The 72,089-nt window shown below is 35.5% G+C and overlaps 1 pseudogene; it reads right to left on the reverse strand.

Moving 5' to 3' along the window:
* Window positions 1–4,684: 4,684 nt before the first annotated feature.
* On the reverse strand, window positions 4,685–56,086 carry LOC149531477 (nicotinate phosphoribosyltransferase 2-like; annotated as a pseudogene).
* Window positions 56,087–72,089: the final 16,003 nt, after the last annotated feature.

Below are 72,089 nucleotides of genomic sequence, written 5' to 3' on the forward strand. Positions count from 1 at the left end.
GGCAATTATATCCATCCATATCCTATGTTCCAATCTATCCTTCCATCCCCTCAAATCCACCAGCTAGATCATCAAAGGCACTCACCCTTGAATCCCTTCCAACCTTTAAACCCTATCACTCCATCAATTATCCCTCCATCTCCTCCATGCTCTTATTCCCATCCCATGGCTAATACAAGCATATTGGATGCCAAAATACAAAAGCATAAATCCAAAAATCCACAAAAATCCAAGTCTCAACATGTCCCTTCTAAAATACATGTTCAAAACAAGAAACATTTAATCCCAATCAAAGAAAAAGTCAAGAGGCCACAAAATCCCAAGCTAAAAAAGTAAAAAATCATGTGGATACCCAAGATGCTCATAAAAGAAATGCATCTCAAAGAAAAATCTCAATTGGCATCTATTCATGCTACTCAAAAAGCCTCATCCATCCATCCTTCATCCAAATCCCCATATAAGCATCCTTCATCCCCCCAATCCACTTTTAGTCCATATGCTTCTTATCCTAAATTTCCCATCCTTCATCTTCCAACTCTACTTTTAGTCCTTATCTTTCTCTTCCTCCATTTTCTCCTCAACCTTGCTCAAAACCATCTTTCCCACTACTTTATCACCTCTCAAGGTGTGTGCCAATGATGATCTTTCCATTTTCCTCATCCATTTACCCACAAGCCTTATGTCTTTGCATCCATTAGCTGTCAAACTCCCACCCACCATTCCACTTGTTCAATCCAATCTTTTTCATCCATCCTACCAACATCTATGAGCCAAAAATAGCTGAAGAAATCCAAAATCATTCCAGCTAAGTTGAAAGTCAAAAAGTCAAAAAAAAATAATAAAGAAAAATAAAGCGTCCACTGGTGAAAACTTGGCAATTCAAGCACCTTGGATAAGTACCATGATGAAAACTTGGCAAACAAGCATCATGCGTAATCCCGCCATCCCCAGCTTAGCCTATCATCCTCATGCTTTTGGTCATCTCTTGACATCCAACTCCATCGTCCAATCTATCCACCTATCCTCCACCCTCCATCTTCCATCTCACACCATCTACTTATCTCTTGCAGCTTCAACCAACCATCCCAGCTATCATCCATCTCCCTAGCCCCTTCAGCTTTTTCCATCCTAGCATCAATCCTATCACATCCATCATAAGACCTCCTTCCGCATGTTATCTTCTAATTAGGGGCACTATATTCCTTGGAGATCTTGTCTTGTCCATCCTCCCTTTTCATTGGTATCTAGCTCTAGGCTATCCTCATGCAAACCCAATGTCATCTCTTTATATCCATCATAATCCTAGCGATCTACCATCCTATCCAACCATCTCATCCTACTCCTCTAGCTATCCTTGGTCACACAATCTCTCATCATCATTGGGATGCATCCTCCCCAAATCCATATCTTTTTCTATCACCCCATCCTTAGCTTTCACATCTTGCACAACATCGAACCCTCCCACTATCCTATCATCCTGAGCTTTTGCCTGCTTGTAAATATCTTGGTCAGCTTCAGCTTGTAAATATCTTGGTCAGTCAGCTTGTACATCCTTTTTAGCTTAGTAACATTGTATCTATCCAGCTTCTGTGTTAGTTCCTCCTTGATCAGCATCTTGCACACATTGCATAACCCTTGGTTAGCTATCCCAATGCATCCTTTAGCTAGATCTCCTATCACCAAAGTGTTATCCTTCTTAGTTCAGCTTGCCAGATGCTCATCCAAATCCACCAACTTAGGTGCTCTCCAATAGATCCTTGTAGGATATAGCTTTCCTCATGTTTGATCTTGGTCCGTTAGTACCTTGTCCTACCCATCTCGTTGGCAAATGTTTCTGTTTTGGATTTTCACTTTCTTTTGATTTGGAATCTTCCCTTTTGGGTCTTGAAGTATCTTTTCCAAACAATCTTTTTTTTCCCTCCTCAAAGTTGCCACGATCTTCCATATCATGGTATACTGTGAATGGGGCAATCTGGGCATAAGGTCTTGATCAAGTCTTTCATTTGTTTCTTTTTTTTTTGCTTGTGGGTTACCTAGTATCGTTTCCACACTGCTTCCTCTGGGATTCATGTGTGATACTGGGGCAATCCTTGCGTATTTGTTTTGAGTTAGTTCATCAGTCCTCTGGACAGTTGGTGAGAAGGCCTTGATGTTCTTGGTAACCTTGGCAATTAACCAACAGTCCTATAGCAAATCTAGTGCTCAACTACATGGTGGTACTTCTCTTTGAAGTATCCCCCCGCTCAAAAAGCTTCAATGGTTTTCTTTCATCTCCATTATTCCCCATCCATATCCAACATCTGGCTCTCCTACCCCAGCTTATGCATCAGTATCTCTTTGAATCACTCCTCACCTTTAGCTTTAGGGATCCACAATCCTAGTCTTAGGGATCCACCAATCCAAATCAATCCACCAAGCCTCATCTTTCGAGATCCACAATCATAGTCCTAGGGATCTCCAAAACCCATCTTTCGCCAATCGGACTCTTTGAAATCCTGTTGCATCAGCTTTTTAATCCCCTCATCCATCTCCCCATTTTGGATTCCTTTTATAGCGCTCTGTTCCTTCATCCTTTGCAATCCCTGAGATCTTAAGCTTGCTTCCTCTTGTGCCTCTGATTCTCCCTTTATCATTCTCTCATAGTGAGAGTTTAAGCTAATTCAGCCCCTTCTCTTTGCTAATCTGAGTTTACTTTCTCATCCGAGATTCTTGTACTTTTCAAGAAGTCGTCGAGCCTTGCTTTCTCTCCCCATCGCCTTCTTGAGGGGGCATCTCACAGTCCATTCTCTCCTCTTCTGCTCTAGCCTTGGGCATCTTATTTTCTTATCTTTGATGCCATGCCACTTGCGGCATCACATCAAAGAGGGGCAAAATGTAGACACCTAAAAACCTTTAGAAAATAAAGTATTTTTATTTTTCGAAAAATTCCTGATGACATCATCATTTATTAATTAATTAATTATTTAATTTATTTATTTATTTTTATGCCATTAAATCCCTGTATCTTAATTAAAAATATTTAATTAAGGAATCCCTCCCAAAAATGCTTAAATCTTATTTAAACATTATTTCCTTATTTATTAATTATTTAATTAATAAATAGAACAAAAATCCCAAAATAAATTATTTATTTATTTTTTGCCCAAAAGTTGGCCAATTTCCTGCACTGGAAGCTCAGTGATACTAGTTGCAATGAGTAGCTCGGTCATTGAAGCGACTTGGTCACTAAAGGAGGAACTCGGTGTAAACTGTGGTTCAGTTTGCACTAGGCATGTATTTAATTTGTGTTGCAACCAACTTGTGGCTTGCATGGGCATTTAATTTAAGGGTTTATTTTAATTTCTATTGGGATAGGCTAACTTGTAGCTTAGTTGGGTATAAGTAGAGGGTCTCATGGAGTCTTTAGGGATGAGATCATTGTTGGTAAATAGATTGTTCTTTTGAATAAACTCCCAAAATGCCCAAATTAAAAGAATAATTAGATGCCAATAGTTGGATAATCTATCATGGGGTTGATAGATTTCCTCTAAATTGAAAGGTATAGCTCCCTTATAGAATGATATGCAATGAATTTGTTTATTTCCTAAACTAACTAGGTGCATTCTTAACCTGAAAATGGAAGAGGAGAAACCAAGTTAATCCTAGGTAGGACTAACTCAAGAAAATTTTAGATGTTAAGCCTAGCCAACTTCGATAACACACACATCCTATGAATCCCCAAGATTGGTAATGCAAGAATGTTGTTAATTATGAAAATGCAGTGACATGAAATTAAATCGAAGATTAAACATTTGATCCTTGTAATAGGAACAAATGATAGTACTTTGATCTACCACCCATTCACCACTTGACTAAGAATGCAAGAAAGTGCTCAAAACTAACCATAACAATACTCTAATTGAAAATAATTAGGAAAAATGATGCCCAAATACTATGATTCGTAACAAAACCTTCCTTGTTTTAATCACATCAAACATAATGCTCTGATTACATTTGCTTACAATCTACAGCCAAATCTATTAAAAAGAACAAGATATCAATCTCAGATGCATGAATGAAAATGCACAAAATAAATGCTCTCCCCTCTACTCTAGCTCTCCGACTGTATGTAGAAAAAGTAGAACCCTCAATCTATCTCAAAATTTTCCATAAATACTGTCCTCATAGTGACTATTTAGTTTCTTCATTGGTGACTTTTTAATTACTAAAATTGTCCTTTCAGCTTCAAACTTATGACTTTTCACATTTATGTCTTCACAACTCTCGAGTTTTTATTTTATATTTAAATCCTATTTCAAATATTTCCAAAACTTTTCTTTTTATTCAGCACCAATTGGGACCTTTCAAATTCTAAAAGAAATATCATTTGAATGAGATTTCTTTTGTTTTAATAAGAGGCTTGTCATCTACCCAATAATTATGTGCATACCATGTTCTACTTTTTCAAATGTGTTACAACATCAGCACTACCATATTAATACCATTCTTTAAGTCCATTGCATCCTTACCAGTTGCCACTGATTTACAACCTTCAATGCATATTGCCTGAGTAAGTATAGTTGCACATGTTATACCATCTCAAGCTACATATTTTATTGCATTAGAAAATTTCTTTACAAGGCTTGTACCAATATTCTTCATTTTATCTTTAAACTCAATACTTTTTGTAACAGTGACGCCATCCTTAGTGAACTTTGAGGATCCAAAGCTTTGCACTATAATGACATTGTGGCTTTTCAGTCCCATACAATCTATAACACTACTTTTTGTAGGGAATTGAGACCTTTGAGATATCTTCAGATAATTTCATTCGAGGCTGACCATTTATCTTTACCAATTTAAAAACTCAACCAAGGGTAGGCTGAGAAAAGCATGTAATAAGATGGGTCCCTTTAACAAATACATCTACTTCATGGCCCTATTCATTCAATGCACTGAGAGTCTCCTTGTAGATATCATTGCTAGCAGTGATTGTCATCTTCCCAAAATTAGGAACACCAAATTCCTTTTCAATTGCACAAAAGAAATTTCACATCTTAATTGATAAATATGAAAGGTCCCCTAAATCCAGCTTGATGCCTTGTGTTATGTAGCCTAACTCATGCAAGGCAATAATGATAGCATAGAAATTGGGTATTCCACTTCACATAACATCGTAAGTGTCCACAAGAGCTCAAAATTTGGTCAACAAAGCCAAAGCATATGATGTGAATGTCACCATCTCACTATGATTGGAATCAAAGAAGCTTCCTCTCAAAGACTCCACTCCTTTCAATTTGCTTAGCCAGCATTATACTGAACTTACAAATCACCACATGTGCCTAATCCATCAGACCTATGAAACACCCAATTAGTGATCTCATCAAACCCCATAAATGGACTAACAAAAGCATGAGAATGTGTCCCCCAGAGTGGTAATCCAAAGCATTGTCCAACATCAACATTGATGATTTCATCAAACCCATCCATGTAACAATATTTGGATGCACTTATTCCATCATTAGGGCCTTGGGCCCAGAGGAGTCCAAATTCAAGAAATTTTTTAGAATTGCTAGTTGTTGGTGTTTTAAAACTACCAAGCAAAAAAATGCTTAATACCAAGATGATAATACTCACACAATCTAAAGATTAGCCAATTCTTAGTAGCAATTGTATTTGCAAAACCATTTGGGCCCAACTTCAACAAAACCAAGAGTGGTTTTCTACTATTTTGGCTCTACAAAACTAGGGTGGGTATACCCAGGGATGTTTCAAGACTATGAAAACTATATGAGTATTATTTTTAGTTTCATTCTGATTCTCATCTCAAATCCTCCAATACATGTACAAATATTTGATAACTTGATAAACACATCCCATATAACAAATATGGTCAAAAGTCTTCTATAGGTCTGTAGATGTTCTCAGCAATAATGTCTAACTAAAGCTAAAACATTCCATGCAGAAAAGTATAGGCCAACTTTGAAAATCTTCAAGAAATAAACGTAAAAATTGATTTGATGCTGCCTTTTGACAACCATTTGTGATAAATTTCTCTCTCAATTGGATCAAATTTGATCACTGCCTAATCCATTGGGATTCGGAGTCTATAGAAAATTCTTAGATCTAATTTGTTTCCTTACACCAAATTTTATCTGCAATTCTTATCAGAATCTATCATTCAAAACCCTTTCCACTACTACAGCAACCTTATCACATTCACCAAAGCTTTTACTTAATCCATTGAATTAACAGTATTGATAAATAGATACACAACCTAATTGGATTGCATTCAATTGCACAAGACTTTACTTATACAATATCAAGATAACCAAGTAATTGAAAGGAGACAAGATTCAGAAAGAACTGATATGGGGACAATTCATAATTTTTATTCATTTTCCTTGAAAATTGTATACAATCTTTAATAGACTTAGAATGACCTTCAGAAGAAACAAATTTCATTCTGTATTCATGTATTCTCAAGATCTGACAAAGAAAATACACCACCAATTTTTTCTCAAAATAATGGACCAAAAATAGACCAAGTATCACTTAGACAAATAGAATTCGGACCCTTTCTCTAGACCTGGAATCTCACTTATATAGTCTGAGATGCAACAAGCTTCAGGCTTAAGAGAGAATGATAGGTGTCCCTTACAAGGAATATTTACATACACCTATCACAAAATGACAAAAATGTTGGTAACAGAATATGTCTAAGTTGAAACATTCTTTTGGTGGGTCAGCTTCTGTCACATGCTTTTATGTTCCTAAGTTGGCTACTATTCTGATCCTTCTTCATATGCAATAGCCAAATTAACCAATGATGAAATTTTCTTTGATGATGGCATGCCAACCTCTACCTGTGGGTCTTCACTATCTTTATCTTGTATGGTAGGAACAACATCTATCTTTGTCACTTCTTCAGTCATGTCAGCATCCTGTGGGCTCGGGCCTGCAACTGAAGGTGATTGTTTATTTTTGTCTTCTTCTTCTAGTTGGGCTTGTGTAGTGACAGTGTCAATGATTTGGATTTCTTCACCTTGCACCTCATCACTGTTAGTTTCATCTTCATTAAATTGTTCACCAGGAACCATTTCTACCATCCACTTGTCAAATAATGTATCATCTAGCCAATTGAATTGCAAAATATCCCTCTATCTTTTCACAACATATTCAACTTCATTATTAATGGTAACGAATTCTTGTTTTAAGGAATCAAAGAATATTTGGGCCTTCACCATGTCTTCTATTGTGGTGGCCCACCATGCATGCCCTGATTCATTAATGACTTGATTCATGCTTAAAAAGAATAAATCATCAAGTTCATTTGCCCATTCATGTTTTTTTTTCAAATTATTCTTTTTATCTAGGGCATGAGGAAACAAACTAAATTTTTGGCTCTTGTACCTTTTCAAGTAGCCTACTACTATGTTGTGTAAATGAATCCTTTTATTATCAAAGTCATTAAGATCAGAAACAATATCAAATATTTTTTCAATTTGATCAAAAGAATCATCTATAATAGAGAAACACAAAAATGTTATTTCTTTCTCCCTTCTTACCCATTTATTCACAATAGGCATTAGAGCCTCATCATTAGCTTTCAAATCCTCCCAGATACTGATCACCCTAGCCAACTGATCATAAATTAGCGGCCATTCAACTTTATCCCCCAAATATGTGGGAGCTTTTCTTAATTTATTTTCATATTTGGATTCCAATTCAATATGTAAAGCCCATAGTTTTCCATTTTCTTCTTCAAAATCCTCAACAGTGTAGTATTGTGGCTTTTGGAGTGTATCTGGTATTTCTATGAGGGGGGTGGATTTGAAAGGTTCAACTGGGGGGTGAGGGTATGTTATTCTTGCCCTAGTGGATCTTCCCAATAGCTTGTTCTCAAGCTCAATTTTCTTTTTTACCTCTTTATTGTAGGCATCCACCATTGTTTCATACTTGCTCTGTAGCTCAGTCATTTCCTTTTCTTCCCTTTCTGCAGTAGCCAAGGAAAATTGAGAATAATCCACATTCATATGGGCCACCTGTACATGTGAAGTATCAGCAACTCTCCTCACAATAATACTCCCTATTAGTCTTGAATCATCAGGCTATGATGGAGTAGCCCTGGATCCTCTTCTTAATGACCACATAACAAGAGCAACTTGGTCATTACTGAATATAGTTCCCAAGAATTCCCTTTTATCTGGATCCTACAATCCCAAATTATTTGACACAGAATTAAAAATCAAGGCATCAACAATGTCTCAATTGGGCAATAATAAAATATTTGCAGCCTTTACCATCTATCTCCCCTCTTCAGGGGTTATATTCTGGAATTCTTGTATCATTTGTTCCTTTATTTGATCTTGAATGGAGGCTTCATCCATTTCTAGATGCTCTGCTCTCATATTTTTACATCTTTCCTCAAAATTGTGCATGTTTTCCCTCCAAGCAAATTGACAAAAAGCCCTAGATTTTACAAAACTGTCATCAAACAAAAATTGATGACTGGCTTGTTCTAAAATAGGGTCTAATTCCCTTCCCCCTGAAATCTACTATAGTTAACTCAAAACTCTGCATGAGAGGCTCCTGGGGGTTCCCTTCATCAATCTCTGCCTAGGTAACAAAGATTCCCCCTTGTGATCCAATTTATTCAATTTTCTCATCAGTGAGCTACTCCTCCTCAATTCTCATAGGGGTTTGGGAAGGTGAGTAACTTTCATCATGTGGTTGCTCTTCCCTTATTATCTTTCTTCTCTTAAGAGAGGATTCAGGTGGCCTTTCTTTGAAAACAACACTAGTAGATTCAACTATATGTTTTCATTTATTCACAATGGGCCTTTGATACTGAATGACAGTATACCCTATCCTCCTTTGCACAACTAGTGGGCCTACCCCTATATTGGGAGTGATACCCAATCTTCTCATCATTTCCCTGGCTTTATCTAGAAAAGAATCAATAAAATATTGCTTCTTCTCATTCATTACCTCCATTATTTTAGGGAATGTACTCATAAGCTTATTTATTCTATCTGGAGTAGTCATAGAATTACTAAGAGGGTTGTAATCTTTATCGAAACAATTAATGAAATCCAAAACTTTTGAATAGACTCTCCATTTTTCTTTCTTTGTTTCTTGCCCCTATAGAGAGTATTCATTCCTTATTACATTTTCAAGGAAATAAAATTCATTCTAAACGGGACGAAGCTTGATTCTATGCCTAAGAGTAGAATTAAAGAAATCTTCTGCATCACAAAAATGAGAGTGAGATACTGCCATTTTATACTGATCCAAAAATTTATAAAGGAAAACCCAACCCTCCTTGGTTATTACAAATTGGTGGGCTACTGTGCAAGTGGGAAAAATTGATCCTATTCCCGTCTTGTGCAAAAAGGCTTCTTCCAATCCTCCCAACTACCACAAAAATTCAACCACTCCTACCTTTAAGGGCACTTGGTAAGGTAGTACATGGGGTGTCCCTTTGAATCCATAAACTCTAATGACATTTGAAACTGAATATGGCATAATATCTCCCCAATTATGTGAAACTTTTAGACTATGAGGTTTGTCCATAGGCCTAACAAGGTGCATTAGTGCCTTAGGAATTCTAGGATTGTCACTCAATATGAGGCATCTTAGTTTGGAGGAAAAGTGCCTATCAAATCTAACAAAACTAGCATTTTCTGCCTCCCCAGTCATATTTGCACTCCATAATTGAACTGGCAGTGCTTCTCCCTCTTGTTCTCTATTCAAAACCATTTCTTTACCAAAGTATATAACACCTTTAAATAGAAACATATGCATTAACAAGGAGTATTGGCCCCAAACCTTCTCCACCTTTCCCTTTGCAATCCCCACCAATCCACTGTGAATCTCATTAGCCAAGTAGCAAGCAAAATCAAAAATTATTTCTACACTGAATGAGGAGATTTGAGTGATCATATACATAAAACTCATAGGGATAAAGTCTTCTTGATCCTCTCTGAAAACTTTGCATAGGGTCCTATATATTTCTACTGCCCTAGCATTGAAGCATGATTTCTTGAAAGGTTCCTTAGAGGAGGATGTTATTGCTAGTAGGGTTCAAATTCTACCAATGTGGGCCTTCAGTGCGCCTTGTCTAACTACATCCTTCTTTGACATATATTCTTTTTCTAATTCTGTCAAATCAATGGGCACATGATACCTAGTGAGAGGTCCCAAATAGAAAACTTCCCTAATCTCTTCTGGACTGATGGTGATTAAAATTTCACCATCTACTCTTCTCACTACCCTAGTGGCTTGATCATAACTCTTCACCATAGCCTCAAGGAGGTCATAATCCATAAACACACTGGGAACAACTAGCTTTCCCAAGTTGAAATTCCATTTATTGGCATGTGGGACATACAATTTCCCTTTTGCAAACCACTTCTTGAACAAATTTAAACTAGTTTGTGAGGTTTGAGCATCGTGGACCCAATTATCCTTGTCACACAATCCATCAACTATTCTCAACCTAGGGTTTAATGAGGTCAACCTTTTAACTTGCACTGTTTCTACAGTAGACTCAGGCAACAACTCAAGCAAGTCATCATATCCAAATAATTTACTTGACCTGAAAATCCCTTCTTTGGAGGCATCTTTGAGTATGCTTTATAGGACTGAAAACACCTACAGAGATTACAACAGATTTACTTACTTGAATTCCATTCTCATTTTCCTTTGTATTCCTACAGATTTTTATTTTTTTACGAACAAAACTGCTTCACAAGTTTGCCAAACTCCAGCACAATTTTCTTCAGTAATTGCTCCTGCTCTGAAATAGCTAGAAATCGTTCCTCGCATAAGGTGAAACTAATGAAATCTTTTGTATTATACTCTATTTTTCCTCACATGTGAAGTTTTCATGCCTAATTAATACATAGAGTGGCACCATATTCTACATTTAAATCTGCACCGTCGATCTTTAAAAATCCTACGATCATGGGATATGGAGAAAAACAACTAGGCATTGCACTTGACAAGTTGGTCAATCGATCCAATGAAAATTTCCCACGTACATAGCATTTTCCTTGATGGTGCTTCTATCTAGATCCACTAGCAACTGAGGACACATGACAACAGGTTGCTACTTTGCTATACATAAAGAACGAGCATCTTGCCATAGCGAAGTAGCAACAGCCATCGATCTGATCTTGATCTTGTAGATGATATGTTACTATACTGATTAGAAATATAGTGGTGGGCCCTCCTTCTCTACCTCGCTATACATATACCCCATAGCAACTCTTCATGGCGAGATAGTGATGGTTGTTGATCTGAGATTAAATCAAAGGTGGAGAAACCGCACGAAGTTTCCTAAAAGATGGTGGGCCCCATACTCGCTATGTCACTTAACTTAAACAACTTGAAACTTTCCAAAATGAGATAGCGAGGACCATTGATTTTGCTTTGCTCTGACAATCAGGATCTCTTGTACACTTGATCAGTGGGGCATGGGTCCAGAGTATTGATGACGTAGGAGATTCTACATTACTAGCACCCAACAAGACTTCACTTCAATCTTATTCATCATCCACGTTACTAGAAGTCCCATCGGCGGTTGATTTTATGGCACCTCGCTACTTCACTAATGGCAAGATGCTAGAATTTTTTGATAGTGAGGTAGCAAACTCTGGCAATTTTAATAAATCTTGATACCGTAAAATACCAGGACCCATCAAATCAGTATTGCTCCTACCAACTGCTTCTGACAATAGTAGTTATTACTGATCATGTCATCTGGAGAAATCATGGTTACTAATAAATTTTGATGCCATCGTGCCTTTGATTTTGCAGCACCTCGCTACTTCACTAACGAAAAGATGTAAACTTTTCCCAATAGTGAGGTAGCGAGACATCAGAAAAATCATCATTTCGGTGCTAACTTCTAACTACTTCCATTGAGTCCCTTTTTTCATTCTAAAAACACTTGCCAGGTGTTTGCAACTGAATGATCAGCCAGAAAACAAATCTCTGATTGTTGTGTCTCATTTCGCGGTCCCATTTCACACTTTTTGGCACTCTCTACCTCGTTATACATAAAGAACACCCATGTTTTTATAGTGATGAAATGACAATGGTTGATCTAGTTAGATCGAATGGTTGGGGAATCTAAGAGGAAAAGTAGCTTGGTGGCGCAGAGAATAAAAGATAATAGAATATTCATCTTATTTGAAAATTCAAACATTTTGTGCTCGAAAAATTAAGAATGGACAGAAAAGTAAGGCTCTCACAAAATTTTCAAAGGCTAACAAAAGAATGACTTAGCTAGACAACCATTTATCAATTTATGGAGGCAATCTAAAAATTTTATATCTAGGCAAAGGATTTCTACCCTACAAAAATTTAGACCAACAGTGGCTCTATCTGGGGACATTGAATTGTCTGGATTCAAAAGAGGGCTCAGAATTTTTGGGAGAAGAAGACCACACATAGACTCCCAATAGATCAACCACTTACTAAGAGAACAACACACAAAGGAAAACTATGCACAAGAAACTACACACAGACAAAAGGATTTACAAAAATGTACAAGAAAACCCTAAACTACTATTCATGGAGAAAAATAAGTATTTTTTAAGAAAAATACTTCTTCAAGAACTATCCATGAACTGGCAATTCAAGAATATTTTTTGATAGATCTTTGAGTATATAAGAATCTTCACCCCAACTAGTTTCAATCAAATAAGGGCCTAACCAGATAGGATCAAATTTGCCATGTTTTCCTTTATCCTTAATTCTAGCATTCCACATTAAGACTAGATCTCCATCTTCAAACTTTTTGCTTACCATTTTTCTATCATAGAGTGTCTTAACTTGGAGTTGCAACTTTTTGTTTTTGAGAGATGCTTCTCTTCTAGTTTATGTCAGTCCTACCAATTCATCCAATCTTTCATGCATATCATCAATGATATCCTCATCATACATTTGAATGTAATTGTACAAATCCACCAGGTTGTTCTGAGGCATTCTTGCTTGGATACCATACACCACATCAAATAGAGCTATACCAATGGCTTTCTTCATAGTTACCCTATAAGCCCAAATTGCTAGCTGTAACTTTGAGTCCCATGCTTTCTTGTTATCACCCAAGGTCCTCTTAATAACCTTTAACAGGCTCTTATTTTTGGATTTAGCTTGTCCATTTCCTTGTGAATGATAAGGAGAAGATTATGACCTTGTTATTCCATATTTATCACAAAATTTAATGAACTCCTTAGACCTAAAGCACATTGCATTGTCTGTTACAATTCTCTAAGGGCAGCCAAATCTGGAGATAATATTATTCTATAGGAAACTATTGACAACTTTACTTTTTGCATTTCTTGTGGGAATAGCCTCTACCCACTTTGTAAAGTAGTTAGTAGCCACTATAATCCAAGAATAGCCAGTGCTAGACTTGGGGGAAATCTCTCCTATAAAATCCATACCCCACTATAGAAAGGGTGCTTGAACCTCCACTGGCTTCAATGGAGTATTGCCTGAGAACTTCAATTTTTCAGCAGACCTCTAACAAGGGTCACATTTCCTAATCATAATTTGGGCATCCTTGAAAAGGGAGGGCCACAAAAATCCAGCCCTCATCACTTTATGTGCAGTGGTCTTGGCCATATAGTGACCTCCACACACTCCAGCATGCATTTCTTCCAAGACTTCTTTTGCTTTTTCTTGATCAACACACTTCAACAATACCCCTTCAAAATTTCTCCACCACAAACTGCCTTGGACAATTATGTATCTAATGGCTTGTAATTTAGTACTCCTCTTTTCATTTTCAGGCAAATAGGGAGGAGCTTCCAGGTGTTTTAAGTAATATATGGCATTGGTGTACCAATCATAATGATTTATATCACATAAGTCAAGTCTGAGGTCATCAACTACCACATTTATTTGATTGGCATCTAAATTAGATTCAGCCATGAGTTTAGCCAAACCTTGACCTCTTACCAACTTAGTTATCTTCATTTCAATATTAAATTCTTGAATCCTGTTGATCCATCTACACCTTCTACCTAATACTTCTTGTTGAGAAAATATATCTTTCACTGTAGCACTAGGTACAAAACCAATGATAGTAGCACCTACTAGGTAGCATCTAAAAGCTTTTATAGCCTTCACTAAAGCATATGCCTATTTTTCATTTATCTCATATTTCAATTCAATAGGCTGTAGTGACTTACTGAAAAATGCAATGGGCTTTTCATATCCTTCTTCATTTTTCTGCAACAAGACTACAGCTACAGTGTGGAAGGATGCAAAAGAAAAAATATGCATGGGTTTTGAATAATCTGGAGTTCTAAGTACTGGAGCATTTTTTATTGTGATTTTAATATCTTTGAATGCTTGTGAAGGCTCACCATTTCAATCTATAGTGGCTCCCTTCTTGAGCATCTTTGAGATAGGTCTACTGATTTCAACAAAATGGGTAACAAACCTTCTAAGAAAATTGACTTGGGCAAAGAAAGATTGAATTCCTTTTACATTATTTGGCTTGGGGACTTTATCAATAGCTACTACTCTCTTAGGGTCTATCTTCACCCCATCCTTGGACACTATATCTCCGAGTAATTTTCCTTCTGTGACCCCAAATGTGCATTTCTTTGGGTTTAAGGATACTCCATATTCTAGAGCTTTGATAAAGATTTTTTTCCAAATGTTTGCAATGATCCTCAGCCTTCTTAGAATATGTTGCAAGATCATCTTGGTATACAACCACAAATTTGTTAATATAATCATGAAATGCCACATCCATGGCTCTTTGGAAAGTAGCTCCCGCATTAATTAGGCCAAATGGCATCCTTACATATACATATGTTCCCCATGGGGTTGTGAAGGCTGTCTTGAATTGTACACTTTCCTTTACCAAAACTTGATTGTATCCAAAGAAACCATCCATCATTGACATTAGCTCAGATCCAGTCACTTGCTGCAACATGGCTTCCATATTGGGTAATCCATAATTCTCCTTCAAAGATGCAATGTTTAGATTTCTAAAATCCACGCATAATCTTATATCTCCATCTTTCTTTCTGACAGGTATCAAATTTGAAACATAGGTGGAATGCCTAATTGGTTTGATTATCCCCCCATCCCTTAGTTTCATCAACTTTGTCTGAAAGGTTTTACATCATCTTTTAATGGTATGACATGCTAGAAAAAATCTTCCCTGTAAGCCTTAAGGTCATCATATGACCATGCAAGAACATGTCTATACTTCCTAAGCGATTCAATCAATGTTTTTCTGATTTTAGCATGCAGGTTTTGGCCAATATAAACTTTTTTGGGAGCTTCACTAGTACCCAAGTTTATCTCTTCTAATTCCCAAGGCTTAGGGTCCTTAACTCCTGGTTTCACTCTATCTTGGTTATCAAAAACACTTTCCAAAACCACTAACCCCTTAGGCATCTTATTGGTTTTCAATTGCATAATCTCCAGGCCAAAAATGGTTTCCTTATCGTCTATGGTTTCAATTAAATCACTACAATCCATTTCCTAACCATAGTACTTGTCTTCGTTTAACAAAAAGTTTATAATGTCTTTGTCATCTTCAAAGACTTGCCAATTTCCAATGTTATCGGGTATGGAAGGTCTATTTTGTACCTCAATTTGAGATATCCCTGCAAATGATATCTCCTTAGGCCTGATTTCTACATTCACTAACAAATCAACCATCTCATTTTGAGTCCTATCTCTCCATGAGATACCAAATGCATCAAAAGATTCTATCTTATCCCAAACTACATTTCTATACTACTTTAATCTCCTATTCTTGGATGCATAAGTTTCTTTTATCTGGAAGATAACTAATTCAAAATCCCCTATGACATGTAATTTCTTAATCCCATGATGTGTGGCAACTTTCAACCCTAGCAACAAAGCTTCATATTCTGCAATATTATTTGTGCAAGAAAACTTCAAAGTAAATGAATATCTGAAAGTAATTTTCTCAAGGGAGACAAAAACTACACCTACCCCTGAACCTTCTTTTGAACTTGCCCCATCAAAAAAAAAATTCCATAATATTGGTGAATTCGTGCAACATTCAACTTCATGTTCAATGATAGCAAGCAAATTTTCAACTTCTTGAATAATCAATTCAGCTTTGAAGGCATTTACACTAGTATCTAAGAAACAAGTGGAGTCTCTATCAATTTCTTCCCCTAAAATGTGATTGACCCTAGGCTCTCTATTTACCTTGACCGATTTATCCCCGATGTGGAAAGTAGCATAGGTTAAGTCACACTGCAGGCTTCCCCCCTTGGTAGCACTCCATTTTCTAGAGAGTAACATTCCATAATGTGGAGTTATATCCACTACAAGGATAGACATGGTTAACTCAACTTTAGGATATGCAGCTAACTTGAATGGTAAAGCATTTATGGTGCCTATGATTGGGACTTCCCTAGCATCCATTCCTCTACATCTGCCTTTCTTGGTATCCACTTTTAACCCTAAAGCTTCCATTACTTTGAAAGGCATTATGGTGTTAGAAGCCCCTGAGTCTATCATATAATTTTTTAGGGTTTTCCCTTTTATGATCAGACTGAGGAAAAAAGGGTCAATATCTTCTATGATTTCCACTGAGGAATCATCTAAAAACATCTAGGGAATCTGGGATATGATACCACTTTCCTCTACTACTAATGGGGTTTTTTGGGCAACAGTTTGTTCTACAACAATATTATTATTTCCTATCCCTCCCAACCATGATAGAGCCTTGCTCTTATGTTCTTCAATTCTAAGAAGTTTAGACAAAGATACTTTTATAGTTATTTGGGACAACATAGATATCATATCAACAGGTTCAACAATAGTGGGTTTTACAAGAGTAACTAGAGTTGAAGTCTTTTGAATAGCAGGCACCACTGTTTGCTTGATAGTATCAGGTTTTAATTTCTTTGGTTGCACAATTGCTTTTGTTGTTTCATTTATTTGAAACTAAACCTTCTTTTTTGGTTCCCACTTCTTACCCTTGTTGTCATTGATCTTAGGCACATCTACATTGACCTTCTTATTTTGGTCATTCATCTTATGGGTGATATCCTTGATGAATACACTGGATGGCTTTCCTACATCATATTTACTATTCTATTTCTCAAGTTGTAGTTACTATGGACTTGGGAAATCATTTCTTTTGTGATTCTGTCAATCTCCTCTTTGGAGGGCATTCTTAAGCTTGTGCGACCTACATCAGAAGATGTAACACATACCTTATCTGTATCATAACCTTCATCATCTGAAAGCACTTGCTGATGATGTAAATGATAAGCAATTCTCTGACTGGTAACATCATTTTTAGGTTCCTCAAAATCAAAGTCTATAAAATCATCACACATGCTCACCATATTGCAACTTATATCATCATGGCCTTTTTCTCCACTTCCTTCTTCAGGTTGCACACCTTGATCTTGTGCAAATGACTAAGCAACAACACAATAATCAGTAGAATGAGATGATTAACATATAATGCACCATGGTACATCATCATTCATATTTATAGTATTCCTTTGCAAGGGATCTGGGGTACCCTTATCCTTCACATTTTGTGTCTGGTTGGGGACTAGGTTACCATCTTTCCATTGAGTGGTGTAACGGTAATTTTGCATTCTAGGTTGCCTATTGAAATCGCTATTATTCACAGGAGTTCTCTTAATAAAATTTGGCTTATTAAAACTAGTGGGATTCATCTTCTTCAATAATTCCAAAACATGGCTTATAGTAGGTTCTTCTGGATTCTTTCCTATAGGAGTTTTATCACCCTCCCTCTTGTTATTGTTCTTGGGATTAAAAAGCTTTGGATCATCCCTCCTACCTAGTTTTCTAGATGCCTTCCTATTATTCTATATATTTACTACAATTTTATAGGCATCCCTTAAATTTTTGGGATCCTTATCCCTTAATTGATAAGCCATTTTTCTATCAAAAGCATTGAAATATGTTGTGAGATAGACATCCTCATTTAACCTCATAACTTGAAATAGTCTATACATACCTTTTTGGAATCTTACATTGAAGTTGAATGTGGAATCATTTGAGTTTTTCTTGATGTTATTGAATTCATTCAACATGAATCCTACATTAGTGTTGTCTCCATATTTCTCTTTGAACAATTTCTCCAAGTCATTCCACAAGGTGATACTATCATCAAGCAACCTCCTAAACCAATCCCTTGCATCCTCAGTTAATGAATGCACAAACAATTTCATTACCATATCTTCATGTTCAACTTCATAATCATTTAACATATCAATGAAAATTCTCAAATGTTCTTCATCAGTAACAACATTATTCCCAGAGAACTTAACCACTTTGTCTCTTAAATCAAACGATATGGGGTGTGGAGCACCAGGAATACTAGAAAATGATATTTTTCTATACTTTTCCATATATACATGTTTCTTCTAGAAACTAGGAACATTTGAGGTACTTGCTATGGTAGCTTGGCTTAGAGGAGCAGCTTGGGATTGTTGAGGTTGGACAAAGGGGACTTGGGTACTAATAGTGGATGATGAGGCAGGGGCAGATTGGGATATTCCCTAAGTGGAGATTATTGGACCACTAGTTGGTCTAGGAGTTGCAGATGGGATAGACAAATTTGGCCATGAAACCAATGCAGAATTAGATTTTATGAATTGGATTTTTCTCTTAGTTTTTGCGGCTTGAGCTTCATTCTTAACCTTCTCAAGTTCTTTTGCAAGATCTTCCTTCTCCTTTCTAGCCTTCTCTAGATCTAGGTCTAATTTTGACATAGAGGGTTGCATGGGTTTGCTTGATAGAGCTTGAGGTTCATTTATTTGAATTCCTATGGCTTTGCCTTTCCCTTTATCTGTAGCTTTTGCAATGGGTTCTACAAGGTCCACTTGAACAAGTTTATAGGCTTGGACTTGAGTAATAACTGGTTCTTGCCTTTGATATAGGCATTTTTCTTGTTCTTGAACTTTAGCTCTCAGATTTTCTACATTTCCAAATACATCAGTATGGAGAGTTGTGGTATTTTCTTCTAACTTTTTATTTTTCTCCTTCAAAGCAGCCATCCTTCTTAGCAAAGCATCCCTTTCTATTATGGCACCCAAGGTGGCTTGCTCCTTCTCCTTTTCAAGACAAATGCATTTAGCTTCTTCTTCAGTAATCCATTTTTTCAAAACTCCTATCTCAGAATGCACTTCTTTAGGATCTGTAGAAGTATCCTTCGAATCAGTAGGATCATCCATATCTATAAGATTGGGCTCCATGTATGGGGCTGCTCTGTGATTAAAAGGATCATCAAATGAACTCGTAAACCCTAGCCTGTAGTTCATGTCTGCTACGAGATCTAGCCTTGATGAAGCCATTCCTACCGTGGAGACATCTTTTTCCTGAAAAACTCTCTCATCTAGTAATGGGGTACTGAAAATGCCCCCTAAGAGTCTTGTAGTTTTAGATTCGAAATTGAGTGAAGAAGACTCTCTCCCTAATACTGGTTGATATTGGGAATTAAGGGACACATTACCTCTGGGCTTCTAGGTGGGATTTTGATCTGTCCTTTTCTTATTTTGGTTCTTCTACCACCTTGAGGTAAATCAATATACATTGGTACATCAGGATTGGCTCTCATATAAGCTCTTGTGTTCTTTCTCTTGTCAGCCATATTCACCTTTTGTTAAAATAAGCACTAGCTTCAAAACCTTGACTGAGTCACCACCCTATTTTTGGGAAAATACATAATGACAATTATTTCTGACTCAAAGGAAAGACACACAAATAGAACTGAAGAAAATTGGAGGTAACTAAACCAATCACTGGGAGCATAAGACTGCAACTCTTGCTTGTTAGATAAGACACTTGGATAGGCTAGATACGTCAGTGTGTAACTTGAATACTTGGACTAGTCTTTCTTTAAATTCTCAAGGTTTGTCACTAAATATTCCCTTATAACCATGGGAAAAACTTAGATAACCTAACACACATGTACATAGCAGGACCAAAGAAACTATAGTACTTTTCACAGATGTGTTGGATAACTCCCCAACAGAGTCCCCATTTTGTTGGTGTTTTAAAACTACCAACCAACAAAATGCTTAATACCAAGATGATAATACTCACACAATCTAAAGATTAGCCAATTCTTATTAGCAATTGTATTTGCAAAACCATTTGGGCCCAACTTCAACAAAACCAAGAGTGGTTTTCTACTCTTCTGGCTCTACAAAACTAGGTTGGGTATACCCAGGGATGATTCAAGACTATGAAAACTATATGAGAATTATTTTTAGTTTCATTCTTATTCTCATCTCAAATACTCCAATACATGTAGAAATCTTTGATAACTTGATAAACACATCCCATATAACAGATATGGCAAAAAGTCTTCTATAGGTCTGCAGATGTTCTCAGCAATAATGGCTAACTAAAGCTAAAACATTCCATTCAGACAAGTACAGGCAAACTTTGAAAATCTTCAAGAAATAAAAGTAAAAATTGATTTGATGCTGCATTTTGACAACCATTTGTGATAATTTTATCTTTTAGGTGGATCAAATTTGATCAATGCCGAATCCATTGGGATTTAGAGTCTATAGAAAATTCTTAGATCTAATTTTTTGCCTTACAACAAATTTTATCAGCAATTCTCATTAGAATTTATCATTCAAAACCCTTTCCACTACTACAGCAACCTTATCACATTCACCAAAGGTTTTACTTAATCCATTTAATTAACAGTAGTGATAATCAGATATACAACCTAACTAGATTGAATTCAATTGCACAAGCCTTTACTTATACAATATCAATATAACCAAGTAATTGAAAGGAGACAAGATTCAGAAAGAACTGATATGGGGATAGTTCATAATTTGTATTCATTTTCCTTGAAAATTGTATACAATCTACAATAGACTTATAATGACCTTTAGAAGAAACAAATCTCATTCTATATTCATGTATTCTCAAGATCTGACAAAGAAAATACACCACCAGTTTTTGCTCAAAATAATGGACCAAAAATAGACTAAGTATCACTTAGACAAATAGAATTCAGACCCTTTCTCTAGCCCTGGAATCTCACTTATAGAGTGTGAGATGCAACAAGCTTTAGGCTTAAGAGAGAATGACATGTGTCTCTTACAAGGAATATTTACATACACCTATCAAAAAATGACAAAAGTGTTGGTAACAGAAGATGACTAAGTCAAAACATTCTTTTGGTGCGTCAACTTCTGTCACATTCTTTTATGTTGTTGAGTTGGCTACTATTCTGATCCTTCCTCATATGCAATAGCCAAATTAACCAACAATGAAGTTTGTTTTGATGATGGCATGCTAACCTCCACCTGTGGGTCTTCCCCGCCTTTATCATGTATGGTAGGACCAACATCTAACTTTTTCACTTCTTCAGTCATGTCAGCATCCTGTGGGCTCAGGCCTACAACTGAAGGTGATTGTTTATTTTTGTCTTCTTCTTCTAGTTCGGCTTGTGTAGTGAAAGTGTCAATCATTTGGATTTCTTCACCTTGCACCTCATCACTATCAGTTTCATCTTCATTAAATTGTTCACTAGGAACCATTTCTGCCATCCACTTGTCAAATAATGTATCATCTAGCCAATTGAATTGCAAAATATCCCTCTGTCTTTTCAGCACATATTCAGCTTCATTATTAATGGTAACGAATTCTTGTTTTAAGGAATCAAAGAATATTTGGGCCTTCACCATTTCTTCTATTGTGGTGGCCCACCATGCATGCCCTAATTCATTAATGACTTGAACCATCCTTAAATAGAATAAATCATCAAGTGCCTTTGCCCATTCATCTTTGCTTTTCAAATTATTCTTTTTATCTAGGGCATGAGGAAACAAATTGAATTTTTGGCTCTTGTACCTTTTCAAGTAGCCTACTACTATGTTTTGTAAATGAATCCTTTTATTATCAAAGTCAGCAAGATCAAAAACAACATCAAATTTTTTTTCAATTTGATCAAAAGAATCATCTATAACAGAGAAACACAAAAATGTTATTTCTTGCTCCCTTCTTACCCATTTATTCACAATAGGCATTAGAGCCTCATCATTAGCTTTCAAATCCTCCAAGATACTGATCAGCCTGGCCAACTAATCATAAATCAGCAGCCATTCAACTTTATCCCCCAAATATGTGAGAGGTTTTCTTAATTTATTTTCATATTTGGATTCCAATTCAATATGTAAAGCCCATAGTTTGCCTTTTTCTTCTTCAAAATCCTTAGCAGTGTAGTATTGTGGCTTTTAGGGTGTATCTGGTATTTCTGTGAGGGGGGTGGATTTGAAAGGTTCAACTAGGGGGCGAGGGTATGTTATTCTTGCCCTATTGGATCTTCCCAATAGCTTGTTCTCAAGCTCAATTCTCTTTTTTACCTCTTTATTGTAGGCATCCACCACTATTTCATACTTTCTCTATAGCTCAGTCATTTCCTTTTCTTCCCTTTCTATAGTAGCCAAGGAAAATTGAGAATAATCCACATTCATATGGGCTACCTATACATGTGAAGTATCAGTAACTCTCCTCACAATAATACTCCTTGTTAGTCTTGAATCATTAGGTTGTGATGGAGTAGCCCTGGATCCTCTTCTTAATGACCACATAACAAGAGCAGCTTGGTCATTACTAAATGCAGTTCCCAAGAATTCCCTTTTATCTAGATCTTGCAATCCCAAATTATTTGACACAGAATTAAAAATCAAGGCATCAACAATGTCCCAATTGGGCAATAATAAAATATTTGCAGACTTTACCATCTATCTCCCCTCTTTAGGGGTTATATTCTAGAATTCTTGTATCATTTGTTCCTTTATTTGATCTTGAATGGAGGCTTCATCCATTTCTAGATGCTCTGCTCTGATATTTTTACATCTTTCCTCAAAATTGTGCATGTTTTCCCTCCAAGAAAACTAACGAAAAGCCCTAGATTTTACAAAATTGTCATCAGACAAAAATTGATGACTAGCTTGTTCTAAAACAAGGTCTAATTCCCTTCTCCTGAAATCTTCTATAGTTAACTCAAAACTTGGCATGGGATGCTCCTGGGGGTTCCCTTCATCAATCTCTGCCTAGGTAACAAAGATTCCCCCTTGTGGTCCAATTTATTCAATTTTATCATCAGTGAGCTGCTCCTCCTCAATTCTCATAGGGGTTTGGGAAGGTGAGTAACATTCATCATGTGGTTTCTCTTCCCTTATTATATTTCTTCTCTTAAGAGAGGATTCAGGTGGCCTTTCTTCAAAAACAGCACTAGTAGATTCAACTATCTCTTTTCCTTTATTCACAATGGGCCTTTCATCCTAAATGACAATATACTCTATCCTCCTTTGCACAACTAGTGGGCCTACCCCTATATTGGGAGTGAAACCCAATCTTCTCATGATGAGGCATCTTAGTTTGGAGGCAAAGTGCCTGTCAAATCTAACAAAACTAGCATTTTCTGCCTCCCCAGTCATATCTACACTCCATAATTGAATTGGCAGTGCTTCTCCCTCTTATTCTCTATTCAGAACCATTTCTTTACCAAAGTATGTAACACCTTTAAATAGAAACATATGCATTAACAAGGAGTATTGGCCCCAAACCTTCTCCACCTTTCCCTTTGCAATCCCCACCAATCCACTGTGAATCTCATTAGCCAGGTAGCAAGCAAAATCAAAAATTATTTCTACACTGAATGAGGAGATTTGAGTGATCATATACATAAAACTCACAAGGATAAATTCTTCTTCATCCTCTCCAAAAACTCTGCACAGGGTCCTATATATTTCTACTGCCCTGGCATTGAAGTATGATTTCTTGAAAGGTTCCTTAGAAGAGGATGTTATTGCTGGTAGGGTTCCAATTCTACCAATGTGGGCCTTCAGTGCACCTTGTCTAACTACATCCTTCCTTGTCATATATTCTTTTTCTAATTCTGTCAAATCAATGGGCACATGATACCTAGTGAGAGGTCCCGAATGGAAAACTTCCCTAATCTCTTCTAGACTGATGGTGATTAAAATTTCACCATCTACTCCTCTCACTACTCTAGTGTCTTGATCATAACTCTTCACCACAGCCTCAAGGAGGTCATAATCCATAAACACACTGGGAACAACTAGCTTTCCCAAGTCAAAATTCCATATATTGGCATGTGGGACATACAATTTCCTTTCTACAAACCACTTCTTGAGCAAATTTAAACTAGTTTGCGAGGTTTGAGCATCCTAGACCCAATTACCCTTGTCATACAATCCATTAGCTATTCTCAACCTAGGGTTTAATGAGGTCAACCTTTTAACTTGCACTATTTCTATTGTAGACTCAGGCAACAACTCAAGCAAGTCATCATGTACATTTCTATCCAAATAATTTACTTGACCTGAAAATCCCTTCTTTGGAGGCATCTTTGAGTATGCTTTATAGGACTGAAAACACCTACAGAGATTACAAAAAATTTACTTACTTCAATTCCATTCTCATTTTCCTCTGGATTCTTGCAAATTTTTATTCTTTACGAACAAAACTGCTTCACAAGTTTGCCAAACTCCAACACGATTTTCTTCAGTAATTGCTCTTGCTTCGGAACAGCTAGAAATCTTTGCTCGAGTAAGGTGAAACTAATGAAATCTTCTTTATTATACTCTATTTTTCCTCACATGTGAAGCTTTCATGTCTAATAAATACACTGAGTGGAACCATATTGTGCATTTAAATCTGCACCGTCGATCTTTAAAAATCCTACGATCATGGGATATGGAGAAAAACAACTAGGCTTTGCACTTGACAAGTTGGTCAATCAATCCAATGAAAATTACCCATGTACATAGCTTTTTCCTTGATGGCACTTCTATCTGGACCCACTAGCAACTAAGGACATGTGTCAGCAGGTCGCTACTTCGCTATACATAAAGAACGAGCATCTTGCCATAGCAAAGTAGTGACAGCCATTGATCTGATCTAGATCTTACAGATGATATGTTACTGTACTGATTAGAAAGATAGTGGTGGGCCCTCCTTCACTACCTCGCTATATGTATCCCCCATAGCAACTCTTCATGGTGAGACAGTGATGGCCATTGATTTGAGATTAAATCAAAGGTGAAGAAACTGCATGAAGTTTCCTGAAAGGTGGTGGGCCCCATACTTGCTATGTCACTTAACTTAAACAACTTGCAACTTTCTAAAAACAAGATAGCAAGGACCGTTGATTTTGCTTTGCTCTGACGATCAGGATCTCTTGTACACTTGATCAATGGGGCATGGGTCAAAAGTATTGATGACATAAGATTCTACATTGCTGGCACCCAACAAGACTTCACTTCAGTCTTAGTCATCATCCACGTTACTAGAAGTCCCACCTGCAGTTGATTTTATGGTGCCTCACTACTTCACTAACTGCGAGATGCTAGAATTTTTTGATAGTGAGGTAGCAAGCTCTAGCAATTTTAGTAAATCTCGGCACCGTAAAATACCAAGACCCATCAAATCGTTATTGCTCCTACCAACTGCTTCTGACAACAGTAGTTATTACTGATCATGTCATCTGGACAAATCATGGTTCTTGATAAATTTTGATGCCATCATGCCTTTGATTTTGTGGCACCTTGCTACTTCGCTAACGGCAAGACATAAACTTTTTCCAATAGGTAGGTAGCGAGATATCAAAAAAATCATCATTCTGGTGCCGACTTCTGACTGCTTCCATTGGGTCCCTTTTTCTATTTTGACAACACTTGCCAGGTGTTTGTGACTGAATGATCGGGTAAAAAACAAATCTTTGACTGTCGTGTCTCATTTCACGGTCCTATTTTACACTTTCTAGCACTCGCTACCTCGTTATACATAAAGAACGCCCATTATTTTATAGTGAGGAAACAATAATGGTTGATGTAATTAGATCAGATGGCTGGGGAATCTGAGAGGAAAAGTAGCTTAGGGGCGCGAAGGATAAAAGAAAATAGAGTATTTGTCTTATTTTAAAATTCAAACATTTCATGCTCGAATAATTAAGAATGGACTGAAAAGTAAGGCTCTCACAAAATTTTCAACGGCTAACAAAAGATTGACTTAGCTAGACAACCATTTATCAATTTATGGATGTAATCTAAAAATTCTATATCTAGGCAAAGGATTTCTACCCTACAAAAATTCATACCAACACCAGTAACACACCTATATCTTGCAGTATTTGTTGCAACCAATTATGCATAGTTGACCAAATTAACAAATGGTGTTTCCAAAAGCTAAACAACCGCTACTGGTCTCTCAACTCTAATGAGTGGTATCTTAGAAAAAACAATAGAACCTTTTGGAATCGCATATATCTTGATGTCATTGATTTTGCAGCATGCTTGAATTGGACAATCAATTTTTCAGAATTCATGACAGTTAATTTAGTTTTCTGAGGCATTTCAGTTTTCACAATACTTAACTAGGGATGGGTGCTCTCTTCATCTATTAGCATAGTTTCCTTTAGCAACTTCTCCAACTACATGGAAACATCATTTTGAAGAGCTTCATAATATCCATTAGGTATCGAGATAAGATTACACATTCTACTAAAATAAAATAGGTTGTTGTAATGGTTTATTTTGCTAATTGATCATCGGTTAGAAGATAGCTCAGCAAATTAGATGCATCACCCTATGATATCTTTCCTCTTTAACATTTGATCTATCTACCTTTGAAATATAGCTTGGGCACTTATTGTTTTATCTGAGTGAAGATCCTCGGCTCGACACATTTTCTTTTTATGCATTCCTTTCACTATTTGCAATAATCCAAATAATAGTAATCATAAGGAATTTGGGTCTTAGTTGAGGCTAGCTTGTCCACTTTTACCTACACCTCATCACCCTCCAAGTGAAAATAGACATTATCCATATCAATTATTGGCACACTTGACATTTTATTTGCATAGCCTCTACACATTTTGAATGGTTGTGTTTATCAACCAATATATTGTGAGTCACACCGCATGGCCTTCTCTTTGGCAGAGAATGAGTGAATAGCTTCTCCTTGTGGAAAAAGAGAAAATAGCTTCTCCTTGCAGAAAATGAACATGTGAGTGCATTTTCTACAAGGTAACCTCTCTATGCTTCAAGTCATTTTATTTGCTATTTTAAATGCTAGAGTTAATTGTAGGTTCTACATATGTTCAAACATTTTGATCCTTTCCCATTTGTCACAACCTTCTATATCTTTCTTTATGGCTCTCATGGCTTCATTGGCTGCAAGTGTGTCTCTTTGAGCATGATGCAACACTTCCTGCGAGCATAGTAATTCATCACACAGATATAAAGCTTGGGTTTGGTGAAAAATTGAGTCAATACATTGGGTTTTGACTTGTAAATAAAACTGTTATATCAATACTTGGATCCCAATATCACTAAATAGATTTGCGTGCATAATCTAGTTATTGTTTGGATATCATTGACTTGCAACGATCCTTCAACCGAAGTATATGCACTACTAAGCTCTTAATCTCTAATTATCAAATCTAGAAGCCTTTAATTGAAACCTGATATCAAACACCCTGAATCTTGGAACTTGCATTAATTCTTGTAATTTAAACCGTGAATCTAATCTTTGAATTCTGAACTCCACAAACATGAAGAATTTGGAATTTTACATTTTGGATCTTCAAGCCAATTCAACTTCATGAGAACACATTAGTACCTTAAGGGAATTTCTTTTCATGGGAGGTGAATTTTAAAGTTTTAAAATGGTGTACTAAAAGTGCACCTACAGTCATCTAGCTTGGAGAAGAGGATGAAGTGGAGGAGTAAGTTTTGAGAAGGGCTAGTAACTGAGGCTTAGAAACAAGGATATTTCTTGGTGGGATTACAAGCACAAGTTGAGATCTTCCTTGGAGGTTTCTACCAAAGTGTGGATCTAGACTAGCTAGTGTTGAGTTGGATCTTGAGGGATCTTGCATAACTATTTTTGTTGTAATTGCTATTGTATTTTCTCATAACCTAGAAGGCCTTACACTTGGACACATTGCATGTAAATAGTTGTTATATGAATAAAGTGTTGAGGATTGGTATGATATCTTGCATTGTTTTTGTATTTTTGATTTGTGGTTATTTGCAAGGATCCAAATTACCTCTAGTAGGTGTACCCTCGAATCCTCATTGCATCAAGTGGTATCAGAGCTTCATTGTTCTTGAGTGTGTAGACTAAGCATCAAAGTTGAGGTAGTTTTCACTAGGACTTGGGTGAAGGCTAGAAGTGAAGGTTGATCTTGTCAAGCTGATTGATCTTCTAGATTTGTGGATTTATTGACTTGGGTTTACAAGCATCTTGGAAGATGCCTCCAAGATGATTGGACCCTAGGGCGATTGATGATCTCTATGATGTTGTGGAACTGAGGCTCTTAGATAAGATGGCATTGAGGAAGAGTGATATGACCATTGAGATCATAGGTTCTATATGTGGTGTACCTCAACATGTAGGTACTAAAGATGGTTATGAGGAGGTTTTTGAAGACTTTGATGTTGTTGGATCAAGTGGTGAGGAAATAACTAATCATGTGGAGGGACCTATGGGAAGTAGGGTTGGTCAATTTACTACGCCTAGATCTCAGTTGAAGTTGAAGCATAAGATGGTGGTTTTTAATATCTCAAGTATTTTGAATACTAAAGACTTGGTTGATTAGATTGGTGAATTGGAAGACTACTTTAAGCTTAAGGATATTGAGGATCCACTCAGAGTAAGGTTAGTAAGAACTAAGTTGAAAGGACATGTTGCTCTTTGGTAGAAAGAATTGCAAAGAGGCAGAGAGGAGGAAGGTGAAATGAAGATCACTAGATGGAGGTTGATGGTAACCAAGTTGAAGGCTAAGTTCATTCCTTCTAATTATGAACTTGAGTTTTTTAAGAGGTTGTAGAATTTGAAATAGAAAGATATGACTATGAAAGATTATACCGAGGAGTTCTACAAGTTGACTATTTGGTCCACGCATAGGGAATTATCGAAGGAGAAGGTAGCTTAGTACATTAATAGTTTGAGATTCAATATCCAAGATAAGGTTGGCATGTTAAAGATTGATTCAGTTGAGGATGCTTATCAATATGCCCTAAAGGAAGAAAATAAGTTGCAGAGGAAAAGTCAAAGTAATTCCAAAAGGAAGGAGAAGTAGGATAGCTCAAAAAAAGCTAAACCAAGTGTTGAAGATGAACAAAAACCTATTGATTAGAAGCAAAGGGAAAGTATATGTGAGTTTAAGGGTACTTACTATAGATGTGGTGAAGTAGAACACATATCTTATGAATTTCGTAGGGCTAGTGACATAACCTTTTTTTTGTCAATGAGGCTAAGAACCCTACCACTAAACTTGAGGAAGGAGAGAATTTACTAGCTTGGCGAGTAGTGACTAGTCAGAGGATAATGGAATCTTTTCAAAGGACTAGTTTGTTCAAGACTTTTTGTAAGTTTGGTGATACATTTTGTAAGGTGATTGTGGATAGTGGTAGTACCAACAACCTTGTTGTTTAGAAGATGGTTTAGAAACTTGGTTTGAGAAGAATGAGACATCCTTTTCCTTATAGGATTGGTTGGTTGTAAGGCAAGCATGCTTTAGAAGTGAGGGAGTCATGCCTTGTTGATTTTTATATTGGGAAGTATAAGGATCAAGTGTTGTGTGATATTGTGGACATGAACATTTGTCATTTTCTGTTTGGTAGACCTCAGTAGTATGATTGTAGGGTTGTGTATGATAGCATCAAAAATGTGTTTAAAATTATGAAAGGCAACAGGAAGCATTCCCTGATTCCTTTGCAAAATGAAGAACTCGATAGAAGGAACTTGAGTATTGGCAGCTAAGTTGATTTAAAGGATTCTGAGAGAGTTAGAGATCAATGTGGAAGGAAGACCTATGGAACACTCACGATCAGTGTAAAGAAGAAGAAGAAGAAGATCAAGGGAAAGAGTGTACAAGTTGAGGATTTGGAGGATATGTATGAGATGAACCAATTTTGGATTTATGTGATGAATCCTTACAAATGTTCTTCAAGTTATTAAGAACATTTTTTGAACCTAGGGTGTCAGATGTGTGAGCATCCTAGGCTTGCTAGAAATCCTATAGGATGGTGTAGTTTGGCTTTGGAGTTGGGGAACTCAATCAAAGAAATATGTGTGACTTAGCCAAAAAAGAAGGAGGTACTCAATTATTGAAGGCACTTGGCATCTACTAGGAGCTCAATGATGTTGGCTATAGTGAGTAGCTTAGTCATTAAAGGGACTCAGTCTCCAAAGGAGGAACTTAGCATATATTGTGGCTCAGTTTGCACTAGGAACTCAGCAATAGTGTTTCCTGAGTTGGCTTGGTTGATGAAGACTTGGTTATGGTTGGGAGATTTGATGATGCTCAATGATAGTTTATGACACTTGGTCATGTTTTAGTCTTTATGGTGCCCAAGTTGTCTGTAGTGTGAGCTAACCTTGGCACAACTTATGGCTTACATGGGAATTTAATGTAAGGGTTTATTTTAATTTATATTGGGCTAGGCCAACTTGTGGCTTAGTTGGGTATAAGTTAAGGGACTTGTGGAGTCTTGAGGGATGAGATCATCTAGCTTGGAGAAGAGGATGAAGTGGAGGAGTGAATTTTGAGAAGGGCTAGTAGTTGAGGCTTAGGAACCAAGGACATTTCTTGGTAGGCTTGCGATAACAAGTTGAGATCTTCCTTGGAGGTTTCTACTACAATGTGGATCTAGGCTAGCTAGTGTTGAGTTGGGACTTGAGTGATCTTACAGAACTATTTTTGTTGTAGTTTTTATTGTACTTGGTCATATCCTGGAAGGCCTTACAGTCAGGCACATTTCATGTAAACAATTTTTATATGAATAAATAGTTGAGAATTGCTGTCAGATCTTGCATTTTTGTCATGTTTCCATTGTGTGGTTATTTGTAGGGATCCAGATTACCTCCAGTAGGGGCACCCTCAGATCCTTGTTGCATCACTAGAAACCCTCCAAGATGAAGGTAAAATTGGGTGGGGATGACACCCTCAAATATTCACTATAGCTGCAATAAAGTGTGTATGTTAATGCTACACTGTTTGAACACTTCTACTGATCTACCCTATGAGGGATCTGCTCTATTAGGAGCTTACAAGACTTATTCATTCTACTTTCATTAAAGGATTCAAACTTACAACTAGTACTATGTTAGGAGATTTAAATAGGCCTGTTAAGATTATTTTGTCAAGAGATTTCCCTTATACACTAGTTAGAATATCTTAGTACTTGATCCTGCTATTAGCACTTTGTTGCTAGGTTATTGATTTTCTCTTTCCAATCTTGATTTGATACCTTTATTAGATATATATTTTTCTTCCCTTCACTACTCTATTTAGCTACTCTTTTTAATCTCTTTGCTTGTAACAAACATAGCCTCCTTCACTATCACTTCATCTCTAATCGCATCCTTACAATTTAGGGTTTGGGTCCCTCTTTAAATAATTAATTGACAATCCTTTTAGATCAAGATAAATGATCTTGATTCATCTTTTTTTTTCCATTTAGTCCTTCTATTTTTCTAATTTATTACACTACCTTCATAGGTATTGATTTCCTCTAGCAAAATGTGTAATTACCTTCTCAGGTATCTCTATAATCTGTAAATTAAGTGTATAAGTCGGCCAAAAATGGTTTACATAAATGTTTGTTCCATCAAAAAAACATATGTCAAAGTTGGTTTAGTGGGCACTTGAATATCTTGAGGCTTAGTCCATACTAATATACATGTTGTTCCTTGGCTTCTAAATGCTAAGCAATAACTCTCTCACTTGGCATAAACTATCTCTTCTTCACTCAGTGTTAACTAACTACTAATATGCTTGACATACATTGCCACTTGGTCCAAACTAGAGTACTTGAAAACCAAAGATGTACTTGACTCAAATTGAAATGTGAACAAGTCTATCATACATTGCTCAACACTTATTGGATGGCTTGGTTGGAGTGATGACTGACCAACACTACTTGGAAATGACTAAGTATTTAACACTAATAGGAAATATGGCTAAGAGATCAACATATGTAATAGCTTGTCATGGTATGAGAGAGTCACAAATTTTTACAAAGAGATTATGATAAGTATGGGATGTTGATAGTATAGTGATTATCCTTACAATGTAGGGGAATAGATCATAAATTGTAGTGTTGGGTTTATAAATTGGACCCCAAATGGATAAAGTGCTCATCATGTTGTTATTTTTAACAAACATATAAGGTTTCATAGGTGTAAAAACTTTAATCAAAATCTTTTACATTTCATGTGCTATTGTAGATTTGAAAGAATTGGCCTATACTTTACTTAGAGATCTTTAGGATATGAAAGGTTAGTTGTCTTGCATTCCTTTTGTTCTCTAAGTTAGAAGAATTTAAGTCTATTATCTATTTTAATGGGGATTAATATTGAATGCGTCTACAAAGTGAGTGGTGGTTATCCCCAAGGTATACCCACTTGAATCCTACACATTTCAATGGGAAGACAACTATATTGTCTTATCAGTTGGTTATACTAGTTTGATTGGGGATACTTTTCATGGTTTGGAGCTAACTCCTAGGTATTTTCCACATCTTAGAGGTAATTTAAATCATGTCAAATCAAGACCAAAACAAAATGGAGACTCTTTAGTGAACACTATGTGGGTATTATATAGAATTTTAATACATGTGTGTTAGATCAGTTTCCTTTCGTTATGATGGAGTTTTCTCTCTCTATTGAATGTTTTATTTGTTAGGTTGATACTTTTGGTCATATTACTCTATAAGTGTGGACTATTTTATTTTGTAGGTGGGATAATTAAGGTAGTCATGTTTTTAATGGGGTTAAATATTTACACATGTTGTGGTTGGTCTAGCCTTTTCTAGATTCTCAATGTTTTTCACCAGAAAAATCATATTTCCCTTAGCTTGTGGAGACTTAGTCAAGGTTTCATAACTATTTTTTGGTTTATATAATGATAAAATGGCTAATAAAGAGAAAAAAAATAAGGGCTTACACAAATGCACATCCTATGGTCCCACTACATATGGAGCTACCACAAGCTAGTAGAAGGAATTTTCTTAAGAAAAAAGGAGATTTTAGTCACACTTGGAAATTTGGGGATAATGTTGAAAGTAAAACTTGATATCAACCTATAGAAGCGAGAGATTTCTCATCTTTGAGATTTGAATTTGAGAATACTAGAATTTTGGGTGAATGTTTAAGAACCTCTTTTCAAGATGATGAAACCTACCAAGACAAAGCAGTCTCATCCATTAGAGATATTATTTTTAAACAAAGTGGTTCTAAAGGAATAGAGCATCATCGGAGATCGAGGACTACTTAGCCTATTACATCTCATCCAGAGGATATATCCTTCACTAAGATAAATCTTATTGATCTTAGTGATCCTAAAAAATTGGAGGCTACTACTGTTGATCCTAATGATGTGCCGAATAAAATGGAACCTCTTAGAAAGAAAATTGTGAAGAAAGATACCAAACACATACATTTGGAAAAGGAAAAACAAAAGATAACCATGAATTTTCTCATAGAGAGAGAGAGAGAGAGAGAGAGAGAGAGAGAGAGAGAGAGAGAGAGAGAGAGAGAGAGAGAGAGAGAGAGAGAGAGAGAGAGAGAGACTCATCTTAGAAGGATGGCCATGTTGAAAGAGTAAAACAAGAAGCTAGAAGAGAAATCTACATTTTTGCATATAGATTTATTTGGTAATCTAGAAGTTATGAGATCTAAAATTCAAGATGAGGAGTGTTCCATGCAAGAAAGAAAGGGACTAATTATAACCTAGATCCATCTGTATAAACAAAATGGAGAAACTAGAGTTGAAGCAAGTGAAACAAAGCCTCCTCCAACTAGATTTATAGATACAGGTAAATAGAAGGTTGTGGGTATTCAGATCAAGGAACCTATTGCTACATCTAAAGGAACTCTTAACATGTCTAAAGATTGTCTTGGAACCAAAGAAAGCTAGGAAAGAGTGTGAGGATATAGGTAAAGACCTAGAGAAATTAGAAGATGAAGCCCAAGCTATTGAGATGAGAAAGAAGATGCAATTCTTTAAATCTTCTTTGGGCCTACCTACTAGACATGATGCACCTTATGAAGATATGTCTTATGGTTTTTCTTGTAGTCCTCCAATGACTAATACATATACTTCTTAATTTGGTAAATCTTCTTCCTCTACCATAATAGGTCAACATGCTTTTGGACAAAAAGTAAACACAAACTTAGGAACAATAGAAAATATGATTGGACCTAGTTCTTCGGGTGCTTTAGGTTTCTAGATGACACTTGCATATATGGAAAGCTGCAATAATAAGGTTATCCTAATCTTATTTTAAATGAGTTAATAGATAAGGTTAAAAAAATTGTGGGTGATAATGTCATTAGTGCTGAAGAGCATCTTAGAAACTCCATTAATATGTTGAGTAATTATGAAGTAGAACATGAGGATGTAGTCATGAAGTCGTTTGTACATTCTCTCACCAAAGATGAAAGGGATTGGTTTAGAAGACGCCTTGATGATAGAATTATTTTATGAGATGACTTAGAGAAATATTTCAAGGAACAATATGGGGATAATACTATTGGAAATGTGAAGCAGACAAGGTTATTAATCCTTCATAAAATATTTTGATCTAATTGCATGCATGAAAGAATGAAAGTATTAAAACATTCATAACATATTGACACAAGATATGGTGACCCAAAAACCTTCCAAATAGAAAGTAAAACTAGGGTGGGGATGATACCCATGTACTATAGTACTATAGTATAAAGTTGGCCAGTTAAGGCTTGTAATTGACCACTTCTAATGATCTATTTGGCTAGGAGCAATGAGGACTACTAGGTCCACCTTGTGAAAGGATTTACAAAACATAAAATGAAGTATGCACTCAGTAAAGAGATTTGTCAAAGACTGTTAAGTCTACCTGGTCAAAGGATTTAGTTGATACACCTGGCTGATGTCTGATGTGCAACTCTGATTTACTGGTTGAGACTCCTTTGAAATGTAATGATCACCTTGTTGTGATAGATAAATCTTTGTTTCTCCTTATACTACTCATAGCATTTTCACTTCGCACTTCTTCTCTCTATATTCGCATCATATATTCTTCTATATTCATATATTCATATTTGGTTGTGATAAAATACATTACATGTATACCAATCCAAATTATAATTCATCAAATTTAGCTACAACATAAGTTTCCATCAAGATCACAAAGTTGGCCCAACTACTGACACTTAGGTTCTGAAGACAAACTTGGTGAGGCTTTGATACTCGAAAACCATTGTCGACACTTGGCATCATCATGCACTTAGTAGGCATAGAAGCTCAGTTCATACTAATCACTTCCAAGTAGTCTAAACTTAGTCAGCATTGGTGACTCAATGAGCACTATGAAACTTGGCATATAAACTAAATCACTTGGTTGACACTGCATGGCTCGATCAACACTAAATTCACATCACTGAAACTGTGAACTTGGTAGATACTGGAGAACATGGTTGACATTGTGCAACTCAGTTAGTACTGTGAAGCTCAGTTTGCACTATCATTGATGAACTTGATAGATACTACTCGGTGTGAACTAAATGTAGATTCTAAAACTCGGTAAGAACTATAGAACTTGGTAGTAATTAGATTGCTCGGTTAACACTATAAATTGAAAGATAAGCTCGGTAGTTGCTAACCAATTGACTAAGTGTGAGTCACTAATAAAAAAACTTTGACCATAATGTCAAAAAATAGTAATTTTTACTTTGTGCTAAATGAGTTCAACAATATTAAGACAAACTGAAAGGAGTCTACATTTGACTTCAATGTTAGGTTTTAGAAGGGAATGAACAAGCTCCTCCAAGTTATGAAGTTGGATGAAAGTGAGTGTCTAACAACATATTTCAATGCATTTGATAGAAAAATAGCCTATATAGTAAGGGATGAAGATCCTAAGATGTTGAGGGATGCCTTCAAATTTTTAGTAAACATTTAATATAATAGGAGATTTTCAAGTATGTTGGGGAGAAGAGACAATCCTAAGTTGTTTAACTCCTAATGTAATAAAAGGGAAAGTGATAAGCTTGGGAGAAACAAGAAGCCTAAGAAATACAAGATGAATCATATGTTAAATATGTTGAAAAACAAGAAGCTTGTAACTAGAAATATAAATAAAGAATTTGGTAGTGAGAAACCTTGGTTTAATAACAACTCAAATAGGAAGAGTAAGCCAAAAAAATTCCCTTTTAATATGTAGAAAAAGGATGTAAAGACTATCAATAATATTTTGAAGGGTACTAATGAGGAAACCACACCAGATCCCTTGTCAAGAAACTCTCTAAATATTACAAAAGAAGTTCATTGATGCATATCTTTTCAATCCCCTTATACCCCAGAGTATTGTGTAGTTTCCCAATCCATCGTTGGCTCCTTGCAACCTGAACCAAAGGAGGTTTTTGATGAAGAAAACACTTTTTATGATGTTGCATGCAACTTAGTGAGTTCCTATTATGAATATGATGATGAATCAGAGCAAGATAAATCTAAGTTGGATGTGAATAACTAGAGAAGTGATTATGACAGGTTTCATCGACAAATTAATCTTGATAATGATGAAGATATAGATCATGCACTGTGTAATATCATATCAAATACAAGCCATGTAAGATTGAGAAAACCATCAAAGGGAGATATTGATAGGATAATTGTAGATATGGTTTCTCAAGTACAAAGTGCATACCATCAGAAGAATGGAAATATCAATAGTGATTTTGGTAAACCATCTAGGATTTTCTTGAAGGATGTCATTCATTAGACCCATGATTTAAGTAAATGAAAAGATCATTTGGTTGTGAAGGTAAAGGATGTTAAGGAAAAAATATAGGAACCTAAGAAGGGCATACAAACTCAAAGTATTGACAAGAAGAAATAGCCTTCTTAAGTAGGAGTACCTGAGACAAAGAACAAAAAAAAAGCTGAGACCTACATTGTTCAACCGCATAATGATAAAGGTATGCTTATTGAGATTCCTCCTTCTACCCTTGTAGAAATGTTGTCGATGTTGTCAAAAATTACTATAAAAGCTCCTTTGTCTAAAAATTTTAGATTAGAGGAGCATAAGAAAAAAGCCCTAGACTAGTTAGGGGTGTAGGAAATGGTAGTACTATTAAAAATAAGAAGCCTTTAGGGGAAAATATACAAACCCACCCCAAAGAAAAGGGGTATGAAGGAGTAATGTCTCAAATTCCCCCTATGCATCTTGATAATTATACAACATCTTAGATTGAAAACATGGATCATTTCTTCTTGAGTCTGATTATAAATGGAAAAATGGTAAAAAATTGTATGATTGACTCAAGTGCCTTAAATACCATTATGCCATTTAAGATAATGGAGTCTCTTGGTCTGAAGGTAGGCACTGTATCACCTAATATCTAGTAATGTAACAGAAATACTAACTATTAAATGAGAATATTAACAAAACTAAAGTAGTTAACACTTGAGATAGGACTGATGGTTATCACCACAAAAGGAAGCAAACCAAGAATGGGCTCCTTATGGTATAACCCATGATGGAGTGGATGTGTTCCTAGTAGATGGAGATGTGTGCTCATGATTGTGCTCAAGCTTCAAGTGGATGGATGGTGTGCATGGAGGATGGTTTCAATAATGGAGGTATGGAGGGATCTCAGTATTATAATGGTATTTTGGTAGTTTTTAAGCTCTCAAAATAGCATTATAATATTTCATGAAAGTTGTATGATATTTGTGGAGGGAGAGGGTTCCATTTATAGGCTAAGGGGTAGAAAGATGGATGGTCAGGATGCAAAGATGACAAAATGGTGAGGGAGGGTCAAGATGCACTCAAAGGGGAGCACATAGATTGTTCTTGTTTAGGGCCAATAGGGAAGTGACACATGTCACAGGGTGATTGGATAAAGGGAAGGGCAAGGTGGATGGCCAAAAAAGGAGGCTCAAGAGATAAGGGCTCCATAAATGCTCATAAATGTTTTGTAAGAGTCATAAATATTGGAGGGTAAGGGGAGGAGATATTTTGACTTTGGCTTGGGTTAGCAAGTCTTAACCCTTGCTTAAGGTTGTTCACATTTTTAGGAGGGGGATTAGGATTAGCATAAAAAGGGGGTTAGGGGGTAGGTGGTTTAGCTTTGATGGGATGGGTTAGTTAGGTGGCTAACTGAGGTTAGTATGGGTGAATGGGTTGGATTAGGGGTAAATATTATGTTTATGGATGTTTTTAGGGTTTTAGATATTTTATTAAATGATTTATTTAATAAAATGGGGATATGGGATTAAACTAAATAGATTTGAGAATTTATTTTATTTAATAGAGGAATAGGGATTTAATTGATAAATTGATTTTGGGTTATTATTTAATTTCATCAATTGGACTATAGTTAATTTAATTAATTAATTAACTAGGGGATGACAATTAACTGATTAAATAGTAAATATTTAATCAATAATGTCCTATGAAATGACTAAATATGATTACCTATTGTGTAATCAGATTTGGGTGTCTACGTTTTGCCCCTCTTTGACATAGTGTTGAAACAACACTATTTCAAAGAAGTTTGAAAATAAACGACATGAAGAAGACTTTTTAAAGCAACATGGTTGCTCCAATTTTGAGTAGAAGAGGAGAGAATGAACTACATGATTCCCCCTCAAGAAGGTGGCAAGGAGAGAAGGTGATGCCTAACAACTTCTTAAAAGGTACAAGAATCTAGGGTGAGCGAGAGGACTAAGAGTGGCTAAGAGAGGGGTTTAAGGAAGCTCATACTCTCACTATGGGAGAATGATCCAAAGGAAAATTGTGTGCACAAGGATAACCAAGTATTAAGAACATAGGTTATAGGGTTTGGGGGGGGAGCGAGGGGGGGGTGGTGGGTGATTGGTTGTTTTTAACTTGAACCCAAGGAAGTGATTTGGAAGATGGTAGGGGCAGGGAGATTATGATTCTAGGATGATGATTGGTGATGAGTAAGATTATGATGGATGCAAGAGCTAGGATTGTGATTGATGTAGGAGCTATGATTATAATTGATTCAGGGGATATGATTCTGATTGATTTAGGAGATATGATTATGATTGATTTGGGAGATATGATTTATGATATGGATATTATGGGTTTGATAGATTGGCTAGATCATGATTGTAGGATTGATTAGATAGGATGCTTGGATAGGATGGGATGTTTGGATAATATGGGAGTGTGAAGTAATCCATTGAAGCTTGAGCATGGGGTGTCCCAAAGAGGAGCACCACCATGTAGTTTAAGCACTTATTTTGATATAGGAATATTGGGGATATGCCAAGGTTACTAAGAATGTCAAGGCCTTTGTACCAATATTTCATAGGAATGACATGAAACAAACATGCAAGGATTTCTCCAACATCACACATGAATCCCAGAGGAATTAGAGTGGAAATGATACTAGGTAACCCACAAGCAAATGATATTTCCCAAATGCACCATGCAACCACAAGTGATCACATGTTTGGACTATGCAAGAGTCATATCTGACTTACTCACAAGCAGAAAAGAAAAGATGAAAGACTTGATCAAGACCTTGCTCTTGAGTCAGCCTGTTCATAGCACACCATGATAAAAAAGATAATGGCAACTTTGAGGAGGGAACAACCCAAATCACTTGGAAGAGATATTTTAAGAACCAAACATGAAATACTGAAAAGAAAATAAATCAAAAGAAAATGTAAATCTATGAAAAAGTAACCTTTCTCCAAAGAGATTGGTAGGATTAGATAATGATGGACCAAGATTAGATGCATCCTGCAAGGATCTATCAGTAATATCAAGGACTAGGATGAGCTAGGCAATCAGAACTCTTTAGGACAACATTTTGATGACAAGGGATCTTTTACAAGGATTCACTAAAGTGCCTAACCAAGATAATTGCAAGTTGCAATCAAGCATGAACTGACATGAAGAGTTGAGAGATATACAATGGGACCAAGCTAAGGACTAATGCATAAGGAATATATAGTTGACAGACCAATAGTATGTACAAGGGATTATCGAACAAAAGCTCAGCATGATAGGATAGCGGCGAAAAACATAAAGATGAAGAGATAGTGGATGAAATATTTGGGATGAGGAGATTAGTGGATAAAAAGCTCAGGATGAGAAGACAAAGGAAAAGTGTGGGATAATAAGATAGAGGAAAAGTGTGGGATGAGGAGATAAAGGGGATAAAAAGCTCAAGATGAGAAGATAGTTTGTGAAAAGCTTAAGATAGCAGGAGTAAAAAATTCTTAGGATGAGGAGATAGCGGAAGAAAATGGATTGATGGTGGGTAGGGTGATATGGATAAGGGAATGATATACCTAACGACAAGTAGTGGTAAGGATGTCCATCATAATGATGATGATTGGAGTGTGACCAAGGCTTATAACAAGGTTGCGTAGAAGATTAAGAATATGATTAGGTGAGGTGAAAGATATGCAATGGGATGGTGCAAGGGATGGTAAATTTTGAGGAGCATTAGGATATGAATGGATAACATTGGGGTAGATGGGGATAGCCTAGAGCTAGATACCAATGACAATGGATGTACTAGGTGAGGGAAAGATGGAGAGATGGGGAGGAGTGCAAGGATAGGAGAAAAAGGTGTGATGAGTTTGGGGATGACAAGATGAAAATAGGGCTAGAATGGGGGGGGATGGAAGGATGGACATCACACAGTCTCCAAGGAATATAGTGCCCCTAGATATAAAGTTATTCAGGAGTTTTTGTAAGGGGTGGGATAGGATGGAAGTTGGGATGTGAAAGGTGAATGAGGTAGAGGGTAAATAGGATGGGTGGATGAGGCTGATAGAGGAATTGTATAGACAAAGAATGGATAGATAAAGAATAGGTGGATACAAACTTTGATGAAAAATGGCTGTCAAAGGGATGACTAAAAGCATGCATCTAGTGGTGGACTTTATTTTTATCAAGATCCGAAGGAGGATGGCAGGTGAAATGGATAATATGTGGTTGGTATGGTGGGATGAGATGGGGATGGTGGGTGCTGGAACATTCCCCCAAGTGTATAGAGCATTTGGATAAAGGGATTATGCATGATGCTTGTTTACCAAGTTTTCATCATGGTACTTGTCCAAGGTGCTTGAATTGCCAAGTTTTCACCAATGGATGATTTCTTTCTTCTTCTTTTTTCTTTTTTTTTTTCTTTTGTTTTTTGACTTTTTTGATGCATATTTACTTATAGATGTTGGTAGGATGGGGAGAAAAAGTTTGGATTAAAGGAGTTGGATGGTGGGTGGAAGTTGGAAAATAAGGGATGGGAAGACATAAGACTTGTGGATAAATGGATGAGAAAAATGGAAAGATCATCATTGGCACACACCTTGAGAGGTGATGAAGTAGCAGGAAAGATCATGTTGAAAGAGGTTAAGGAGAGAATGGAGGAAGAGAAATATAAGGACTAATAGTAAAGTTGGAAGATGGAGGATTGGAAATCTAGGATAAGAAGCATAGGGGCATGAAGGATGTATACATGGAGATTTGGATAGAGTGTGAATGAATGAGGCATTTTGAGTAGCATGAATGGATGCCAATTGAGATTTTTCTTTGAGATGCATTTCTTTTATGAGCATCTTGGGTATCCACATGATTTTTTACTTTTGCAGCTTGGGCCTTTGTGGCCTCTTGACTTCTTCTTTGATTGGGATTAAATGTTTTTCTTTTGGAACATGTATTTTACAAAGGACATGTTGATACTTCAATTTTTGTGGATTTATGGATTTACTTTTTTTAATTTTGGCATCCAATATGCTTCTATTAGCCATGGGATGGGAACAAGAGCATGGAGGAGATGGAGGGTTGTGGATGGAAAGGTAGAGGTTGAAGGTTGGAAGGTATTCAAGGATGAGTGCCTTTGATGATCTAGCTTGTGGATTTAAGGGGATGGAGTGATGGATTGGAAGATAGGATATGGATGGATATAATTTCCTAAAATGGATAGAGGGAATGAAGGATATGGGCCAAAAACATATGGAAATGGGTAAGGAGTAGGCCCCAAAATAGATGGAAGAGATAAAAGACTCATATTAGGTATATAAGGACCTAGAATGGATGGAAAGGGTGGGGGATTTCGATAAGGAGTATACAAACCCAAAATGGAGGGTTGGAGATAAGGAGTAGGATAAGGGCCCAAAATAGATGTAGAACAAGATGGGTGGGAACTTTGAGGTGAAGATGGAAGGACTTGGGACCATGAGAGGATAGAAGGGATACCAACATCTAGAGATACACTTTTATTTCTTTCTTCAATATGGTGTTCATTATTTGGAACACAAGATGGGAGTCCATTATTTAGAAATGGAGGGGATGGTGACTACTCTTTGAATGGAGTGAATGGTAAAAGTGGATTATGTAGGGGAATAAGTGGGATGGTGGGATCTTTTTTTGTGTCATGGGATATTCCAACATGCTTTTGGACAAGATCTTGATAGGAATGAATGGGAGTGGATGGTATGATAGGAGAAGTATGGATGGCTTCTTTAAGAGAGGTAGATGGATGGGTAGGAGTTTCTTCAATGGGGGTGAGCTGATGGGGGAGGGACTCATTAGGTTCATTGTATGCATTTTAGGTAATGCTAGGAGAATGAGGTGTGGATGGGATTTAGATGGATTCAATGGATGAGAGGTAGGAGATGGAAGGGTTTTGATAAGTGGGGTGGACGGAATAAGGATGATAGCAGTAGGATGATGTAAGAGGAATGATGGGTGTAGCAGATGGATTTTCTTTTGGTTTCCTTGTAAAATTCCTTGGAGATGTGTGTGTTGGATTGGGAAGAGTAAGTGGATTAGGGTGATGCATTGAAAGACTATGATTGGTTGGAGGATTTGGAAAGGGGTTTGGAAGATATTGAGATGGTGGGTTTGGACTAGGCATATAGCTATTATAATTGTTTTGGAATGGTGGAGACTGGGATTTGAAGGTATAGGAAGATGGAGATATGACTGATGTATAAGAGGAATATGTGGGTACAATATAGGAAGGAGGTGGGGATGAGGACAATAATGGATTTCCCTTGTTGAAGGTATGGCAGGGAGTACTAGTGGGTATGCATGGAGGAATGATGGTGTAGTTTGGAGGAATGATTGGATTTTGGAGGATGTTGGGAGCAATATCTCTAAGGCTTTCAATAAACCCATCATAGTTGACAAGATCGTCATCATCATTGGAATAGGATTGAGTGGGAGAAAAGGTGAGATGACCAAACTCATCATAATAGGATTGGGACATCATGTTTTGATGATGAGTTAGGTAGGGATGGAATGTTACTAGTTAAGACATAGGGAGGAAAAGGAAGATTTTATGGAAGACCTTAGAATGATTATACTAGAGGAAAGCTTGGAAGCTTGGATGAATCTCGAATGAGGCAATGACTATGCTAAGTATGCCTTTAATTTGGGTTGAATAATTGACCAATGGTTGGGTTGTTGCAAATGGACTTGCTAACAACCAACTCAAAGGACATATAAGTGATCTCTTTAGCAAAAGGACTCAATTGTTTTTGAAACATGGGGAGGATTTTGAACACTCAAGCACATCAAACACATAAATAAACCTATAAAGTCTTACTAGGATATAAAAGCTAAGCTAGAGGTGTCCTCAATATATGCAAGGTACATGAGGCCCAAATGAGGCAATGACTATGCTAAGTATGTCTTTCATTTGGGTTGAATAATTGACCAATGGTTGGGTTGTTGCAAATGGACTTGCTAACAACCAACTCAAAGGATATATAAGCGATCTCTTTAGCAAAAGGACTCAATTGTTTTTGAAACATGGGGAGGATTTTGAACACTCAAGCACATCAAACACATCAATAAACCTATAAGGTCTTACTAGGATATACAAGCAATGCTAGAGGTGTCCTCGATATATGCAAGGTACATGAGGCCCAAATTTATAGATGAAAGAAAATAATGCCACTCAGCTAGGAGGAGACGGTAACCCAAATCTCCACCTTCACTTCCCAAAGGTATAAAGTTTTTGGGGGTTAGCCAAGAGTGACAAGATTATCTATCCAAGAGAGGTGTCCTTCAATTCACCTCCCGATGTTTATACTCCGCAAAAATGCTAGAGTTGAGGTCATCCCAAGGGGTGATGAAATCCCCAAGTAAGCCTCCTAAAAAGTGTAAAACAAGACCACATAAGTGATCTTGGGTTTAAAAGACACTCATTCATTTCCAATTGATGATTTTAATTTTGTAATCTATGATTGAAGACACATGTCATTATGGCATACAATGTTCATTCCAACTTGATAGCGTCGTTAGCACAATGGAAATTGAGAGTTCATCAACATAAGAAATTCAATCAACGTCAACATACAAAAATTGTGCGTGAAATCTTTGTAAAGGATAAAAATGTTTTGCTTTTTAGAGCATTTGAGATTGAATGAATTCTTTTTACATCCCAAAGTTGAAGTGTGTTAATTTGCAATGTTCATTGATTTTTAGGCATTCAAGATTGAGTAAAAGTGTTTTATGCCCAAACTGAGGTGTTAATCATAGCAATGGTTTGTTGATCTTAGTCATTCAAGAGTTTGTTTGATTGATTAAATTAAGTGCAACATGCATTCAAAGAGAAGTTTTTAAGCATTTAGATTCATTCTTAAGGAAGATCAACAAGAAACATGGTTAGGTGTCGCTAGATGCTCCAAGCTACAATGCTAAAAAAATCAACTGATTAGTCATAGAAAAAATCCATAAAATGAATATTTAACTATGCAAAAAATTAGTCTAACATTTTTAGTTATTTTTGATATGCGTAAATCAACTCAGAATAGTCCATATCCTACAAAACCACTAAAAAGTCAAATTTTGATTTATACTTTTTTTTTTTTTTAAATAACAGCAATCCTGCAAGGTAAACAGGGATCCCGCGGGTTTAGGATAGTGATTTTGCAGTCGTGGGAATGCAGCTAAGAGGTAGCAAGATTGCAGTACAGAGACTAGTGAAAAAGTGTAAAAAAATGAGCCACGAGTTAAAAGTTACAAAGTGCTCCTGCGAAATAATGATCCTATAGGTTTTTGGGGGAGCGTTCCTATAGACAAATGGGTTGATGGGTTTGAAGGTGAAAGGATAAAGTTGGTTTTCTAGGCTCGACTATTTTAGATAAGCATTCCCACAAGTTTTTATAGCACTCCTACTAGTAAAAACTAGCGTTCCCACAAGAATAGTGTTAGTGGGAATGCGAGAGTTTTTTTTTTAATGACATGTGGTAACTGTGGTTAGGCAAACAGTGATCCCACCTTCATAGGTTCATGTTCTCGCAGGTGTGTAGCTGCAATCCTGTAGTCGTGGGTTCCCATTCCTAGGGTTGCAAGATCGCAAACAAATAAGTTTTTGAAGTGTTTGAAAGTGAAAAATGATTAGATGGCTAAAAGCATGATTTTCAAAGAGTTGCTTGTGTACCTACAAAAATCTTAGCAAACCACCTGCAAACACCCACAAGCATAAAATGTTATGTTGGTTAGTTTATCACAAAAAATCCAAAAAAACATGATTAGATTGACTTGAATGCGGGGTCCCACTAGGTGTGCCAAAATGTATCATCTAATATCTAGTAATGTAACATAAATACTAACTATTAAATGAGATAATTAACAAAACTAAAGTAATTAACACTTTAGATAGGACTGATGGTTATCACCATAAAAGGAAGCAGACCAAGATAATTAACACTTGAGATAGGACTGATGGTTATCACCATAAAAAGGAATCAAACCAAGAATGGTAGGCTCCTTATGGTATAACCCATGATGGAGTGGAAGTGTCTCTGATAGATGGAGATGTGTGGTCATGATTTTTCTCAAGCTTCAAGTGGATGGATGGTGTGCATGGAGGATGGTTTCAACAATGGAGGTATGGAGGGATTTCAGCATTATAATGGTATTTTGGTAGTTTTCAAGCTCTCAAAATAGCATTATAACATTGCATGAAAGGTGTATGATATTTGTGAAGGGAGAGGGTTCCATTTATAGGCTAAGGGGTAGAGAGATGGATGGTCAAGATGCAAAGATGACAAAATGGTGAGGGAGGGTCAAGATGCACTCAAAGGGGAGCACATGGATTGGGCTTGTTTGGGGCCAATAGGGAAGTGACACATGTCACAAGGTGATTGGATAAAGGGAAGGGCAAGGTGGATGGTCAACAAAGGAGGCTCAAGAGATAAGCGCTCCATAAATGCTCATAAATGTTTTGTAAGAGTCATAAAGGGGAATGTAAGAGTCATAAATGTTGGAGGGTGAGGGGAGGAGTTATTTTGACTTTAGCTTGGGTTAGCAAGTCTTAACTCTTGTTTAAGGTTATGCACATGTTTAGGAGGGGGATTAGGATTAGCTTAAAAAGGGGGTTAGAGGGTAAGTGGTTTAGCTTTGATGGGATGGGTTAGTTAGGTGGCTAAAGTGAGGTTAATATGGGTGAATGGGTTGGATTAGGGGTAAAGATTATGTTTATGGATTTTTTAGGGTTTTAGATATTTTATTAAATGATTTTTTTAGTAAAATATGGATATGGGATTAAATTAAATAGATTTCAGGATTTATTTAATTTAATAGAGGAATAGGGATTTAATTGATAAATTGATTTTGGGTTACCATTTGATTTCATCAATTGGATTATAGTTTAATTAATTAATTAATTAACTAGGGGATGATGATTAATTGATTAAATAATAAATATTTAATCAATAATGTCTTAGGAGATGACTAAATACGATTACCAATTGTGTAATTAGATTTAGGTACCTATAGACACTAAACAAGCAAGGTGTTGTGATTTAGGTTCTAGAGAAGTTCCTGCGATAGGAACCATTGGTGCACTCCCTTATAAATTAGCACCATACCTAGATAGTTTCTTCACTATGAGTGTGTTGGTAGTAGACATCCCACCTTAGTATGGCATGTTGTAATGTAGAAAATGGAGTGTTGCCATGGGTGGCAATTCATAGTGTGATTTGTTTTTCACTATATTTCATATTGTTGACAGAGTTGTCAAAATAAATAAAGGACCAAGGGTCACCCACATGATTGAGGAAATTGTGGATAATGATAGAACTTGTTTGTTGGACATAGATATAAGTGATTTTAGGGAAGAATTAATTATCTTCAAGAAAGAAAAGGCAGCTGCACCAATAACACAAGAAGTAAAAAAAATTTAAGAAAAGGGAGAATTGTAGACCATGTATTTTGATGGTGCTAGTTCAAAAGAGGGATTCGGTGCTAGAGTGTTACTTATTTCACTAGAGAAGAAAAATTTAAGATACTCTTTCACTTTGGATTTTACATGTATAAAAAATCTTGCAGAGTATGAAGCACTCCTCCTAGGTTTAAGATTAGCTGCTAAACATGGTATAAAATGCTTGAATGTAATTTGTGATAATGAGCTATTAGTATCATAGGTTAGGAAATCATATGCATCAGGGAATAAGAGGCTAAAGAAGTCAAGGAAATTTGTATGGGGTAAAATTGAACCCTTTGATGCCTTTCAGATTACATCAATGAACATAACAAACAATAAGATCACATATTTGCTAGCTAATGTAGCCATCAAGCATGTTGACATCACTTTTATAGGAGAATCCAAAGTTGAGGTGGAAACCAGCCTTCAATTCCTAATAATGTTGAAAGATAGAAGGTATTTGAAGATGATTTAGATATTATTAATTTCCTAAATTGTGAAGATAAGTATTATAGAGGGTAGTTGGACTGCAGTTCCTTTGTTGAAACCATAGATGGGAAGGATACTATTTTTGGAAATGAGACCATATAGCTTAAGAATAACAAGGTCCCTACAGACTTAGTTATCCTAGAAAGAATTTTTGATAACCAAGATAGGGTACAATAAGAGGTTAAAGCTAAAAATCCAAAGGAGTTGGGAAGAAATAAATCTAGGTATAATTGAATTTTTAAAGAAAGTATATATAAGAAAGAAATTATCTCCTACTATAAGGAAATATTTGATTGAGTTGTTAACAAAATAAAGAAATGGCCATATGATGACTTGAAGGTCTATAGGGAATATTTGTTTAAACATGTCATAACTCTTAAAGAAAACACTAAACCATTTAGAAAGAAGAAAAGAACGATAAATCCTACCTTAACTTCTAAGATGTAAGAGGAACTAATGAAACTTAGGGATTGGGGAATCATAAAACCAACTAGACATTCTACATGGGTCACAAAATTGGTGCCTATCAAAAAGAAAAATGGATACATCAGGCTATGTGTTGACTTATTGAACCTAAATATTTCTAATTTGAAGTATAATTATGGGCTGCCAAACATGGAGGCAATGCTACAAAGAGTGACAGGTTCTAAATTAAAGTCCATGATGGATGTTTTCTCTAGCTATAATCAAGTGTTGGTAGATGAATCTAGTGAGTAAAAAAATTCTTTCACCACACCATGGGGAAAGATGTGTATGTGAGAATGTCTTTTGGACTCATTAACACTAGAGAAACTTTTTGAAGGGCCATGAATGTAGATTTTTTCTATAGATAGATTCATGGCATTATACAAGGATGACCTTACTGCATATCCTAAAAAAGTAGAAGAACATTGTAGACATCTTGAAAAAATCTTTGTGAGAGCCTTGGAGTACAGTGTCTCCCTTAATCCAAGGAAATGTCCATTTGGGGTGATTGAAGGTAAACTCTTAGGTCATATAGTACCTAATGAAGGGGTTAGGATAGATCCTAAAAGGTTTGTCACTATAAATAAGATTCCTAGAACCAAAAACATAAAGAGATTCAATCTTTCTTTAGATAGGTAAATTTTTTGAGAAGATTTGTGACCAATTTTGCAGAAACTAGTAGACCCTTATCCAAAATTCTCAAGAATGGAGTAGAGATTAAATAAGATGGAGAACTGATAGTTACATTCCAAAATATTAAGGAAGCTATAAAAAATGCACCCATGTTGAGAACACCTTATTATAGTAAACATGTGCATATATTCTATTTTGCCTCATTCCACATTGTTGTAATAGTGTTACTCTACAAAAATGAGGAAGGTTTTGAACAACCTATAGCCTTTTTTAGTAAGTCTCTCTAGGAAGAAAAGTTGAAAGATGACATCAATGAGAAATAGGTATACGTACTGGTAAAAGTTGTGAAGGCTTTAAGGTGTTACTCAGTAGGAGAAATAGTTGTATCTTTTTGTTTCCTAGTGTTAATGTTAAAGATATTTTCTCTCAACAAGAGGTGTTGGGAAGAAAGTGTAGGTGGATTAACCAAATATAGGAGTTTAACATTGATATTTAAATCACCAAGAATTTTAGAGTTAGGGGATTGACTAAGTTAATGGCATTGTCCAATTTGGATGAAAATCAAATCAATCAGGTGGATGATGTTCTAAGGCCATATATAGGTGGCATGGATTCTTGTGACTAGTATACATGTGTTATTCATTATCTACAATTTATGTGTCTTCCACCAAAAATGAGTGACAGTGAAAAATGAGCATTTAAACTTCAGGTCATCAAATACATAATTGGTAATGGAAAATTATGGTGGAGAAGTACAAAAAGTGTACTCTTGAAGTGTGCAGACCAAGAGGATTTAGTTAAAATTATGAGTGAGATGCATAGTGGCGTATGTGGAGGTCACTACATGGAAAATACTATAGCTCATAAGGTGATAAGGGTTGGATTTTGGTGGCCTACTTTGTTCAAAGATGCTCATGTATTAGCAAAGAAAATTGATCCTTGTCAAAGGGTTGTAGGAAAATTGAAGTTCTCTAGAAATTTACTCTTAAATCAGTAGAAGTATAAGCACCTTTCCAACAATGATGTTTGGATTTAATATGTGAGATAGCTAACAAGTCTAGTGGTGGCCATTCTTGGATTTTGGTGGCTACAGACTATTTTGCAAAGTGGGTGGAAGTTATCCCCACTAGAAGGTCAAATAGAAAAGTGGTAAATGATTTCCTTTTGAATAATATCTTTATCAGGTTTGGATTTTGTGAGAAAATTTTTACTGATAATGCTATGTATTTTAGATCAAATGAATATATTTAATTTTGTGACAAGTATGGAATAACTAGGTCTACCTCTTCTGCATATCATCCCTAGGAGAATGGATAGGCAAAATCTATCAATAAAATAATCTTAAAGATCTTCAAAAGGATTTTTTATGAGAATAAGAAAGCATGGGATAATGTTGAAGAAAGAAATTGGTTCTACACCATTTGATCTAGTATATATGGAATTCATGCATGGTTTCCATAGAATAATCTGATTGGGATGTACAAGTTCATTCATAAATATGAGGATGACTTTAGTGATGATATGCAGGATAGCCTCAATGATATTATTGAACTAGGATACAAGCCTCAAACAAAAATGCCAAGCTAAGTTGCAAATGAAACACTTATATGATAAAAGGTCCATAGACATAAAGTTTGAACCAGATGATTTGGTACTGCTTTGGAATGCAAGATTGGAAGATAAACAAAAATATGGGAAGTTTGATCTTATTTAGTTGGATCCATATTTGATTCACATTAAATGGTGAGAGGACACATATATCATTAAAGAGATTTCTAGCAATCTTCTTGAACTGCCAGTTCATGGATAGTTTTTGAAGAAATTCTTCTTTTAGAGGTATTTTATTTTCCATGAAAAGTATAATAGGCTTGTACATACTATAGATTTTTTCTATAGGTGGTTTTATCCTTCGTGTTGTGTGTTTCCTTATATATATTCATGTCTTTCTCTTTTTGGTCTATGTTGTGTTGTTGTTATGCCTTGTGCTTTCCAAAATGTTGTCAAGTGTGTAGTTTGATCTCCTAGTGATTCTAGATCCTTGAATAGACATAAATTGTCCATCATCCTCGGATAGAGAAACTATTGGTAGTATTTTCTACAGAATTACATAATCCTTGTGTTGACAAACAATTTCCTTCATGCTTTCTCTAAATTTGGGTTTATTTGTGTTCGTCCATATGAAATTTTACCCTGAGAAGAAAACCCTAGTAGGATGTCACAACACCTTTCAAATTCTATAATTTGAAGTTACTTTTAAGTAACTTGTAAGAGAGTCTTCAAGTTGTGAGAAAGTGGTACTTTTATCTTCCTAAGTATCCCTAATATTATGATATGACCCCATGAAATAAGCTTTTATTAATAATTCCTTAAGATAGAGCCATCATACCATGTGTTTGGCCCCTCTTTCTTTCCTAGGTGCCCATGGCTTTGTCTTACATCCTTTTCTTGTGGACCACATTTTATTAATTTTTAAACCTTAGTGCATGGTTTTCTTACCTTTGTATTTTTCCAAGCAAGGGGGATCATGATCCCATGACTATCACATCTTCAAGATCACTAACAGATATTGATGCAAAAAAATGAGATGTGAATACATTTCTAATCATGCACCCAAGCTTCTAAATGACATTACATTTCTTGTTAAGAGATCAATGAATCTCTCTTATTCATGATCTTCTCTCTCCTACCTTGCAAAATAGAAAGATTATGCCACATGGTAGGGACCTAAGCTTGGACTATTGTGGAGGGACCTGTCTAGTCAAACACATTCTTATGACTCCCATTGGTCCATGTAGTTCTAGCATGAATCATGTATGGTGGATCTGAAGCTCAACTACTAAAGGAAAGGATCAGATTATGCCACGTGGACCCAAAGATGGATGAACACACTCTAAAGATGGACCCACTATCTTCATCAAATGGCTCTCACATATTCATGAGCTTGTCTCTCCTCTTATGAAAAAAAGTGAGATTGTGATGTGTGTCCCATTTTTTGGTAAAGAAAATACTTGGTGGGACTTGAGGAAACAACAGGGACCTAACATATTACTTAGCCACATGGATGATGTTATTGGGCTTGAATATATCCATAGATGTAGGAGTTAAAAGGAAATAAATCAAAAAAATTCATTTCCTCACAAGTTTCTCCATCATCTATAGCGATAAAGTGAGATGCTTCCACATGTCTAGTTGGCACTTAAGAAGATTTAAGCTACTTAACAAGAAGATTATACACGAGCTTAAATTGGTGGTTTGGGCATAATCACTTGTCAAAGAAGACTCATTTCAATGAATCCATCTTGAAGGAAGATTAACAATCTCTATATTTCTATGAAACCTAGGTTTTGTCTTACAAAAATGTGAGAAGATAACATGTGCACCTCTCTTCTCAAAAAAATTGGATTTTGAAGGAGGCTTACATGACACCATTTCTCAATTTTTATTGGCTAATTCAATGGGTCCCAAATGATGATAATGATGGTTAGCATGATTCAAGTAAAATATTATCCATCCAATGCAAAATAAAAGGGAATCAATAGTGGAAATTCAAATGTGGTACAATAACGAAAGAAAAGGTTCTTCCACTCACAACTAAAGTTGTTTTGCATAGGTTAATGGTTTTAATGGCACTTTGGAGGAGTTAAAGGTTGTCATTTCACCCTATATTGCCAACACAGTGCATTCAAGATCTAAAAATTGGATGATTGAGATCATCTGCAATAGGAGAATTCAAACAAAATTCCAGAGTGATTTTTCTTAGTGAAAATTAAAAAACAAGTAGCAAAGTGCCACCTTCCAATCCTAAATTGATATTCCCACAAAATTAAAGTTATGGGTTTTTTTGGTGTATTTAGTTGGCAAACCCTCATAGAACCCTACTTCACTTAGTAACCCAAAATTGTAAAGATGTCACCTAAGAAGAACTCAAGTACACTCAATTATGAGGATAGGCACCTAGAGGATGATTTCATTGACCAATTACCCCTATCAAAGGAAGGTAGTGAAGAGAGAAATGGAAAACCCTAAACAATGAAGTTTTCCCAAGGTTAGAAGACAAATATGGAAATGTCCACAATTTTCACATACTAGTTAATGATTTAGATGTATTTAGGAGATGGTACAACCAAGCTAATGTTTGAATCTCTTTATAAAATGTGTCACAATATGATGTGGGAAAATTAGTAGTTCTTACTATCTTTTTGGATATTGACCTATTGTTAGAATTAGCAGTGAAATATGACCCTGTCACACCTAACATTATGGATTTAGAAGGAGAATTTTGAATGAAGATTAATTTTGAGTCCATTTTGATCTTCATCCACCCCTAGATGTGACTGACAAAATTGACTTCAAAATTTTTGAAGATGCCTTCAACTAGGCTCAACTAGATATGTAGCAAAGCCTAGTTACTCCTTTTTTTAAAGGAGGTGGATGGGATCAAGTTAACACTTGCACATATCTCATACATTGTAGGTAATTTAGAGTACTATGATAATATGTTGTTGAATACACACACAACTCTATACCAAGTTTTAGGTTAGAAAAAGAGGAAAACTTAGAAAGTCAACTATGTTGATGTGCCTAGGGATTCAAAAGTGTCATGTTGCCATTATTTATGACTTTCCTCAATACCTAGAAGCCAAGATGAGTGAAGGATTTGTAGCTTTCCATAAAGAAAAATCAATAGTTTTGGTATGGTTTTCATTTCTCATGCATGTGATCCTTTTTCACAATTGAGATTATCTTGTTGAACATGCGCACACACACACACACACATATATAATGTTGAGATAATGGGTATTGCACACATTGCATAATATTGTTATATTGTATTATTTTATTGTATTATGTAATGTTGCACCTAGATGGGTCTGTAGCACGTAAAGATTCCCATGGGATATACTTGTTGAGTTGTATTGTAACATTGTGATAATATTTCATGTAATTATTTAATATTAGAAAAAAATAATTAAAATTCCAATATTAAATGTGGAGTCAATGGGTTAGCTAGCACGTGGGTTTAGCACACGGTTATATTCTTTATTGCAAGATTTCTTACAAGTGGCATTAGAGCTATGGTTTTATTATTGTAACCCTCAACTGAATCCATGGGAATGCATGAGAGGATAAAAGAAAGGGCAAGATATATGAGTTGTTTATTTCAAATCTAAGAGTTTTGGATTTGTTTTTATAATGGGATATAGGTAGATTTTGGGCATGTGAAATTGTCAGAAAATGGTTTTTTGGATGTTTTATTTAAATGAGGTTTTTAGGGGGTGGCTTGTAGTAGTGACCTCTTCGGTAAAAACAGACCTCACCATTGGATCCGAGTCAATGGTTCCATAAAATTTGATATATAATATGCCTTAGTTTGGCCATGTTTAGAGGAAATAAAAGATTTTTTAAGTTTCAACTTGTGATGACCATTAAATTTAATCTCATCTGAATTTTCATCACAAAAAAAAGAAAATCGTAGTGAAAATGGTAAAAAGATTGTCTTAGTAAAATGGTCATAACTTTCTCTTAGGATATCAGATTTCAGACTTCTTATAGGCATTGGAAAGACCATTCAAAGCACTACAACTTACTATAGGTTTGGTTCTATGATTTTGACATTTTGTTAGGTTTTAAGAGCTTAAAAGTTAGATGTTATTTGTTTTAAGCACAATTTAGGATATAACTTGGACATATATAATTGGATTTTGGACTTCAAGTAGTCAACAAAAAGCTCTTGGAGAGCTCTACACATTGGTTTATATTTGGTGCAAGTTTGGCATGGTTTATTTGGTGATATGTTAATGGTGTGGGAGCACCTCAACTCATCTCAATTATGGAAAATTTCATAAGATTTTAATGTTTGAGTCCTTTTGATTTTAATGGAACCATGTTGTGAAAGGGTTAAAATCCCAAAGAATTACATTGTAATGTGCTTAAAATAGCATTGTAATTTACATTGTTAAATGCTTGAGAGAATGGGAATATCGAGAAAATAAGTTAGTTGTATAACTACCTTCCCATCTCTTGAAATAGAGAAAAAGTGAAACCGAATGAATATAGAGGATAGTAGGAAAGAAAAGAGTTACGAGAGGGAGAGAGCATAAGTGTTAGGAAAGAGTCAGCTCTCTGGTCTTCGACCAGAGAGCCATGTTTGTATTAGCAATTGAATATTAATGTTTAAGTTTTGAGTTTCAAAGTCCCATTGTAACTTTTCTATCCTCTTAATGTTTTTTTGTTCTGTTGAACTTAGCATTAGTTATGGTTCTTGTTTATTTGATTTCCTATTACAACATATTGTTATCAGAGCTAGAAGCTCTTGAGTGTGTGAGAGATGCAACTCACACCAGGATCATGTGGGAAAAGCAATGTGAGTATTTGGAGTTGCTGCAAGTGAAATGTAATGGTGTGTGTTTATAGTGTTCACAATTTCATGAAGTAAGGAAGCAACCGAGAACAAGATGAAAGTTGTGATAATAGCAAAAAGGTGGCGGATAGTTGGTCTATGCATGTCAGTGGTGAACTCCCATAAGAGATTCAACTTTGATTATTGAATTTTGGTGGAGGCAAGGTGGTGATTGTTAATAGCTTATTGATGACCCGCAAGGTAAAGGAGTCGATACGCCTATTTTGATTGTAGCATGAGAGCCAACGTCTAGCCGATCATGGAGAAGAGGACAAGTTTTAGTGGAGACACCCGGTAGCAAAGAGAATGGAAGTGTAGAACCCAATAGGGTGATGAGATAGACGCTCATGCTTGAGCCATGGCCACTATGGTGGTGTAATAAAGGAAAGATTGTTTTGGTAGAGCTGCAAGTTGCTGATGGTGGAAGAAGCATGTCTAAAATGGCATGATAGTCATGGCAGTGGTGGTCATACATCTCAACCTGATAATGGTGAATGAATGCACCTGATAGCAAACACATAAGAAGAGTGAAATGTGGTGTAATTAGTAAGAAGGTGGAGAGTTTTATGGGGAGTTGTTTGTTGATGCAATATTTGATTGTAGGTGGAAGTTCACAGCTGCAGTAAGGCAGACAAGCAGTCTGTCATGTGGGTCATAGAGATGGTCCAAGGGCTTGTGCGAGAGGTCCATGTGTGCCAATAGACCTGGGGAGAGAGGTAGTGAAAGGACTCCTAGGTGAGGCAGAGTTGTAGCAGCATTGCGAAGTGGACATGAAGCAACACCGTGACAGCAACTCCCCAGCACTCCATTGATGGGAGTCTGTTGCAGCATCAGAGTGAGTAGCAGAAGCATGCCCATGAAGTTTTTTTTAGCATTTCCATGAGACATGGAAACCTTTCAAGCCTGGGAGTATGGTGTGGGAGCACCTCAACTCATGTCAATTATGGCAAATTTCATAAGATTTTAATGTTTGAGTCCTTTTGATTTTAATGGAACCATGTTGTGAAAGGGTTAAAATCCCAAAGAATTACATTGTAATGTGCTTAAAATAGCATTGTAATTTTCATTGTTAAATGCTTGAGAGAATGGGAATATCAAGAAAATAAGTTAGTTGTATAACTACCTTCACATCTCTTGAAATAGAGAAAAAGTGTAAAAGAATGAATATAGAGGATAGTAGGAAAGAAAAGAGTTACGAGAGGGAGAGAGCATAAGTGTGAGGAAAGATTCAGCTCTCTGGTCTTTGACCAGAGAGCCATGTTTGTATTAGCAATTGAATATTAATGTTTAAATTTTGAGTTTCAAAGTCCCATCGTAACTTTTCTATCCTCTTAATGTTTTTTTGTTATATTGAACTTAGAATTAGTTATGGTTCTTGTTTATTTGATTTCCTGTTACAACAGTTAACCTAAATAGTTTATGATATATTGACTGTGGTAGCATTGTGAGCTTATGACATTGTATATTTTGGAGATTTAAGATTTGATGTCATTGTATACTCAATTCATATTTCAAATTGGTCTCATGGTGATATGGTTATTGGTATTTGGTTTGAATATGTATGATGTTTTTGGGTCTACAAGTTGTGCAATGTTGTAAGCAGTCTATACTTACAGGTTGCATTTATGGCTTGGATGTGGGTTGTCTTGGCCCATTGATCTTTCATTATTAATGCATATTCAAATTGGTAGCTTATATTTGGGTAGTCTATGCCCTAAGTCACATGATTTGTTTATTTTTCTTCATCTAGAAGGGATGAGATGTTACCAGGTATATTCATGGTAGAGGATTGTGGTTGACTATTTTATGCTGACAACTTGGACATATTGAGAGTTAGATGCTCAGTTCATGGATGTGATCATAATGCCATGGATTTTGGTTTTCTATGAATTATTTTAGGAGATGTTGATGTTCGCACATGCTCTATATTTTCATTTCTTGCATCATGTGCATTCATCAAGGTACATCTTTGATGTTCATTGGTTTGGATTCCTGATTTGGTCATGGTGGTATATCTCCTTAGTTGAGGATCATGGTTATTTGGTTTCTTTTGAGGAGCTCATGATGTGCACTTTGAGTTCTTTGATGGTTTGATGCCTTGGTTGATTCTCATGCTTAAAGGATAATTTTTTTATCATGATTTCATGAATAGCTTGGATACATAGTTTAGTGGGAGCTTGTGACAATGATGAGGTGACAGTGCAGGATTAGTTCTTGGTTTGATTTGTATCTTCTTAGTTTGGAGATCTTGGTTTCACTTGGTATTTGACACTTTAGTAGTGTGTATAGACCTAGAGGATCTTCATGTAGGAGATGGATTTTATGATGTCATAAGTGACTTGGTACCACAATTGAGTGGGAGTTGTTGGCATCGATATACTTATTGATTCTTTGTAGATGTTAGAGGTTTGTCTTAGATTGTGTTACTATAGAAGCGTCTTTGACATTTGCATGGTGCACTTGTTATCTTCATGGTATGTGAAGATGGTTATATCTTGAGGACTCATGGGGTTCTTGGTTATCTTCATGGGGTGTGGAGAGTATGTGCATATGAGTTTTTTTCATGATATGTGGAGATGGTTTTTCTTCATGGTGTGTGGAGATGGTTGCATCTTGAGGACTAATGGGGTTATTGGTAAAGGTGTGGTTTATGCTTTCATTTGATATGTTATCCTTGGTTTTAGGATGGTTTCATTTTTATGTCATGATATACTCTTGATATGTGTTTAGAATTTTGACATTTTATAGTATGTTCATATCGAGAATGTTATCTCTTTGGTTGAGATGGTTAGATCATGTTGTCATGTTTATGTTCCTAAGGCCATGGTTGGAAATTTGACAATGATCTTGATTTAGTTTCTTAGTATTGAGTACATTGATCATAAGCTGGATACTTCATGATATTTCTATGTTTCATTTGGAGTTGGCATGGATTGATTGGTTACAGGAGCTCATGGATACTAAGAGACGGTGATGATGCTGATTTCTCTTTAATTAGAGAAGTATTTGTTGGGACAGCTATTTATTTTCAGCAAGAAGTCTGAGGGGCATTCACCTGATATGGACTTGAGAGGAGATTTTTCTTAGATGAGTCTTGGTTGGAGACTTGGATATCTTGATGAGCATTCTCATTCCCCACTCTTGGTCTACTCATTGGTTTGCTATTTGAGAGGAATACCCCATTGTGTCTCTTAGGTGCATTATATTTATGCTTTTCTTTCATGGATATGAATCTAGAGCTATAGTACATGAGTTAGTTCTAGAGGGTTTATTTGAGAGATGGTTTAGCATTGGTTACCTCCATGTGCATATGTTGTTATTCTAGTTGAGTTTGGGAGATGGTTTTATATTGGGCATATTCCTTAGATTAGGAATGGTTTATGAGTTTGATCTTCTTGTGAGAGGCTTACATCCATGATTAGTTATATGGTATGGTTTGGTTATTGTTGAGGCTTCTTGTTTGGGGTTTTATGGAGGAGATCATACTTGCACAGTTTACATCTAGAGGTGTGTGTAGAAGGACATGATACAGGTTATGATTTGCATGGTTTCTCTTTGGTCTTGGTTATCTTCCTAGATGTTTGATTTCACTTACATTGGATTTGAGATTGGTTAGATATTATGATCACTGGTTTGTGCTCATGCATGTCATGTGAGAGATGTCATGGTTATTTATTTATCTCTTTCCTCTGTTGGTTGTGGAGAGCTTGGGAGATTGTTGGAGATTTTTATGAGAGTTGTTCTTGTAGGTTATTGGTTTATGTGTTGTGGATTTCCTTGAGACTACATGGACTCATTTCTTTAAGATGTTGTGAGTGGATTCATAATAGATTTGACATTATCTTTTGTAGTGGGAGCTTCTTGGTATATATGTGGAAGGTATTTCTCTTGAGGCTCGTGATTGCAGGTTATAGATTGGATATGTTGATGATGTGAGATTCACTTGGTATACCTTTGGAGGTATGGATAGTTGGATGGGTTTTGCACTTGTTGTGGGTGTTATTTTAGGTATGGATATTTTGACAACTATGGATACATGAAATTACCTTTGGATTAGGTTTTTGTGCTTGGCATTTTAGTTGGTACAAGATTTTATGATTTTCCAATGTGATAGGTTGGGTGGCTTTCTTTTTGGATGGCTTCAATGTATGTTTGGTGGCAGTGGCATAATAGGAGGTGGCTTCATTCATGTTTGAGATGTTGGATACTTTGATTTTGTTACATTTACCAAGATGGAGCACATGATGTACTTTGGTCTATGATGGTGGATGTGTTAGGAGGGATTGTTCCCTCATTCATTTATGTTTCTACAGATTGACCCTATGCAATGTATACAACAAGTGGGAGATTTTTGAGATAATGGGTGTTGCACACATTGCATAATGTTGTTATAGTGTATTATTTTATTTTATTATGTAATGTTGTACCTAGATGGGCATGCAACATGTAAAGATTCCCATGGGATATACTTGATGAGTTGTAGTGCCTGCCCTAGGTCGCATTTTGCTACCATGGTCAGACTATGTTAGACTAGTTTTATGTTGATGGTTAGTAGCATTGTTGTGAGACTATCAGATATTGTGCTATGGATTCAGTTGATATGTGATGAGATTAATTAGACTTTACATTTCATGTATATATTATAATTTTAGTTATTGATGATGATTAGTTGGATGGTTTATTATCACATGTTTTTTCTTATGGATACTTACCCCATACTTGCATGTGTATGGTGTGCGTGTTTTCTTTTGTATGGCATGTCTGATGTGGTTAAGGAAGGGGGGCGTAGCCACTTGCTAGTCAGGATCTACATGATGCACCACTTCCTACCATTGCCTATTTAGTTTAGTATATATTGTGCTTTTACATGCATGGTTTTTATGCAGTTTGCAGGTACCAAGTATCGACTTTCTTGAATTGTCAGGATGAGCGTACCCTATTACATTATCTCAATGATAAGAGAGGGGAGATAAATTCTCAAGTCCAAATCTCAACCCTTTAAGCCATTTGTCCTAATTGGAAATCAGGAGAAGTATCTAAGTTGAGTACCTTCTGAATATGTCGGATGACATAATTCGTGATATAAACCCTTGGTTTGATTTTGTATGTATTTTGGCTATGATGGGTTTTCATATTTTTATCTTGTGAGTCTTTGGAGTATTTTTTATTAATTAAGCCTAATTAAAAGAGTTAATTAATGGTTTAATTTAATGGAAAATTAATATGATATTTTAATATTTATTTTATTTAATTAATTGAGAAATTAATTAAATAAAATAATTAAATTTGAAAATAAAAGTTATAAGTTTAAATTTGGAATGTGACAATATTTATTTTAATAATAATATATTTGGAGTTCATTTTTAAATAAATGACTAAATAATATTATTATTAAAGCTAATAAATATTTTAGCAATAAAGTTTTGAAAATGAAATTTAAAAGTGGAAAATATATTTAAAATTATGAAAAGATTCTAGATTTCATGTGCTTAAAATATAAATATATTAAGATTGAAAAGTGGAATTATTAAAGTTAGTGCATAAAATTTAATAAATTAATTAATTAAATTAGAAAGAGTAAAGTAAATATTATATTAATTAATGTGCATATTTGCTCACATAGGAGTTTGCAAATTCTCAAGAGTTGTCATGTAGACAACACAGGAGTTTGCACTCTAAGTATGCACTAGTTGTCTACACTTAGGACTTAGCATTTTATTTGAGCACATGGTGTCTACAACCTTATGACTCATCTAGAAGGTTGGAGAAGACTCATGCTTGGTTGTCATGCTTATCTTCTAGTTGTTTCTAGAGACACTCTAGATGCATCTTAGAGGCCTTCAAATTGTAGGTTATCTACACTAAATGGGGATTAAATGAACCTAAAAAGATAATTGTTGATGTTCTCGCCCATGCCTTGAGTGCTTGTATAGGCTAGGATGGGAGTAGTGAGAACGCATAGTTGCGACCGTGCATTCCATAGTTTTCCTCGTCAGTATGAGAGGATACTAGTGGCCGCATGAGATCAGTTTGGACCCATGGAGTTTAGCTAACTGCCAGGGTAACTTGTATGTGATAAATGCAATGACACTTTCCTTCTTGCAAAGTAGGTTTCCTACATGTCATTGTTGTGCCTCTGGGAATTAGATGTCTGTTTTATGTGATGGAACCTTTGAGTTAGTATACTTTTAGGATTCTTGGACTTATAGATATTTATGTTTTGTGGTTTTGATATCCTATTTGGGACTTGAGATTATCTCTTCAGCACGGTGGGAGTGGACCACTTAGGTTCCATGCGGTCGAGTGGTAGTGTTTTTCCACTCTTATCATTTGAGATCCATCTGAGACACCGTGGCTGGAGTATTCTTGGTTGGTATTTATCATCATTATGTTCTTGGACCATTATGATAGATGATATACCCTATGATGGATGTATTTACTGGTATGTTCTTACATTGATGATTTGCATATGTTAGTTGATGATATATTATGCTTTACTTTGCATGTTAGTAGGATGTTTTTAGGAGTGACATTCCCACTATGATAATACTGATGATCTCTTCGGTGCTTTGGAATGTTACGCACGGAGGGATGGCTAGGATCCACAATGGTCTAATGATGCTATTTACGGTTGGGAGGAACCGTGCACTTAGTTATTTATGTTGTGATTCATGGCTATCTTTTATGATGGATGTTTATATCTTTATGATGATGAAGTATCATGTATGACATGTGGTTTCATTTATGTTATTGCATCATGGATTAATATTGGATATTGATGTACTTTATTTACACAAATGGTTATTCTTTTATGTCTTTCATACCTTGTAACATGTATGGTGGATGATTGAACTAAACTAAAATGTACTTATATTGTTTAAGAATGTTGGATGTATCATTGTTATTTCTTAAGGATGTGATGTTAGATGAATAATTATGATTAGATGTGATTCAACGTTAAGAGATCTTTAAAGAATGTAATCTGTTATGTATGTTATGCTTACTTTCAGATGGACATTGCTATTGCTTCCGTTATTGTGCATAAGTTATATGTGGTATTTACTTTCATATTTTAAAATTTAAAAAAAAAAAATTGTTTGGAAAACTTAGTGATATTTTAGATTAATTCTTTGGATCCCTTGGCGAGGCATTACATGAGTTGTGTTGTAACATTGTGATAATATTTCATGTAATTATTTAATATTGGAGAAAAAGAATTAAATTTCCAATTTTAAATGTGGGGTCAATGGGTTAGGTAGCACATGGTTTTAGCACATGGTTTTAGGCCATGGTTAATGTAATACCACTTGGTGGTTTTGTAGAACTTGCTACTATATAAGTAGCCACAAGGGTTGTTGTTGTATGACAAGAGAAAAAGGGAAAAGGGAAAGAGTTGAGTGGGAAAAGGCTTGACAAGTTAGCCAAGGGAACATTTGTGAAGGTTGGTAGCATGGTATGGGATGTGTGGATTCATGCTTGTTTACATAGATTGCTTGGTGGTGGCTATGGCTTTTAATTCTTCCATGTTTGTATTGCAATGGTGTTTTTGTTGAATAATACATAGCGATGAATTCTTTTGGAGGCTAGGCTTTTTCACTCAATGAGGGTTTCTCAGGGTATATCTTATGTTAGATTTTTGTGGGTACGTTGCATATTCTCTTGCATGTGGATTTTAATTGCATATTTATTTCATATCAATTATGGGGTATATGGAAATGGTTATATTCTTTGTTGAAAGTTTCCGTGTGTGTGTGTGTGTGTGTGTGTGTGTGTGTGTGTGTGTGTGTGTGTGTGTGTGTGTGGAGTTTGAAAGAGATGATGAGACCTTACCAGTGCAATTATGGTCAAATATCTTGTCATTTGATTGTGATCAACCTAGTTTTACTTTGTTTGACAATCCATTTGGAATTTCTCTTAGAAGGAGAATATTTCTATTTGTCATATATTTTCCTCATTTTTTGTATGTATTCTTAAGACCAATTGATTGTGATGTTAAGCCAAAGATATCTCACCAATGGGGGGATATTTATTTCTACCCTCACACAATTGTTGTCAGAGCTTATGGTTTCCTAGGGAGACCTCTTGTGATGCCTAAATATATGTTCCTTTAAGGATTGTATTTCTATAAGCTGTAAGGTAGATTGGTATGCTCTAGGACACCAACTTCCCAAAAAGGGCCCTTATGGGAACCTTTTTCCTAGATCTCATAGTTTTTCATCATTTTGTATTGATAAAGGTAGCAAAGAGGGAGTTGTTTCAATTACTCAAACCTTACTTTATGGAGGTTAGTTCCAAGAGATTAAATGATATAGAAGACTTTTATCATATGCTAATGCAAAAGATAAAAATAACATCAAGGGGTAAGAGTGAATTTGATTTCCTAGAGGACATCATCAAAAATGATGATGAAATTGAATCATAGAAGAAAAAGAAGACAAGATGGCATGCTTTTAAGGAATTTTTAGACCATAATCATAAAGAGGACCCAAAATTTGATCCTTTACTAGATGCCAAAACATGGGTTCAAAAGCTAAGGATAATACTTAAGAATTTTTTAGGTGTGTATGATACAATGAATGAAAAACTTGGCAAAGTAAAAACATCAAAGGTCACATTCATAGAGGATGCTAAAGGATTATATATGATGTTAAAAAAATTACATGATTCCCCAAGAAGGAAGAGGAGAGAAAATATTGAGATAGTAGTTAGAGCCTCAAAGAGATGAGCCTATAAAAAGAGTTAGAACTGAGGGAGGGTTGAGGGTATATCATAGGAAAAATCTTGCTAGGAGGGTAGTAGAACCAGTGATCCTAGAAGGTCAAGAGGAAAAGGACCTAGCTAGAAAAAACCCCTTCTCCATAGTTACCAAAACCACCTATTCCACCCTCACCATCAGAAAGGCACCATTATTTTTTTCTTGAAGAAAAGGGAGTCACTAGTAGTGTACTACCTACACAAGATGTGGAGCACCAAGAGGAATTAAATATTCCTGAAGAAGAAAAAGAGGAGGAAGATTACCTTTATATATGGGAAGAATTATTAAATGAATGACTCCTACAAGTGCTAAGGGCACCTATTTCAAACATCACCACTTAAGAGATCAAGGGACTATTCCCTAGGGATGTGAGAACATAGGCTTACAGGGCCTTTTTTGAGGATGATGAATTTGTTAAATTAGTACCCTTCAATAAGTTTCTATGGAAACACTATAAGTTAAATTATCATCAAAAATTAGAATAAAAGAAGGTACTAAGTCCTAATGCTGATTTAGAGGATCTCATTCAAGAAATTATGAATAGATTTGAAACTCTTACCCTAGAAGGGGGAAGAAAGATTGTTGTGAAATTAGGAGTATTTTTACCACATGTCAATATAGAAGATGTTGTGGCATTTGATTCCATTATGAAATAAATGAGGTTGAAAAGGTATGGTCTTAAGAAATTAGATAGACCTACTATATGTGTGTACTATATTAAGGAATTATCTACCTTAGGTACTTGGTCCTTCTCATCCTCTACTTCTGGGAAGTAGATTGTTCATGATACTAGAATCAAGGGAAACATGGTCCTTTAGAGAGTGAAATATTCCAATCTCTCTAAATCAAGTGGAGATGTGAAAGAACATGTTTCCTACATGCATGATGTAGAAGAGGAAAAGGAGAATAAGTATGAAGAGTTACGTGAGAGTTATAATCATTTTTCATTTTCTTATGACAATCAGTCAAAAAAAAAATGTTAATTTGCAAAATCAAGTTAGTTTGTTAGAAAAGAAGGTAGCCCAGCTAGAAGAAGCTAAATCCCTCACTACAAATAGGCCATCAAGTGCATATAGAGAAATATCTTCAAGACAATTGAGTATTGTGTCATTTATGCTAGCAGTTGCCATAGTGCCAGTTTAATAGATTCCTCCCAAGGAAGGAAAATATGTTCATGCTTTGATCAAAGAGGTGGTTGACTTGTAGTTAAAATTTTAAAATGACAAAATCAATTTTGGTTTTGATAAAGATATTATTATTTGAACTGCATTGATGGACTTACATGAGAAAATTAATTGGAGAATGTTTAGACTTCATGAACTATTTAAATTGTCATATTTGGCCATTAGTAAGTTGGAAGATGACAAGAATTTGGTGAGACCAACTTATAAAAAGTGGGTGAACAAAATTGATAAGATGAAAAAAAATTAGTTATGTGTAAGGGTAGATCCTAATGCACCTCCAAGTGTCATGCCAACTATTAAAATTATTTAAAATACTCAAGAACTTTTCAGTTTTTGCTTATTATATTGAAAATAAGATGATGGAGCTTAAAAAATTTGGAGGGTTTCCAGGACACATTAGTGCCACCGATTTTGAAAGAGGGAAAAAGTGTGAAGGAATTTTCTAAGTGGAGAAGTAAGGCTATTACCAAGGTGTATGACGTGGTAAACCCCATAGCCCAAGATATGAATATGAAACTTTTCCAAGAGTGTATTTCAAAATTAGTAAATTCCTGGGTGTTTTATGACAAAATTTAGAAATAAGTCACACAAATCACAACAAAATATAATCCATACAGATAGGTGGCAGATCAAATCCTCAAGGATAAATGGCCAATAGATGATTAATTTGAAAAATGGGTAAAATGGTACATTCCAAATGATTATTCTAATAATGAGGGCCCACTAGAATAAAACTGATTTGAATAAATGTCTCTTTTGATGGTGATGGTTCCTTTAGAGAATATGGAAAAGAGTCGTGTGAGCAAAGGAATGTCACATTAGGATGGTGAAGGATTAATTGCACACATTCTTCTTAAGTGAGTTACATGTTTGGTTGTAACTAGAACATTTTTTCCAAATAAGGAGTTGATATGTTTCTTTTCCCTCCAAGTATAAATCTTGTTGCAACTCACATCTATGAATGAGTTCCTAAGACCTAAACAAGGGTCCAAAATTTTGATCTAAAAAGATACTTTTCATTTAGACTCAATCCATATTTTTCTATGTTATCTGAGTGTGTTCATATTTATGAATGAAAGAAATAGAGATAGAAATAGTATAAGTCTTTTTGTCTTTCTGATCTATAGATCTAATATTGATATAGATTTTTCAAGTAAGATTAATACTATTGTAGATATCAGTCAAGTTATACAATCTGGATCTTGTATCTTTTTGTTTTGATCTTTGATTTTATGGATTCAATGTCAAGTACATGTGAATTCCAATTGTAATTTATTTTGAATTATATTCATATCAAGATTTGTTGATAATTTATTGGATTATGTAATAGCTTGTTGTAGTATGAGACAATCATAGGGTTTTAGAAAGAGATTCTGATAAGTGTGGGATGTTGATAGTATAATGACTATCCTTACAAAGTACGAGAATATATCATAAATTGTGGTATTGGATTTATAAATTGGAGCCCAAATGGATAAAGCATTGATCACGTTTTTATTCTAAATAGATATATAGGTTTGCATAGGAGTAAAAACTCTAACCAAAATCTTTTACATTTCATGTTATATAGTAGATTTGAAAGAATTGGCCTACACTTGACATAGAGAGCTTTTGGATATGAATGGTTAGTTGTCTTGTATTCCTTTTATTGTCTCAAAGTTAGAATAATTTAAGGCTACTATCCATTCTAATGGAGATTAGTACTGAATATTGCTACAATGTGAGTAGTGGTTAGCCCCAAGGCATACCCATATGAATTTTATAGAATTTAAAGGGAAGAAGACTATAATGTCTTATCATTTGATCCTATTGGTTTGATTGGGAATACCTATCATGGTTTGTAGCTAACTCTAAGGTATTTTCCACATCCTAAAGAGGTAATTAAAATCTTGTCAAATTAGGAGCCAATACAAAGAAGATGCCATTTGATATGCCATAACAATGACTTTCCAACTTCAACCTTTTGAAGCTTGAAACAAGTGACTAATAGTATTCACATCTCCACATAGAGACTCTTCACATATATACATAGTGAGGCTCTCATATCTCCCCAAATATCTCTTAATATCGAACATAATCACATGAAACACTTAATATTGTTTGAAGATAAAATTAGCCAACATAGGTACCATATCAGGCATTAAATATTCCCATGTGTTGTAATACTTTAGAACTACTAAGAAGAGGGGGGTGTGAATCAGTTATCCAAGGTCTAGATGTATAAATAAAACTTTTCACATCTTAGTGAACCCATAAAACATTATTCTTCATGCATGCATCCATAAGATTATGTAATCACTTAAAACTTGTAGGTTATTGTCAAATCAACTTTGCAAAAATGTAAAGCATGAAACGTAAGAGATTCATCAACACACTTGACACAATGATTTATGTAGAAACCCAATTTTGGAAAAACCACTAGTAACATGCTACTCTTTCCACTCTTCTGAAGTGATGCCCTATGAAAGGCCAACCCTATTAAAGGTTACAATACACATTATTAAATGTGACCCTGTTAAAGGATTTCAATCATCTTGTTAGGAGTGAGCCTTTTTAGAGGACTTTAAACCATTCACTTGGAATGTCACTCACTTAAAGGATTTACAAATGACTATTAGGTCAACTTTAATCCAAAGGATTTACCCTAGACTAATACAATTGTTAGAGAGTAATAGTAAGGCTTTGATTTGATACAACTTACAACTTCATTTGTAGATTACAAATCACTATTTAGTCCTCTTGTTTTAGGTCACTAGGTGAAGCAAGACCCTTGACTCCTTGTCTTCCTTAGGTTCTCACACATGACAAACTTGCTTCATGACTAGTCATTCCTATAAATAGGAAATTTGTATTTTTTGTTGCTCATTCTCCATCATCTAATTTTAGGGTTTGGATGGATTAGGTAGGGTATAATGTATCTACCCCATATTTCATATCTCTTCTAGAAACTTCTCCCAGAATCCTCTTTGAATTTTCCTAAAAATAGTTTACCTTGAATTATGTGCTACTAGCTTATCAACCTTATCTTCCACCAGGTTCACATTATCCAAAAAAACAAACTTGTTGGCTCAAATCCATCAAATTCACGATCTTTTGAATAATGCAGTAGCTTGACATTATCAAGCTTATGATGCTCACCACATATTGTGTTTCTTGACATCCACTGTGAAATCACTCAGCATAAACTAAAGTTTACTAGTGCTCAAAATCAACTAAACTTTACTCGACATCCACTATTCTACTTGACATACACTAGAATGAACTTTTACTTAGCTTCAACTAATTTTTGTCTCAGCTTTCTTTGCCTTTCCTTGGCACCTACTATCCATTCAGTCAAGCTTGGCAAACAAACTTTGTGTAACTTGTTCTTCTAAACTTTCTTAGTGTAACCAGCCTTTGTAACCTAAAGTAGATTATTAATACTTCATGTTATAACTGTCTTAACTGATTCTTGTACTTCATTACATAATCATAACTCAACCTTTCCTCTAGGTGCTATTGTTGCATCTTTTGGTCAAATCCTCTTCATCAATGAAATAAGTGATAGTACTTGAATCTTATAAACAATTGTCTCACCATCAAATAGAAAGTTTGACATCAATGACAAAACAATGATTGAAGCATATTTTTCATACTGATATGTTCTCAACAATCTCCCTCTTTATTAATCTCGTTCTTTAATTAGCTTCTTCAATCTATTCTCAAAAATCTCCCTCTTTTGCATTGATGGAAAACCAAATTGATCAACACAATCAACCAAATGGTAAACACCTTGTTCAACCAAACTAACTAGGTTAAAATAGTAAGACAATACCAAAAAGAAATCTTGTATTGAAATCTCTCCCTCTATCAGCAACTTCCATTTTTTGAATAGGTTAAAAAATGCTTTCTTATAACTCCCTCTTACTATATCTCCTTCTTACTAGGTAGGTGTTAGGATTTCTCTTTCTTTGCTCTCCTGGTCAACAACTATCTCCTTCAAAAATTATCTCCCTCTTAGGATTAGTAAACTCTCCCTCTTTGACAACAATCTCTTGATATAATCAAACTTGTATTGAAATATCTTCCTCTATCAACAACTTCAATCTTTTGATTAAGTTACAAAATGCTTTCTTATAACTCCCTCTTACTATATCTCCTTCTTACTAGGTAGATTTTAGGATTTCTCTTTCTTTCCTCTCTTGGTCAACAACTGTCTCCTTTAGCAATTATCTCCCTCTTAGGATTAGTAAACTCTCCCTCTTTGACAATAATCTCTTGATATAATCTCTCCCTCTTGATCAGTCAATCTCTTTTGATCAGTGAAAATCTCTCTCTTTGACAATAATGCCAAAGATTTGTCATCTTTAACGTGATAGATAAAAACTTTTTTAGTTTCTTCAATCTCTCCCTCTTTCACCTTGCTTATGACTGATTTGAAGTTTCATCTCTTTGATTACTTTAGGTAGCTCCTAAAGTAAGATCCTCTGCATCAATGTGTAACATATGAACATTAGCTTGTTTGATGCAAGGAACTCCTCTTGTTACTTAGATAGCCTTAGATAGGGGAATCACCCCTAGTTTACCTCTTATATACTCATGAGCATCCTTAGGTAATGCTTTTGTGAAGATATTAGCAATTTTTTCCTTTGTGTTGACATATTCCATCTTCACCTCTTTATCTTGAACTCTCTCAAGTAATGATACTTCATTGTAATGTGCTTACTCTTTGTGTGCATCACAAGATTCTTTGATATATTGATAGAACTTGTATTATCACAATAAAGTATCATTGGTTCTATGATCTCTTCCTTCATACCTTTGAGTAGCTATTTGATCCATAAAATGATTGTACAATTTATAGCAACAACAACATACTTAGTATCAGCAATAAATTGTGAAGTGCAATTTTGTTTCTTTCTACTCCATGTAACTAGCCTCTTGCCTAAAAAAAATGCTCCTCCACTAGTGCTCTTTTTGTCATCAATGTTTCCAGCCCAATCAGCATCAGTGTAAGCTCTCAATTCAAATTTTTTATTCTTCTTATAGTATAGACCAAACTCTTTTGTTCCTTTTAGATATCTCATTATTCTCTTTACAGCCATCAAATGATTGTCCCTAGTATTAGCAAAGAATCTTGCAACTATCCTTACAGATAATGCAATATCAGGTCTACTATGTACTACATATTGCAATTTTTCAATCATAGACCTGTACAATGTTTGATTCACCTCAGCTAAATCATCATTCTTTGACAACTTGTGTCATGTTACCATACATGTACTTACTGGTTTGGAATCCTCCAATCTAAAAGTTTTCAATATTTTCTTAACATACTTTGACTGAGTGATGTATATACCATATTTCATTTGATATACTTGAAAATCTACAAAACATTTGATCTCTCCAAATATAGAAATCTCAAATTCTTGCTTCATCTAATTTGCAAAATCCTTACATTAAGCATCTTGACCTCCAAGTATGATATCATCAACAAAAATTTTAGATAACAAAATACCTTTTCCTTTCTCTATCTTCATGTATATATTGTTGTTATCATCATTCCTTTCAAATCCAATCTTCACAAGATAATTATGAAGTCTCGCATACTATGTTCTTGGTGCCTATTTCAAACCATATAGAACCTTGTGTAGTCTACATACCATGTTCTTATTGTTAACATCAACAAAACCTTTTACCTGTTCTATGTAAACTTCTTCATCTAACATACCATTTAGAAATACATATTTAATATCTATTTGATAAACTTTGAAACCTTTGTATGCAGAATAAGCAAGTAGAGTTCTTACTCCTTCCAATCTAGCAATAGGAGCAAATGTCTCTCCATAGTCAATCCCTTCTTCTTGTGCATATCCCTTGCAAACTAATCTTGTTTCTTTCCTTGTGACTTCACCATTTTCATCTAGCTTGTTTCTAAATACCCACTTTGTACCAATCACATTTTTATCTTCTAGTCTAGGAACTAGAGTCAGTGTTTTGTTTTTCTCAATTTTTTCAATCTCTTCTTCCATGGCTTTATTCTAGTCAACATCTTCTAATGCATCTCTTACTAATTTGGTTTCCTTCATGCTCAACAAACATGCATCATTTCTCAATTTGTTTCTTGTCATTGGTATAGCATCTTTATCTCTAATGATTTGAGCAATAGGATTATATCTTTTGACATACTTAGACAATCTTGGTTTAACTCTTGCTTCTTCCTTTTGTCTTTGAACTTCAAACTCATTGTGTACATCTCTCTCAGGTAGCTCATCATCTCTTTCGTGTACACTAATCTCAGAATCAGAATGTGCATCCACTTTATTCTATAAATTGACATTTGTATGTAGCTCGGTCCCTAAATGTAACTCAGCATTCATAGGGTGTGACTCAATAGTCACTAAAACTTGTTGTTGATTTGTAGCTTGATTTGTAGCTTGATTTGTAGCATCTTCATCAATAGGAATACCTTCATAAAATTATACAAATGATTTGTATTCTTATGGTTCTTTCATAGGTTCAACCTCATATACCTCTATATATTCATGAAAGTTCACATTTCCACTTTTCACAATTTTGTTAGTGTTAGTATTTAAACACTTATAAGCTTCACTTCTTGTGGAGTGTCCTAGGAATATACCTTCTTCACTTTTAATAATGTAACATTTACTTCTAAATACCTTAAATTATTTTACATTGGGTGACCATCCATACCATGGTTCAAAAGGTGTTGACTAAGTACCTTTCTTGATTTGCACGTAGTTCAAGGTATAGACATCTATACTTATAGCTTCTCTCTAGTATTTCAAAGAAACATTCTTCTCCATCATGAGTGTTCTAGCACAGTCCATTATAGATCTATTCCTCCTTTCAGCTATTCCATTTTGTGGAGGAGTTCTAGGGGCAGATGTATGTCTTTTGATTCCTTTGTCATTACAGAAAT

Source organism: Cupressus sempervirens, chromosome 11 (genome assembly GCF_028749045.1).
Source record: "Cupressus sempervirens isolate cs-2001-9-10 chromosome 11, ASM2874904v1, whole genome shotgun sequence".
NCBI classification, from domain to species: domain Eukaryota; kingdom Viridiplantae; phylum Streptophyta; class Pinopsida; order Cupressales; family Cupressaceae; genus Cupressus; species Cupressus sempervirens.